The sequence below is a fragment of the Salvia hispanica genome, chromosome 2 (genome assembly GCF_023119035.1).
Source record: "Salvia hispanica cultivar TCC Black 2014 chromosome 2, UniMelb_Shisp_WGS_1.0, whole genome shotgun sequence".
Classification (NCBI taxonomy): Eukaryota; Viridiplantae; Streptophyta; class Magnoliopsida; order Lamiales; family Lamiaceae; genus Salvia; species Salvia hispanica.
In genome coordinates, this window is record NC_062966.1 from 18670836 (window position 1) to 18741086 (window position 70251).

The 70251-nt window shown below is 36.0% G+C and overlaps 7 protein-coding genes across 11 annotated transcripts; 3 read left to right on the forward strand and 4 right to left on the reverse strand.

The window, feature by feature from the left end:
- Positions 1-7643: 7643 nt before the first annotated feature.
- LOC125204109 (protein NRT1/ PTR FAMILY 4.6-like) lies at positions 7644-11800 on the forward strand. The gene is made up of 5 exons (XM_048102668.1): positions 7644-7810; positions 7897-7996; positions 8261-8478; positions 9637-10077; positions 10690-11800. Exons 1-5 carry the CDS (start codon positions 7808-7810, stop codon positions 11686-11688), a joined length of 1761 nt encoding a protein of 586 aa, XP_047958625.1. The 5' UTR covers positions 7644-7807; the 3' UTR covers positions 11689-11800.
- A 392-nt stretch (positions 11801-12192) lies between these two features.
- Positions 12193-13972, reverse strand: LOC125205024 (aldehyde oxidase GLOX-like). The gene has a single exon (XM_048103823.1). It carries the CDS (start codon positions 13970-13972, stop codon positions 12338-12340), a length of 1635 nt encoding a protein of 544 aa, XP_047959780.1. The 3' UTR covers positions 12193-12337.
- Positions 13973-29487: 15515 nt separating this feature from the next.
- LOC125206038 (protein TWIN LOV 1-like) lies at positions 29488-33010 on the reverse strand. Of its 3 annotated transcripts, none has more exons than XM_048105313.1 (7): positions 31859-33004; positions 31244-31451; positions 31087-31151; positions 30902-30981; positions 30674-30729; positions 30521-30584; positions 29488-29801 (listed from the first exon to the last, which is right to left on the reverse strand). In XM_048105313.1, exons 1-7 carry the CDS (start codon positions 32424-32426, stop codon positions 29655-29657), a joined length of 1188 nt encoding a protein of 395 aa, XP_047961270.1. In that variant the 5' UTR covers positions 32427-33004; the 3' UTR covers positions 29488-29654. The 3 variants fall into 3 exon arrangements, 1 of the variants encoding a protein (XP_047961270.1); XR_007173891.1 differs by having other exon boundaries at positions 29717-29801; positions 30694-30729; positions 31859-33009; XR_007173892.1 differs by lacking the exons at positions 29488-29801; positions 30521-30584 and having other exon boundaries at positions 30817-30981; positions 31859-33010.
- An 8906-nt stretch (positions 33011-41916) lies between these two features.
- LOC125205915 lies at positions 41917-49718 on the forward strand. Of its 2 annotated transcripts, none has more exons than XM_048105119.1 (11): positions 41917-42127; positions 42592-42883; positions 43691-43768; positions 43886-44460; positions 45331-46038; positions 46207-46361; positions 47783-47991; positions 48088-48215; positions 48314-48612; positions 48687-48790; positions 49109-49718. In XM_048105119.1, the coding sequence occupies exons 2-11, from the start codon at positions 42610-42612 to the stop codon at positions 49177-49179; spliced, it is 2601 nt and encodes an 866-aa protein (XP_047961076.1). In that variant the 5' UTR covers positions 41917-42127; positions 42592-42609; the 3' UTR covers positions 49180-49718. The 2 variants fall into 2 exon arrangements, with proteins under 2 accessions (XP_047961076.1, XP_047961077.1); XM_048105120.1 differs by having other exon boundaries at positions 43694-43768.
- Positions 49719-53254: 3536 nt separating this feature from the next.
- Positions 53255-56988, forward strand: LOC125207681 (serine/threonine-protein kinase PBL34-like). The gene is made up of 7 exons (XM_048107128.1): positions 53255-53906; positions 54841-55175; positions 55279-55414; positions 55679-55815; positions 55921-56044; positions 56177-56686; positions 56781-56988. The coding sequence occupies exons 1-7, from the start codon at positions 53711-53713 to the stop codon at positions 56876-56878; spliced, it is 1536 nt and encodes a 511-aa protein (XP_047963085.1). The 5' UTR covers positions 53255-53710; the 3' UTR covers positions 56879-56988.
- Positions 56989-57417: 429 nt separating this feature from the next.
- On the reverse strand, positions 57418-59632 carry LOC125207682. 2 transcript variants are annotated; one of them, XM_048107129.1, is made up of 7 exons: positions 59318-59632; positions 59037-59186; positions 58744-58959; positions 58508-58629; positions 58262-58425; positions 57963-58117; positions 57418-57777 (listed from the first exon to the last, which is right to left on the reverse strand). In XM_048107129.1, the coding sequence occupies exons 1-7, from the start codon at positions 59573-59575 to the stop codon at positions 57679-57681; spliced, it is 1164 nt and encodes a 387-aa protein (XP_047963086.1). In that variant the 5' UTR covers positions 59576-59632; the 3' UTR covers positions 57418-57678. The 2 variants fall into 2 exon arrangements, with proteins under 2 accessions (XP_047963086.1, XP_047963087.1); XM_048107130.1 differs by having other exon boundaries at positions 59037-59206; positions 59318-59621.
- A 6444-nt stretch (positions 59633-66076) lies between these two features.
- Positions 66077-68915, reverse strand: LOC125207308 (mitochondrial outer membrane protein porin of 36 kDa-like). Its single transcript, XM_048106591.1, has 6 exons — positions 68763-68915; positions 68572-68639; positions 67959-68069; positions 67132-67218; positions 66809-67017; positions 66077-66599 (listed from the first exon to the last, which is right to left on the reverse strand). Exons 1-6 carry the CDS (start codon positions 68815-68817, stop codon positions 66293-66295), a joined length of 837 nt encoding a protein of 278 aa, XP_047962548.1. The 5' UTR covers positions 68818-68915; the 3' UTR covers positions 66077-66292.
- Positions 68916-70251: the final 1336 nt, after the last annotated feature.

The window sequence follows — 70251 nt, forward strand, 5'->3', positions numbered from 1 at the left end:
ATTTAATTGGTCACAAGTTTTAAGAAATTTATAATTGAAAATGAATGAAAAAATTAGTAGAAGGTGAGTCATATTTTATATATGGAGTATTAGTTTTATAAAGAAATAAAGTTAATGGAACATGATATTCAAATATTAGTAAAAAACAAACAAACGTGACATTTATTAGTAGACGGTCGAAAATGACAAAATGAGACTATTGGTGGATAGAGAGAATATTATTTCAAATCATTATTAACTTCTCCTATACAAAATACTCCATAGATAACTGCATCACTTCATGAACACTAACAAAATCAAAATTATTGTCCTGTATTGTGAAGCTAAGCAAAAAGAGGATACTGGGTTAATTAAATGTTTAGGTCATGTCTATTGGTTGCATTATCGATTTACTATCTCCGTCCTTTAATAATAGAAATTATTTTCACTTTATTCCATCCCTAAAAAATAGAACTTTTTATTTACGGAAAGTTTTTTCTCTCTATTAGGATGGGACTCATTATCCATAATAATAATTCAATCATTCCTTTTTTTTTATTTTTTTTTATTTTACTAATTATGCATAAAAGTTGTGATATTTTAAAACTTTTACTTTAAAAGACGGATGATAGTACTACTAGCGTTCGGTTGCCATGACTAATATCATGAGACTATTCATCTAGGATTAAGTTGTGGGATTATTTTAATTGGAGGGGAAGACGATAATTAATTATCATAAGACTATCTATCTAGGATTAAGTTGTAGGGTTCAATGTTATGAACCAAACATAATACATATTTAATCATGACAACCGAACCCCCCATGATATCTAAATGGAGGAATAATAATATAAACAATAGGGGTAATAAAAGATGTAGATTGATCCAATATCGAGACTACGTTTTGACTTTCCCTAATGCTATTCTTGTATTGGGCTTTGTATAGGGCCCAGAAACAAGAATATGGTTTATGGCTTATTCCAAATTCGAAATTAAGACTGACTAAACTGTAGATTGAGCATCTAACCATGCTTAAAAGTGTTATAGGTAAGTATAGTTTGCAATCCAAATTGGGAACATTTATAGTAATAAAATGAACTTTTATTTATTTATTAAAACTCTTGAATCTTGCAGAAAATTTTGACATGGAGCCTATAAATTTTGGTAGAAGAAGTTAAAATATCTATGACTAAGAAGGATTGGGGAAAATAAGAATCATTCTCATAATAATATTTGGTTTAAAGTTTCAAATTGTGAATATTAATAATAGATGCATGGTCATTGCTAGATGAATGGGGACATAGTTTTCAATATTGGAAAGGTGAAATCTCTCTCCCAAATTTATACTAAATGTATATGAGCGGTGTGATCAATTGCTAACTTTCTTAAATTGTTAACTCTGCTAACTTATCAACGCGTTGTATTAAAAATACTAACACGATGACATTAAAATGTCAACACATAATTTTATTCACATTTCAATACATCATGTTGATATTATGTGTTGACATTTTTAATACACTGCGCTGATGAGTTAGCAGAGTTAGCAATTTACAAAGTTAGCAATATAATGCACACCTGAGCTGGTTATAATGAAATTGATATTATGGCGAAAACGTGAGAACATGTGAATTGATCGTATAAATTAACTGCATTTAAAGTGCAAATATTTTACTGAAAAAAAATTCAAATTTTCATCTTGCTAGATAATTTATCAAGGAAGAGAGTTGTTGATGCGGGTATTATCATGTTTAGATATTTTAGGGATTAGTCATATTTTTTCCATATTATCTGAGATATAGTAGTAATTTATAGTATATTCCACGTGTTATAAATAGGTGTGAATCCTTTCATATTATGCCTGGTTGTGTTTTTTATGCTTTGTTTCATTCTGTTTGAGTGCACATTGTCTGAAGCAGCTTGTTTAAGGCAGATTTTCTGTCGTTGTTGCTCTTTAGCTCATCATTCTTCTATGGTTTGAGCATTTTTGTCTCATAAAGAAAAACATTCAGAAAATAAAAAATTACATTTTTCCTTTTACGTATTTTCGCACTTTATTTCAATCTCAATTCATCTCAATTTTTGGTTGATCTGCGTACTTTGCTTCTGCGACTTCTTTTCTGCATTCTTGTTAAGAGATTTATCCTTAACATATGTAATTGTAGATCTTTATGATTGAATGGTTGAAAATAGTTATCACAATAAATAAAGTATTTGAATCATTCTTAAAAACTTTATTCTTTTATTTTTATTTTTATTTTTATTTCTTTATTACAAGAGGAGATCAATGCTCTACGCATATAAATGCTTAGGTAACAACAGATCATGAAACAATCTCACCTATCTTGTCTAGCTGAAGTATATGGCTAACGCCTCTTGGAGATTAATCATTTAATTAACAGTCGAAAGATTTCGTGCATCTTTTAACCCCAGTTAGCTATAAAGTCTTCCACCAGATTAGCTTCGTGATAGACATATTTAATCCCCACATCCACCTGTTTATCGTTCATTTCTCAAAAAAATTATCCCACTTGTTTATCCTTCATTTCTCAAAAATATTTATTTGTTGCATTATATAAAACTATTTCCCGTCTTTTGATTGCGGAAATTTAAGTTGAAGGAGTACATGTACATCTTTTTTGCTAAATGAGTGTACCATAGTACAAATCCTCTAAGTACATAGTATAATTTTATTTTAGTGAATTGACAGCAACTAAAAATATGAATTTTTTGTTTTAAAAAATGATTCCACATTCTCACTAGTCACAATCAATCTCCCTATCCAATGTCATTATAGTGGCACATATACGGATATAAGATCATCTCCAACAGTACTGCAAAACTTAAAATGCAGTAGGAAAATACCTTCAACAGTACTGCAAAACAAATCCTATTATAGGTTTTTTATGAAAAAATACATATCTTTAGGTTTACACTAAAACTATACCAAAAAACTTTTTAGATTTAGATTTATTGCATTCAAGTCCAAATCATTTTATATTTATGAAATGAACAAGGGAAGGTAGAGAAATGAAAATGCAAGAAGAAAAGGAATGGGAAAAAACTTATAGTAATTCAGTAAAACACGCAGACAACAGGTTGGAGAAGAAGATAACAAATAAAAACCTAAATAATTCTATTAATGTTATTTAATTATTGATTAGTGGGCTAGCCCATTTCTTTATACACGTTTTTTTTTCATAAAATTAATTCAAAAGCAAAGACTAAAAATCTAAAATATGATTAAGAATATAAAAATATAAAGACACAACCTAATCAAAATAAAAATATGCATAAAAAGAAACGTGACCTAAATAAAATAAGATTAAGAAGATACAATAAACTTAAAAGTTATATTAATAAGCTAAATACGAAAAAAAAAATAGAAAGATTAATAATTAAAGATTAATAAATAATAAATTTTATATATAGTCATATAATTAATAAGTCTTATTATGTTATTTAATAGTATAATTTAATTTAATCAAAGTTATTGACAAATTGCTATGGGGTTAGTGTGCAATTTAGATAAAATATATAGATATGATTGCAAAAGTATAAAAAGTAAGTGAGTGGAGAATATTCTTTTTGGTTTAAGTTTAATGTAAATGGTTGGAGTAAAATCAATATTTAGTGCGATATTTACACTAAAATAGGTTTGAGTTTAGTGTAATGGTTGGAGATGGTCTAAGCGTATAATTATGTTTCCCCCTTTCGAATATATATCGCTAGTTACGCTAGTTAAATTACTAATTAATTAATTCGATTAATTCTTAATCTTCTAGAAACTATAACACGTCTTACCATAAATGGAGTCCCAAAATTCATTACAACCACATCCAAAATTCCAAATAGATAGATTCAGCGTGGCGTTACTGATAATGACACTTTCCAGTTTCCACAATGTGAACAAAATGATAATGAATTCTTTTTTCATATATAAAAAGATTTGGTTCACTGCAAATCATATTTTGTCCTTCATTTCTGATGGCTATCGAGGCTTCATAGTTCATACGTATCTATTCAGAAAAAATCTATAATTTAATAATGTATTAAGCCTATATCTGGCATATGTAGTGTCATATTTAAAATTTGTTGTGGAACTCTAGTGGAAGATATTTTATTAATAGTTTGATTATGGCTAATTGCATCACACCTATTTCTATGGTGGACTAAAAGAACTTGACTCAAGTTCATTGAACTGTGACCTAAACATTTATATTTATCATAACCGACCATGAACTCCGGAAAAACTAAATCTATCGGATAAAGTTTGTAGCATCATAGGAAAAGTTAACAATGACAATAATGATAATGTCTATATATGATTCAATTAAGAAATTAGTAGAATAATTAAAATCTTCATTATTGACGACCAACTTCAACTTTACACAAATAAACACGTGTGATGGAAAATTTATTTGTGATGGATTTAATTATTAGTTTTTGAGTTCCAGTCACTAAGAAAAAAAGGTTCATGAGCCTTAGAGCATCTCCAATGGTCGGCTAGCCGATTCTTCGCGCTGGCCGGTCGGCTAGCCAAACCATTGGAGGCGGCCAGCGAAATCGGGGAGCGGACCGGCGTGGGCTGGCCGATCGGCTAGCCCCGATTTTTTTTAAAAACCTATATAAACGCGATTTTAGTTTCATTTTCATTTGCACCACTTGTTTTAACGAGTTTTCTCTCTCTCTAACTTTCTGTACAAGAGCATCATTGTACTCCCTCCGTCCCATAAAAGTTGAGTCGTATTCCTTTTTAGTCCGTCCCAACAAAGTTGAGTCATTTCCTTTTTTAACAAAAGACAAAACATCTAATCACTCTTCCTTTATTCCATCATTTACTTTACTCTCTCTTATCTTTCCTACTTTTTTCATCTCTCTTATTTATTTAATATAAATTCTTAATCTCCGTGCCCAAAAGTTTTGTATCAACTTTTATGGGACGGAGGGAGTACTTTTTTTTTAAATCTTTGTACTTTTTTTAAATGGAATGGATTAAATTTTCCATATATGTGTCGTAAATTTAATTCCGTAATTTAATCGTAATTTTAATTCTGTAAATGTAGTATATTTTGAATTATTTTTATTGCGGCTGGCCTATGGCTGGCCTAAATCTGATGTGACAGGTAGATTTTTTAGTGTTGCTGACGTGGCAGGAGATAGAATGGCTAATCTATTGCTGTCCTATGTAGCATTGGAGATGTTCTTAGAATAGAAGGAACAATATTGTTACAAGACTTACAGGCTAGGAGGTTAGGTAGAATATATTCCACAAATCCTGCCATAAATATGTCCAATTAATCTCGATCCACAAAAAGGTATTGGAAATATAAAATTCATATACTACTATAATTTAGGAAATCAGGATCTAGCAAGGTTTATGGAAACTTTTAACCTAACAATGAACCACCAAAAGGTAATAACAATTCTTTGACTTGTGTCGGTCTATTTTGTTCCACAAAATGTGGGCTGAAAAAAAATAAAACCAATTTTTTAATACAATAAATTGCGTAGCTACATTATGATGTTCTCTCAAAGCCCTTTTAATATTTCTTATTTAAATGGGCTAAAATAAAGTATGGATAGTTCTTATGTATGTATACATCCCACGATTTGGAGACAAATTAATAGTATCAATTTCACAATTTGTAATAGAATATCAAATGTAATTTGTACTAATAAATAGAATCAAAGGGCCAAAGTTATTGCTAATTTTGTACAATTAGTTACAACTCACGTACATTTCTATATTTTAGTGTGGATATATGAAAATATGATACTAGGCTGTCTAAATTAAGACTCAGTAACATGCTTATATCCTTTTTCATGTCTTGAATATATAATTAGTATATATAGACAAAGTTGGGTTGAATGAATAAATAAGGGAACAATGTCGTTCACAGTTTTGATGTGTCAACATAACTCGACGTTTTCAGCATAAATTCTATCAACTAAATAAAAGTCATTATATTACTTTATCCGAAAAATTCCAATAAAATTATTTGCGACCACTCTTTCTTTATGATTGATGATGATGCTGAAATCCATCGCAGGAAATGGAACTAAATTCAGAGGATCCCATTGCAACGCGTGTATGCCAAGGAATCAATCCTCATAATACCTGCAATTTTGTAGACCATAACTAATTTGCATAGTCACCATATGTTAAAATAATTTTTTAATTATTCCAATAGATTCGTAATTCTTTACATGGCCAATAAATTTGTGTGGAGACTGGAGAAGCGAACAGCAACATGCCATAAATGTGGTGTGTGACATAGTGCTTTCATATTTCTACCTTATTTCGGTCATATACCACTACGCTTATCATCGCCTATTTTTTTTACTAGTCAACATGTTAATTTTCAAAATGTTTTTGATGCTCCCACTTTCCTTTTTTTAACTGAAAGTATACATAATACACACATATTTTTTTATAAAATTATTAGTACTAAACTTTTAGCTATTGGAGTACTAATTTTTTACTAAAGAATAAATAAGACTCTGGGAATGAATAGGAGATAAAGTATCCATTCATAAATTCTCAGAATAATTTGATCATTATTTCATGTTTATCTTATAAACGAATCTTAAAATCAAATGAAGACAAAATTAATATCGTTGAGCATGATGAGAAACACAATAAGTCCATCGAAGAAGACAGCGACAATTGCTCGTCGGTTTTAGGAGGGAGTTGGTGATGGCGTGGCTGTAGTAAGAAGAGAATTGAAGGATATAGAAAAAATCGTTATGTTTATATCTTTATAACTGCATTTAATAGTAGTAATTTTTAACTTATTAGCAAATATAAAGTTATTAAAATGCTTCGGCATTTTTAAAAAAATATTGTTTGGGGCTTTGGGCTCATAGGCCATAGCTCATGATGGTCACTAGTGGGGATGAATTATTGAAAATATATACATGCATGTTTTTTATATGGTTCTTAGTTAAAGAGTATTTTTTTGGTCTCAGATTCAACAAAATCATATTTTAAATTTGCTGCAGTAGTAGGTATCAATTCAAAAGAAATGTAAACGTATATATGCCCAACTAATCTTAATTACTTTCTCTCATAAAAAAGGATATCGTCGATTGTAAGAAGTAGACAGGAATTTTGACTAGGTTTAGTTTTAATTAAAATCACATTCTCTGGCCCATTTTGGAAAAAAAAATGTTTACTTACTTGCAATGTATCTGATCAAGAACTTTCATTTTCAAATTTGATATCTAATCACAAGGCATATATAAATCATATGTTCAATGCCCTTCTTTTGGGGAAATCTCCAACTATATATATGCTCATTCCTCGCTCAACTTATAAAAACTTTAAAATTGTAAGTATATTTTTGATTACATGTACTATAAGGCAAATTACAAATATTTTTCCAGCATATCTAATAATAATAATAATAATCGACATGCGATCTGTCTTTGTAGCAAGTATTAATGACTTAATGTTAGCCTTTGGATTATGTAATATAGAGTTGATATTAAATTCAACCTACGGATTATGCAATATAGTGTTGGCATCTTACTAATATTTAATGAATTTAATAATTTAGGCGTCCATTCACGGAGGTGCAGCAACATGTGACACTAGAACCGCACACTCTTCCTTTTCTCCTTTTCTGCCCTCCAATTATATAAGAATATCAATCCTTACAAATCCAGTACAAACCCAACCTCTTTTTATTTTCCCATTGTCACATATTGTATCTCTCCACCACTGATCATCACTCTTCTCTCTCTCTCTCAACTTATCATTCCTTCAAAAATACTTTCATCTAGAGATAGAGAGAGAGAGAGAGAGAGAGAGAGAGAGAAAGATATGGTAAGTGCCTTTGTTGGCTCATTCTCTCGCACAGTTTGAAATTTGAAAAAATTAAGATGATTGATTAAGTAGTGTTTGGTTGTCAGGAAATGGAAAACCAATTATGGGAGGGATATGTTGATTGGAGAGGCAAAGCTGCTGTGAGAACCAAACATGGCGGTATGAGAGCTGCCATCTTTGTTTTAGGTAAGTAATTAAGATATATATAACCAAAAATATATAGTATGTCCATCTCAACCACACACTGTCACACACACTCAACGTGAAGAAGACCCAAAAAAGCCACTTGGAGTTGTGTGAATTCTTGCATGATCCCAACCAATTAACTTCACTTTTTAATACACTTTTCATAACACAATAAAAACGTACAAATCATTGCAATATCACAAAATATTTGTGATGACTTAATTTGATTTAATGTTTGGATATATATATTTGATGATATACCAGTTGTGGAGGTATTGGAGAATTTGGCGTACCTGGCGAATGCAAGCAACTTGGTGTTGTACCTTACGCAATACATGCATTTTTCGCCGTCGCAGGCGGCCAACTCCGTCACCAATTTCATGGGAACGGCGTTTCTTTTAGCCCTTCTGGGTGGATTTTTATCCGACGCTTTCTTCACCACATACAATATCTACATAATTAGTGCCCTTACTGAGTTCCTGGTCAGTATATTTCCTTTTCAAATAAATACCACTCCCTAGTATATTGCTTACCTCTATGTGACGAGAATTAAAATACGTTTCAACTAGCGATGAGAATTATTTGGAAGATGCACATATAAATTCATTAGACTGCTACGAGATTTGTCCAATTAATTATAACGTTTATCATTTTTTCTCTCTTTCTAAAATTATGATAATTGAACACATCATATGCCAATATATTCCGACTAACCGATGTATTAATAACAATTAAGGATAGTGTTATACTATTTTTAATACGTGATAGATTTGATTACTTTTAATGTAACTCAATCGAAAATAGTACTACTCCATAACTCGAGTGAAAGCCGCAATTTATTGCTTTTTGTGCGTAGATACAGACAAAAGGCAAACTAACTTTTAAAGTAGTGCGGTGAAAATATCTTATTTTGTTTATGATTTCCTTGCTTATTTTTGGTTATCATTTAACATGATAAGACATCATGTTTCATGCCTAAAGGCCCTCGACCAATAGATCATTGCCACTAGTTATGATCACTTTTTATTCCCTCCCCTTCACGTAACACTTGTGACGCGTATAATGGATTAGCTCATACAAAGAAACCATTTTTATTTGTGTAGAATATAAAAATGCTTGCACTAAGCTTGTAAGTTATTTGTATTTAATATGAGTACATTGAGACTAGATAGTTCGAATCAAAAGTGATGTAATAATAAAATATGAAGGGCAACTCGAAAAACTAAAATTGTAAGTATATTTTCAATAGGGAATAGAGCATATTAAAACTCATTCTTATATTAAAACGTGTAACGTTTATGGTTTAATTACTTAAGTACAATTTATCTAATGTTCTAAGTGCAATTTATATAATGCTCTAAGTTCAATTAATGCCTTATTCACATGTAACTAGTGCTAGGTAAAAATCATAGATTTCTACCATCTACTCTTTTATCTAACGGTTCATATTTGACATTGCATACACCACACATAGGGTATTATATATGTTGCACTAAGAAAATTATATAATTGTTATTTATTTTAATATAAGAAGTTTTGACATTAACCATCCTATCCATTTTCAACATTTCTATTTTATATACTATCTGATTTAGTTAAAAAAAAATTCCTACAACCCCCAAAATGTGTGTATGTGACAGGGTCTAATATTATTGACAATGCAAGCAAAGTCAAGTTCCCTACAACCCCCAAAATGTGACAAAAAACAACAAGAAATGCAATGCCAACAAGTTGGTGGTGCAAAGGCTGCACTTCTTTTCTCAGGGCTATATCTAGTGGCGCTGGGCGTCGGCGGGATCAAGGGTTCCTTGCCGGCCCACGGAGCCGAGCAGTTTGACGGCAGCACGCCACGTGGCAGGAAGCAGAGATCGAGTTTCTTCAACTACTTCGTCTTCTCCCTCGCCGCTGGGTCCCTCATCGCCGTCACATTAGTGGTATGGATCGAAGACAACATTGGTTGGCAATGGGGATTCGGAATCTCCATGCTCACCATACTTTTGTCCATACCCATGTTTCTAGCTGGTTCCAGCTTTTATAGGAACAAGATCCCTCTTGGAAGCCCTCTAACCACCATATCTAAGGTATCTTCTTCTACATTAATAGCTACTCCATTTAAATCATGAAATTTAGTCAAATACTAGTCAGTCCCATAGTTTTTGAAATTAGAATATTAAATAAAAAAATTCAAATTTTCTAATTACTTATTCATAAACAAACTGACGTCTTTTGGTGATGTTAAAAATGACATTTTTTTAGTAGAATAAGAACATAAAGAAAAATACTTATTTTAGTGACACAAGTAGTTTTGAACATCATAGAAGACCACATTTTGTACATTGATGGAAAAATAAAATAAATAAATAAAACTTTGTGATTTATTATTCTAATTTTAAAACTTATGGGATTAATCAGAATTTAACCAAACTTCGTAATTTAAATGACTATAAATCCTTATTATAATTCTTTGTTTCATTTTACCAACACCTTTTCTCAAGTCATTCAGAGTGAAACTAGGGGTTAATTGGAGTACTATTTTTCTTATTGGACTGGATTGAACTGGCTGAATTTAAGGCCACACATATAAATCATTCATTTTTCCTATTACAGCAAAAATACTGCTATAATATTGGGCTAGTTAATAGTACTTCAGTATACATTAGTCAATTCGTTCAGATATTGACATGTCCAAACAGGTCCTGATAGCGTCATTGCTGAACTCATGCACGGCGCCAAGTTCCAGCAACGCCGTGGCAAGCATGTCGAGCAGCCCGCCACGGTGCAAGGAAGAAGAAGAAGAAGAAGACGAAAACGGAGACAGAAGCACGAAACCCGAATCCCCATCGGAAAGCCTGAAATTCCTGAACAGAGCAGCAGCAAACACAGAATCATCGAAGCTGAAATGCTCAGTGCAGCAAGTGGAGGAAGTGAAGATCGTGTTCAAATCCCTCCCAATCTTCGCTTGCACCATAGTCCTCAACTGCTGCCTCGCCCAGCTCTCCACCTTCTCGGTCCAGCAAGCCGCCACCATGAACACCCGCCTCGGCCCCCTCAATCTCCCCCCGGCCTCCCTTCCCGTCTTCCCCGTCGTCTTCATCATGATCATCGCCCCTCTCTACGACCACGCCATCGTCCCCTTGGCCCGCCGCATCTCCAAATCCGAGATGGGGATTTCGCACCTCCAACGCATCGGCGCCGGATTAGTCATCTCCGTCGTCGCCATGGCCGCCGCCGCCCTAGTCGAGACCAAGCGCCGGACAGCCGCTCACGATAAACTCGACTCGGACTCTCCTCTGCCGCTCACGTTTCTCTGGATCGCGTTTCAGTACCTTCTCCTCGGATCGGCGGACCTGTTCACGTTAGCAGGCCTGCTTGAGTTCTTCTTCACGGAGGCGCCGTTTAGCATGAGATCGCTCGCCACTTCCTTGTCCTTCGCGTCCCTGGCGATGGGGTATTACCTCAGCACCGTCATCGTGTCGGTCGTGAACAGCATCACGGCTCGCGCCGGTGGCCAGCCGTGGCTCGCTGGAGCTAACTTGAATCACTACCAGCTGCATAGGTTTTACTGGCTAATGTGCGCCTTGAGCGGTTTGAACCTTTTGCATTATCTTTTTTGGGCTAATAAGTATAAGTACAGATCGCATCACGGTGGCCGTGGCGTTGCGAGTTCAATGGAGGGACGGGACATTGGTTAGAATGGTGCCGCATTGGGCCTTTTTTAGTTAACAATTTGATGTATATAGGTCACTTAATGCTCTGTGTATGATCATGTGTGAATTTCTAAATTTCCCATGTTACTTTTTTTTATCTTGCATCAAACAACATGGCAGACACTGCTTATGTCTGGATCAAATTTATTCTAATTGTCAGATAAAGGTTGAAATAAATGTGGAGAAAGCAGAAATTAAATTTTCGTGGCTAAAATGGGCCATGCAGAATGCAGCTGGCTCATTATGTAGCACGTACAATTATTTTCTTGTAGGGGTCTCTGTATTAACATACTCCTATAACTTGACTCATTAATAGACCATGATTTCACAAAAAGAACAAGAAAAAGGAAAGACAATGATTTCTTTTATAATCATCTCGCATGATCTCCCTTACCCACTTCATGCAAATTTACTACTCTCATGATTACACTACTTAATCAATAATCAATAATGAATACAATTATGTAAATATCAAGGCGAGAAAAGTCAGATCAGATAAATTGATCATATGAAACAATTAACAACAACAGGAAGTTAACTTACATAATATTCATAATTTCGTTGAATGAATTATTTATCAAGCAATTTGAAAATGAAGAATCCATGCGTGGAATGAATTTGCTATGGAGCATAACTATTTAATTCTAATCCAAACAGAATGGCTAGGGACTCCGTGATGCACCACAAACACCATATAATACCCCGGGGGTGCAACGTTAGCAGTCGGAGGCGCATGCACAATAACCCGGTGCGTGAGAGAATACACCTGTTGTACATCGGCAACGTACAACACCAGCAGCCTTTGATTCATGGCGAAGGAGTGTGTGTTGAAGGCGGGTGCAACCATTGTTACCGTGAACTCCCCCTCAGGCTCCACCATCAAACTGAACGTCACGGAGAATCTCTGGCCGTAGGATATGGTCAACCCATCTGCGGAGCCCTCCACCGACAGAATCGAAGGGCGGAGATGCGTGCGCGCCGATCCCAAGTAGGGTGGCGAAAAGGCTTCCAGGCTGAGCTCCGTGGGGTACCTTACGCCTGTGAACTTGTACAGCACGTGCGGGTTGCTTCCCCCCACTAAAATCCTGCCATCTGGCAGCAACGTGGCTGCTGAGTGGTACAGCCTCGGTATTGTGGTGGGATTCAGCACACTGAATCTCTTCCTCGCGTCGGGCTCGTTCGTGCGGTAGAGAAGCGGGTGCAAAACCGGGTCAACCGCCGAGTCCCACCCGGCGGTTCCCTTTCCGGCTCCGTTGAGAATGATGACGTCAGCGGTTGGTAAAACGATCATATCGGGCATGACCCGACCCATGGGCATGAACTCCATTCTCCATTCCGGATCCGGATCCGTGACACGTAAGCGGCCACACGTCCTCGAAGCTGCCACGTAGATCCCCTCCGCGGCCTTCGTGTAGGCGCCGCCCATCGCGCCGCCGCACACCATGACCTCCACGGCGGAGATCTGCGGGCTCAGCCTGATCGGAAGCATCGCCGACGATCCGGTCGCCGGATAGCTCCTCTTCTCTCCCGGAATCGGCGGGAAATGCCGTAGAACCTTGTTGATTTTGTAATCCAGCAAAACGGAGCGCTGATTGGCGAAGACGAAGAGGTTACCGTCGGGGAGGAGATGCAGGAAGGGGTAGAGATTGTTCTCCTCCTTGAAATCGGTGGTCTCGACCAAGAAACGGAAGTAGAAAACGGAATCTTGAGGGTTCTTGGGGAAGAACTCGTAGCTGAAGGCCTTTCTGCCGCCGACGACGATCAGGCGGCCGTCGGGGAGAATGCTGTCGGAGGAGTACCAGCGCTGGACGGAGAGGTTCTGGGGGAGCTCGATCCAGTCGCAGAGCTCGTCGTCGCAGGGGGTGAAGGTGCGGACCTTGTGGTCGCCGCCGTGGAAGCCGCCGGTCTGGATGAGGGAGCCGTCGGGGCTGAGGGCGCCGGAGGAGCACCAGACGTCGGTGAGGACCATGAGGGGGCGGTAGGTGTTGGAAGCGACGTCGTAGAGGATGGAGTGGGCGGTGCAGTCCTCGGAAATGACTTCGTCGTTGTGGCGGCATTTGCCGAAGGGGAGGGTCAGTTGGGAGGGGCCGAAGTCGGTGCGGTCGAAGATGATCACTTTGTCGTTGTGTAGGAGCTGCATGTGCATGGCGGAGATGCCCACTGATCGATGGAGGAGACCCCATTCTCCGCCGCCGTTATCGAGGTGTGGTGAGGAGAGAGTAAGGAGGGAGAGAAGGAGGATGAGAGAGGGAGTCAAGTGGCACGCCATGGCAGATTTGGAGGTTAAGCTGTGAGATTCCAATTTTTTTTATAGCGACTCATGGACTTTATTTTACTTAAATAAATGTTTCCTTTTTTCTTTTCTTTTTTTCTCCTTTTCGAATAAACAGTTGAGGGTTGGTATACATATTGCTCAGAAATCCAACACAAATTCACTAATTATTTTGCTTGCCGATTTGGGTACAATTGGTTCTGATACGATAATATGAAGATATTAAAAATGTAAAATACTACTCCACTTGTTTTGACTTGGCATAAATTTTTAAAAATTGTTTAATCATCTGAAAAAAATAGTTTAAAAGGTTAGTAAAATGTAATTCTCATTTTTATATACTTCCTTCATCTTATAAATATAAAGAAAGAAAGAAAAAATATCCAAAATGTGGAGCACTACTAGTCAACTGTCCGTCTGTGATAACTTATTGTGGTATTTTATTTATAACTGCATTAAACTTTAGAAGTCCAAGTGTATTAAATTTTGTACATAGAATTTATTTCTCTTTCTTACTAATAACTTGGTGAAATCACCATCACTCTGCGTCAAGAAGCTGATTAATTCACCAGCCATTTATTACCATATTTAGTTAAAGTCTTATCACAATTTATCATCATCGGTTGTGCAAACATGGCATGACTTTGATTAACATTCATCCTTCCACCATTAAGGGTTTAGCCGTTTAGGACTAATTCAGCATTCAGCAACCACCATTAACAACTTATATAATTAGTTCGTCTTAGAAGTTATTCTTAATCACATTATTCCATTAACAAACCCAAAATAAAACACGCTACATATCTTAGCTTATAGCCTGATACAAGAAAAATGGGTTAAATCAGTGAGAGCTAAAATAGGCTTGGGAGAGAGACAGCAAATTAACCACAATATTTCTCAATATAGGGAGTAGTATATATCATAAAAAACAAAGATAAAATCACATTTAAGTGATCGAATATGACTATTCAAATATTGCCGAGGTTGAACCACAAATAAAAAGAAAAATCTTGTTGGTGCAGTCGAGATAAGATGGTTCTTCTCCAACTATGACGTACTGGCGCCCATTGACAACCCCCGCGCAGCAACTTTGACGGCGCCCACGACACTAAGTTGTCTCATCTCCGGGCTTAACCCGTATCTAGCATCATTATTGCAATGGTCGTCTATCTGGATTTCGACAAAGAATGCTACCTGCACATTCCGAGACCAACAAATCGACCAAGCTGAAGTTATCAAGAAAGAAATGTGTACTACTACTACTATTTAACATTATCTTAATAGCAAAAACACATTCTAGGAAGAGGAAAAAGTACTCAGTCGAAGTGTTGGTCAGGTGTCAAACAATCACCCGCGTGAATGGTGTGTGGGAGGTGAAATGAAGATTCACTCATGTTCCTTGCATTTAATTCTTGTAAGGCTGAGACAACTTGTGACCGAGAAACTCAACTAAAAATGGAGACTGGCCCTCTTAATAAAGATCATATAGTGGAGAAAGACCAAGTATTGACAGGAGACGCGACAAGTAGGCCGTTCAGATACCTTGTTCTTTTAAATTAGATGAACTATGTCTGAGCTGTGAATTTGTTTGAATAATTTCTCTTACCATTTGATTGTGCATTGATCAAATTAATTTCTACGAATACATGATGAAGAGCACCGTGTGAAGGTACTTTAATGGGAAGAAATGCTTTATTAGAATGCAGATCAACAACACTTATGCACAAAAGCATCTTTTTTAAGTTAAATGATGAAATTTATGGTTGCAGAAATAGATTTAATGCAAAATTGCAGATAGAAAAGTTTTATTTATGGTTGGACAATGATAAGAACTATTTGAAAGATATTTATCTCTTATTGAACGAATAAAATTACCTTTCCCGACGCATTCCGTAATTCGATTGTTCATCGGGATTCGAATCCGTCCAATTTGATGATTTCTGCCGACGGAATCCGATTTTGGCCAGGTACGGATAAGTTGATCGGAAAATTTAGGGTTTTCATTTTAGTTCATGGCCGAGTGTTTATTTTTGTTAAAAATAGATAAAGCTGCTGAGAGTAGGGGTGGTTCGGTAAGGTATACCGTACCGCGAGTGTCATACCGTATACCGTACCGAAAGTTATGGTATGACAAAACACCATAACGATACCGTACCGAATTTCTTGGTATACCGGAGTTCTTGATATTGTTATCATACCGTGTTTTCGGTATACCGAACTGCGGTACGGCACACCGTTATACGTGTTATACCGAAAAAATTCTATTATGCTCAAAATATTCAAAAAAACAATTCAAGTGTTCAACTACTTCAAAAAGTCAAGACAATTAAACTTCATCACAATCAAATCTTGTTCATATAGTAGTCATACTTATTAAATTTTAGTATAAATTTTATATAGGTATGTTTATATATATAATAATCAATCGGTATACCGGTATACCAAAGTGTCGGTATATATCGATGATTCAGTATGCCGGTATATACCAATATACCGATTGGTTATTATATATATACCGGTATACTGGTAAAATATACTGGTATATACTGGTAAATTATACCGATATACCGCAGTGTAGAAAATCTAATTCCGTTACCGTATCGAAAGATTCGGTACGGTATCATACCATATCGAAAAATCGGTATTTTCGGTATTTTTTCGATACGGTAAGTTCGGTATTTTGGTGTAATTCCCCACCCCGAATTGAGAGAGATAAATTTGAGGAAAAGTTAAATTAAAAATATTCAAAGTACAAAATTTAAAAATCAAAATTAAAAATAATTCCAGTTAAATGCTTTTGGATAGCTAATTGTAGTAGTAATAGTTTTGGTCGAAAAATCAAATAATTAAGTTGTTTTTTATGAGTTGATATTTTGTACTAATCCATAGCTTATAGGTTTATTATCCATTTGAGTTAAAATAATTATATTGAGAGTTTTTTTTAAATAGTACTAACATGAATATTTTTACTATTGATAGTTGTCACGTCAGATTTAAATAAAGTGCATATATATTAATATCACTTAAAAGTTGTATTTTCTCATTAGTTCATAAAAAAATTAAAAAAAATATTGTATTACCAATCGAGGGGACAGTGAGACGATGGAAAAGAGCGCTAGAAGGGGAATTCGCCGATGCATGCCGAGAAAAGGTCGGGGGGAGAAGAAGGATAAAGGGGCGATCATAAAAAAGGGGAAAAGTTAAATTTCGAAGGAAGCCACCCAAAAGCGGCAACCCCCCTTAAAAGAAGCCACTTGGGAGAGAGAAAGGTTGAGTTAAAGTCCAAAACTAACTTGTGAAAAAACCTGAAAAACGCCTTAAGTGTCCGGGTTTTACTGCCCCGCCAGCCCATGGTCACCCGAATCCGGGGAAATCCTGGGGAAATCATCATCCTATCGTTCCCCCTTGTGTCGTATATGGTTTCACCCTTGAGGGATAAACAGTTTTAATCACTTTCCCAGTTTAAAGTTTACTTCTTTTTTTTGGGGTCCGTTGCAAACATTAATTTTTGCCTTTTGAAGTATTTGTAAGATCCCAACGTTTTTAATTGGGGAAATTTCTATTTTGCATGCTCTTTGGTGTTAACATCACAGAATCATGATCCCATTATTTTAATAGTGTTATTTGCGTTTGCATATTCGGAAAGCTATTGTTTTCTTCTATTTGCGTTGAAGTCATTCAGTGTTAAAATCACATAATCATGTTTTTACATTTAACAGTGTTATTTGCGTTTGCTTCTTGTTGAATTCGTTCTGTAATCTTAGAAGAGACAGAGGGGGGAAGGGGGTGCCCTAGATACATGGGATGGGGGAATAAATGCAGGGAGAATCATGTGTATGTCTTTTAATAGTGTTATTGGCATTTACATTTTGAGAAACCTATGGTTTTCGTGTTTGTGTCTTTTAATGGTGATTATTGTGTGATATTTTCACCAATTTCATTTGATTTTTATATGTGAGATAATCAGTGAGTTCATCAAGAAATTGTTGGAGTAACTGTGTTAATAACGGCAGGAAAGGGCTTACTGAACAATGCCTTGAGAAATCAAAATCATGTTTTGCCCCGATAAATTTGGGGAGCGATGCTAGAGCTTCTTCTGGATTTGTGAAGGAAGAGCATGTTGATGCTACTGGGGCTGCATTTGTAAAGTAGAAAAAGAATGTTGATGCTACTGCAGCGACTGGAGTTGGATTCGTAAAGAAAGAAGAAGACGTCGATGCTACTGGAGCTGCATTTGTGAAGCAGGAAGAGAGTGCTGATGCTACTACAACGACTGGAGTTGGATTTGTAAAGAAAGAAGAAGAAGACGTCGATGCTTCTGGATTTGTCCCAGAGGTTGATCCTAATCTTGTTTTGGTGTGCCGATGTATGCAGACGTTATCATAGGATTGATAGGGCTCGTTAAGCATAGTTTAATGATGGTTGTTACACTAATCGGGGCATTAATATTGAAAAAAGTGGTAAATTAAGTGTGCAGGAGTTGAAAAGCATCAGAGCGGCTAAGCATTGGGGCAACATGATCAATTGGGAAAAGAAGCGAAAAAATTGTCCAGAACTGAAGCAACCTGATCAAGTGAAGGCGGACAGAGCGAATGGACTTGGCGGCTGTACGAGTTGATCAAGATGTGTCGAAATCAGGAATCAACGAAGGATGAGTCATAGGAGAGAGAAAGAAGAATGTCTTCCTATCAAAGGGTATTAATGCCAAATCATGAGGAGTTTACCCTAGGGATTTATGCCCCAAAGCCGTCCTATAAATAGGAGAAGAAACGTGGAAGAAGGAGGTTACCAGTTCACACACACGAAGACACACATATCACCACTTCACCACATACATTTCACACCACAAGCTAGCATGGAACAAGGAGGATAGCAGTAGCTGAAGGAGAAGTTCTACCACTACATCCCTCTCTTTTTCCTCGTCAAGGAAGAAAGGGAGCCTTAATCTTAAAAGAAACTTTTGTTCGTTTATGTTTTTCCTATATTTCAAGGGGTTGATACATTGTTTACTTAGTTTTCAGTTTTAGTTCTTGTTAAATTTCTGAATCTACCATTGTTTTTTAGTTTCGCTCTTAGTTAATTCGTATGCAAGTGATTCTTATCGTTTGATCTTTGAGTTTGTTGTTGGAATTTTTGGATTTGAGCCAGAGTTGTTGAAGTTTGTTTATAAATGGAGTTTTTGATGGATGTTGGTTTGGATCTGATATTTTCTGAGTTGGTGCTTGCTTTACTTAGATTTAGTTCTGCTTGATTTCGCTGATCGTTAAGATAGTGTACCAATTTGTGTTAGATGTTTAGATCTGCCCGATTTTGTTTAATCTACGTTTGGATCTGAGTTTGAGATGTCCATTTGCATGATGCAGGAGCAATTTACTTTTGATTTGTTTTCCTTTCGCCTGAATTGCATGGATCTGGTTAGATTTTTCGTATTTCCTGTTTTACGCTAGGTACTCTGTTAGATCCGCTGTAGTTGCGTGGCTAATTTACTTTTGGTTGATTGTAGAAGGAGAAGGTCGCGGTTCGTTAGCATAACCATCTTTGTCACCTTTTCCATTTTTCAGTTTTATTGTAGTGCGCTGTTTTGAGTCAGTGGTCCCGATTTACCTTTTTGCAGAAATACTCTTAGTGTGTCAGTCTAGTTGATTAGTTTAATATGTCTTTGCTCTGTCCTAGTTTAGTTTAGTTGATCCATTAGGTTTCGGGACTTATCAGTTCAGTTCCATAGTTTTAAATTTAACCCACTGTGAAGCGTGGCAGCAATCAAATTTTTCCAAATGTCTCAAACACAACTCGACATGCCTCCGCCTTTGTGGGATTCGACCCTTACTTCCCTTTACTATTTTATAGTATTGTGGGTTAAGGTTTTGAAAGCCCTAAATCTCTTAGTTTGCACACCCAATGACTAGTTAATAGCTTACTTGATTCGTTGATAGTTTTATCATTTTATCTTGGTCAAGTGCGTGAACCCCCATCTGTTTAATTTGTACGTGAACTAGAGATACACTTAAGAGTTCGAGCTTTCAACGATCCTCTTTCGACAACCAAGATTATACTGCTAGATTCTATGAGGTGTGTTTGAACCATGAAATTTACTCCTACTGCATGTTCTCACTAGATGGCCCTATATGGGAAGCTCTTGAGCATCCCATCCAATAGAAAATAGCCCTTCGTGAAACCCTCTCGTTTCACAAGGAAGGTGATAAGGTACAAGTCTTTTAGAACAACACTCTAGTAGTGAACGATTAGAATTACTTTATGCATTTTCAAGACATTAAATTGTTGGAGTTTGTATACTAAAAGATGCTTCGAGAAGAAGAGATTAGTAACACCGGTGTGGTAAAACATTGAAAGGATCTAATACGAAATGTATTCTTTATTGCTATCTACTGTAAGAATATATTTAAGAAAGTTTAGTATTTTCTAGTCTATAATATTAATATCAATATTGTTTATTCAGTCAGACGCCACATTGACTTATCAATATGGGAGAATTTGTTCGTAACTCAAATATGATATCTTGGGTGGTAGTAATTGAATATCATGAAGGTATTGGAATATTATTTCATAGAATTCGCGTGCCCAATGTGGTATGATTAAATCTCCAAGAGGTGATCCCTAAAGAGGTGTTTGAAAAAGAAATTTATTATTCAGAAATCTGCGCAGTTGGAATTTTATTCCACGAATAATAAATAAAGTTTCAAACTAGAAAACTCTTCGGTGAATTAATTTAATTCAAGTCACGTAGCAGACAAAATAATTAAATTGATGGATTAAGATAATATTAAATGCGGGAAATATTGTAAAATAAAATGGACCCAAGTTATTTGTAATTTGTTGATTTAGATGGGAGTGCAATATTATTCTGTAGTGGAACAAAATAATATTTCATTGATAATATATTAAATCATGGGTCATTTGATTTAATTAGATATTTACCTAATGGGTGAGCCCAACATCTAAGTCATTCCATGGATCCCCAAGCCCAAAACCTAGTCCAAGCTTATAAATAGTGATGAGATGTGGAAACCCTAGCATACAAGGCATAACACAATTCTCCCACTCTAAACCCTAGCCGCCACTCGTGTGGTTTCTCTCTCTCTCCCTCACTTCGATTTTAAAGCTTCACAAAAGGGAGAGCTAGGGTTTTGATTCTTGTCTTATCTTGTTTATTCTAATCCATAGAATTGAATCAAGATAGATTGTCTTGTGTAGTGTTCTTCCTAGATCTCTTCAAACTATTATTGATTCTTCAAGATCTTCCCATACGTATGAATAATCAAGGACATGGGAATAGAGTGGAAGACTCGTGGTCGATAAATCAAGGATTTCCGGGTGGTGCAACTAGCAACGTCAATCCTATGATGGATAAAGAGGTAACAATCGAATCTACATCAAATAAGGATGATTATGTGTTTTGATGTGTTATATCTATAGATCTAGTTTAATTTGCATGAAATTGGAATCGAATGCATAACCACCTAAATAGATCCGTAAGAATTTGTTTGTTTTCCGTGTCTTTTGCTGTAGTAGTTCCAACATAAATCTGCAATTAGGTCTCTAGAAGTAGTACTACTATTAAGTATGATGAAGATTAATGTGTGAGAGTTGACAAGTGGAGAGAGGTTAATGCTGCCAAAGGTCTCTTATCTTGTACGCAGCATAATTTTAAACTAGGAATTACTCCATCCGTCCGTGGATAGGAATCTTATTCCTATCCGACAGGGATTTTAAGAAGTGTTAAGAAAAGTGGATGGAAGAAAGTTAGTCGAATATGAGTCTTACTTGTATATATTACTAGAATTAAATTATATGTGAGTGGAGTGAGTCAGTGAAATGTGAGGCCTTTTTACAATTTATAGTAATTATGAATCGGGACTCTTATTCGCGGACAGACCAAAATAGAAAAACACGACTCATATTCATGAACATAAGGAGTAATAACAAATATCTTTTCTCAACTATATATATGTACATCACTAACTGTGAGATATATGGGCCAATTGTGAATTGGGCTGGAGGAATTAATTGTGGGCTTAATTAATTCGAAGCTCAGATTCTATTATTTGTGGCCCAATGTGTTGTGGCCCAAAACTTAGCTGGGATTAACGGATGGCTGCCACGTGACATTGTCACCCAGATCTTGAATGCTGCCGGTTGGGTCTAGGGTGTGTTTTCTGTGAGTGGTTAAACTCTATCTCTTCCTAATCCGCCTCATTCATTCTGCTCTACACACTCTCTCTCTCTCTCTCTCTCTCTCTCTCTCTCTATCTCTCTCTCTCTTCTCCGGTCATCTTCTCCGATCATTCCTTCTCTTGTTGTGTGAGGAAGAGTGAGATCCTTTCAACGTTGTGTTGATGTGGTGGATCTGTTGGTGATCGAACGGTTGAGTTTTGATCTTTTGCATTCGGTGAAGTTTTGAGAAGATCTTTCTGTGTGAGGGACAATTGGTGATGTTCTGGCAGTGTTCTTGGTGATTGAGACGAGTCCTTGTGATTTTTGTGGTGAATCGCTTCTGTGAAGTAGTAATCGGTTAATCCCTAGGGTTTGGGGGTTGTTCAGTCTCACGGTGCTCCCTTGTGACTCGCGGTGCAGACGGTGGAGGTCTCTGGCCCTTGTGAAGTTGCGTGTGCAACCTGAGCCAAAGTCCCTCGGATTATTACTTGTGTTTTCAGATTGTTCTTGTTTCAGATCCTTTAGGATCTGAGTTCTTACTATACTAATCAATCTACTTAGTGTGCAGGTCAAGATCCAAGAATATAGCTATGGAATCTGAACTGGTCAAGGGTTCAGTTTAGTGCTAGGGTTCCTTTGTATCTTGTAGCATCAGTAGGTTGTATAGTTCGATTGTATACTTTGTATCTTGGCTTGTAACTCTGAGATTAGCCATCTCAGAACAATTGTATAAAGAGGTCCCGGTAATTAGTGAATCCCGAGTGGTCTGATCCCTACAGTGGTAGCAGAGCCACGAGGGGATCACTTGGGCGCGTCGGGTCGCAAAATTAAGGAGGTGGGCTCTTCAGAGTAAAGCTCGGCCTCCGGTATAGGCCCCGAGGTAAGATGAGTATTCCTTAACGAAGGATATTCGCTCTGGTAAATTGGCTAAACCCTTAAACTCTTACTGCTTTCTAGTTTTAGGGGTGGGCAGTTGTTGCTGGTAGTAGTCGCTTGTCGCGGCTTTAGGCTATTTTTCTCTTGTTTTTCTTGTATAGGTCTTCTAGGACTTACTGCTTTCCAAGGTGCTTTACTGTTTTCCTTCTTCTTCCGTTGTGGTGTGCTTTGGTGTGTTTTAAGAGTTAGCAAATTGTGTGTTCTGAATTTTCTTGTACTGCTTGTAAAGAGAGAATTACCTATTCACCAAGTGCTATTCCAAACTGCCTAGAGTGACCCCCTGCGCCCTCATTCAGTGAGTGCTTGTGTTGTTGGGATTATTCCCTTCAATGGTAAAAATGATTTTAGCATTTGGAAGCAAAAAGTTTTCAAAGATGTTGAAAATACTATTCCAGAAACAGAATCTAAGGAAAAGGAAGCTGAAATGAATGAGTTGGCAAGGTCAACTATTATCCTCAACCTGGGTGACTCTGTCATAAGGAAGGTTGGAACTATTGATTCTACTTCTGAATTGTGGAAAACTCTTGAAACCTTGTATACTGAAACTTCCATGTCCAGTAGGATGTATTTGTTGGAAAAACTTTTCAAATTCAAGCTTGATCTTACAAAGGACATTGATGACAATGTGGATAGGTTTCAAAAGCTTGTTCAAGACATTAAACGTGTTGGTGATAAAACTATTGATGAATATACTAGCATAGCTTTAATGAATGTTATCCCTGACTCATACAGTGATGTGAAGGCTGCTATTAAGTATGGGAGGGATTCTGCTCCCATTGATTTGATCATTAGCTCTCTTAAGTCTAAGGAACTTGAACTTAGGGAGAATAATGAGGTTAAAACCAGTCAAAATAAAGCCCTGAATGTTAGAGATAGATCTAGATTCAAGGGAAATAACAATGGGAAGCAAAATGATAATGGGAAAAAGTCAAACAGAGGAAAGTCTAGGTCTAAGAGTAGTAATCCCAATAAGAACAACAAGAAGTGCTTTATGGTGAACTTGGCCATTATAAGAGAGAATGTACTAAGCCTAAAAAGGCAAAGTCTTATAATGACAATGGGGATGCTCTTGCCAATCTTGCTAAGAATGATGATTCTGAAGGAGTTTGTTTTATGAATCATGATATGTTCTCTGTGAATTCTGCCTCTGCTTGATCTTTTTCCCAAACTGACTGGTTGATTGATTCTGGATGTATATTTCACATTTCTCTTTTCAAAAGTTTATACTCTGATTTCAAACCTGTTTCTGACTCATTTGTCTCCATGTCAAATGATAAAAAGTGTCAATTCTTGGGGTTGGGACTGTGTGTTTGAAATTTGAAAATGGTTTTACCTTGAAGTGGGAAAATGTGAAGTATGTTCCTGATCTTTGCTATAACCTGCTTTCATGTACCTCTCTTGAAAAAGATGGTTTTGAGGGAAAATGGGGGCAGGGGGTTATGAAAATCTTTAAGGGGTCTTTATGTGTTTTCAAAGCTTTCAAAAAGTATAACTTGTATGTTGTTCTGCTCAGTCCCTATGTGATAAGAACAGTTCTACAAATGTGATAAATGATTCTAAGACTTTATTATGGCACAATAGGCTTGGACACATGAGTGATAAGGGTTTGAAAATTTTGAAAAAGGATCAACTTCTCTCCTCAAAAGATTTTCAAAATGATCTTCCTTTCTGTGATACATGTGTGTTAGGTAAGCAGCATAGAGTGTCTTTTCCCTCTCTTGCTACTGAATGTATCAGGAGTTCTTGAGTACCTACACATGGATGTGTGGGGACCAGCTTCTGTGACTACCCATTCAAGGTCTGTCTATTTTTTATCTGTGATAGATGTCTTTTCTAGAAAGGTCTGGTGTTTTCTTTTAAAGCAAAAGTCTGATGTTTTTGACACTTTTAAAAATTGGAAATGCTTGATTGAAAACCAAACTGGAAAATCCATCGAGGCTATCAGAACAGACAATGGGTTGGAGTTCTGTAATGCTCAGATGGATAGTCTTTGTGTCTCTTATGGTATTAAGAGGCACAAAACTGTTCCTTATACCCCTCAGCAAAATGGAGTAGCTGAAAGGATGAATAAGACACTGCTTGAAAAGGTCAGGTGCCTTCTTTCTAAAAGTGGTCTTTCTAAAAAGTTTTTGGGAGAAGCTCTTCTTACTGCTTGCTATTTGGTGAAAAGATCACCGTCTGTACCTTTGAAAGGAAAATGTCCTGAGTCTGTGTTTTCTGGTAAAAGAATTGATTTTTCTCATCTAAGAGTCTTTGGTTGCTCTGCCTTTACTCATCAGAAGGTTGATAAACTTGATCCTAGGTCTAGGAAAGGTGTTTTTCTGGGATACCCTGATGGTGTTAAATGGTATAGGGTATGGCTGAGGGATGAACCAGGGTTCAGGGTTATAATTAGCAGGGATGTTGTCTTTAATGAAACTGAATTCCCTTGCCTTAAACCCTCTGGGGAGTCTGCTTTATCCAGTGAGTCTCCTACCCACATTCAAAGTGATGTGGAGATTCCTACTGGTGCCTCAAGTGAGGTGGAGAAGGTTTGGATCACTGATCCAACTCTTGGACCTAATGGTGACCATGCTGAGGACCCAGTGGATGTAGATCATATTGATGCACCCCCTGATTCAACTGTTGTCCAAGATAGTGTTGTTGTTGATGAGCCAAACTTGCATGATTATATGTTATCTAGGGATAAGGTAAGAAGGCCTCATAACCCCCTGATAGGTATACTGGTTTGGTGAACTTGCTTGCTCTTGCTTTCAATGTTTTTGAATCTGATGGGGATGAACCCCAGACCTATAAGCAGGCTCAGAAGTCTAAGGCCTGGAACTTGTGGCTTAAGGCTATGAAAGATGAAATGCATTCCTTGTTGATAAACCATACTTGGATTCTTGTGCCTTTACATGTTGGTGCCTCTGTGGTTGATTGCAGGTGGCTTTATAAGCATAAAAATGAAATAGATGGTATTAGGTACAAGGCCAGGTTAGTGGCCAAAGGGTTTACTCAACAAGAGGGGGTAGACTACACTGAGATTTTTGCCCCTGTTGTAAAATTTACCACAGTCAATGTTATCTTTGTGTGCTCACTTTAATTGGGAAATGAAACAGATGGATGTTAAAACTGCTTTCCTTCATGGTGATCTTGATAAACCCATTTATATGAAACAACCAGAAGGTTTTGTTGACCCTAAGTTTCCCAATCATGTTTGCTTGTTGAAAAAGGCTTTATATGGGTTGAAGTAGTCTTCTAGACAGTAGAACATCAAATTTAACACTTGTATGCAGAAGCTAGGCTTTGTTAGGAGCACCTTTGATGCATGCTTATATGTTAAAAACCTTGGTAGTGTTCATGTATTTCTGTTGCTTTGTATGGATGATATGCTGATTATGGGACCATGTTTAAAGTCTATTAAGTTTGTGCAAACTGCTCTGTGTGAGAACTTTGACATGAAGGACCTTAGTGATGCTCAGAAAATATTGGGGATAAATATTTTCAGGGATAGAAAGAAGTCTATCCTGGTGCTTCACCAAGAGTCTTATGTGCATAAGATTCTTCAAAAGTTTAATATGGCTGCTGCTAAAACTGCTTCTGTTCCATTAGCTGCACATATTTTACTGAGTAAAGATCTTTTTCCTAAGTCTGATGATGATATTACTGCCATGAAAAAGATTCCCTATGCAAATGCTATTGGCTCTGTGATGTACTAAATGGTCAGTACCAGACCTGATATTGCTTATGTTGTCTCTGTGCTTAGTAGATATATGTCAAATGCGGGCCCTGTGCATTGAGAAGCCTTGAAATGGTTGTTGAGATACTTGAAACATACTTCTAAGTATGGTCTGTGTTACTCAAAGTGTGATGATGGTGTTGAGTTGTGTGGCTATGTGGATTCTAACTATGCTAATGATAGGGACAAGAGAAAGTCCACTACTTCCTATGCTTTTACTGTGTGCAGATCTTGTATCAGCTGGAAGTCTCAACTCCAACACATTGTGGTTCTATCAACAACTGAGTCTGAATACATTGCTATAACAGAAGCCATGAAAGAAGCCATTTGGCTCAAGGGAGTGCTCTCTGAACTGAAATTTATTAAGTCTTTGCCTGTTGTTTATTCTGACAGTCAATCTGCTATTCAGTTGTGCAAAAACCTTGTCTTTCATGATAGAGCCAAACATATCGATGTTAGGTTTCATTTTATTAGAGATGTTGTTGAAAAAGGTGAGATTGCATTGCATAAAATTTACACTGATCAAAACCCAGCAGATATGGGCACTAAGTGTCTATCTGTTGAAAAATTACTTTCCTGCATCAAAAAGTTGTACTTTGATTGTGGTTAGCATTGCATGTCCCTCGGTTGATATGACCCAGACTTGAGGATCTTATTCCCTAGTGTATGTGGGTCAAAAGACCTCTTTGGCTAATGGACCTTGGTCCTTTGGTGCCTTTGAGGCAACCTGGTATTTCCTTAACTAATGTACCCTGTTCTTTGGTGTCTTGGATTTACCTTGTAGGCTGTGATGAAGACACACGTGGACCAGGGCTCTCCACTGTTTACCCAATTGTGAATTGGGCTGGAGGAATTAATTGTGGGCTTAATTAATTCGAAGCCCAGATTCTATTATTTGTGGCCCAATGTGTTGTGGCCCAAAACTTACCTGGGATTAACCGATGGCTGCCACGTGGCATTGTCACCCGGATCTTGAATGCTGGTCGTTGGATCTAGGGTGTGTTTGTTGTGAGTGGTTAAACTCTATCTCTCCCAAATCCGCCTCATTCATTCTGCTCTACACTCTCTCTCTTATCTCTGCCTTCTCTCTAGCGATTGCTCTCTCTCTCCCTCTCTTCTCCGGTCATCTTCTCCGATCATTCCTTCTCTTGTTGTGTGAGGAAGAGTGAGATCCTTTCAACATTGTGTTGATGTGGTGGATCTGTTGGCGATCGAACGGTTGAGTTCTGATCTTTTGCATTCGGTGAAGTTTTGAGAAGATCTTTCTGTGTGAGGGACAATTGGTGATGTTCTGGCAGTGTTCTTGGTGATTGAGACGAGTCCTTGTGATTTTTGTGGTGAATCGCTTCTGTGAAGTAGTAATCGGTTAATCCCTAGGGTTTGGGGGTTGTTCAGTCTCACGGTGCTCCCTTGTGACTCGCGGTGCAGACGGTGGAGGTCTCTGGCCCTTGTGAAGTTGCGTGTGCAACCTGAGCCAAAGTCCCTCGGTTTATTACTTGTGTTTTCAGATTGTTCTTGTTTCAGATCCTTTAGGATCTGAGTTCTTACTATACTAATCAATCTACTTAGTGTGCAGGTCAAGATCCAAGAATATAGCTATGGAATCTGAACTGGTCAAGGGTTCAGTTTAGTGCTAGGGTTCCTTTGTATCTTGTAGCATCAGTAGGTTGTATAGTTCGATTGTATACTTTGTATCTTGGCTTGTAACTCTGAGATTAGCCATCTCAGAACAATTGTAATAAAGTTGTCCCGGTAATTAGCGAATCCCGAGTGGTCTGATCCCTACACTAACTTTGGTCACGTTGCGTGACAATGTGAATAGGTGTAATGTGTTAATACACCTAGTGCAAAAAAATACTCCCTCCGTCCGCCATTAGGAGTCCCATTTATGGGCGGCCCGGGTTTTAAGAAATGTTATGAAAAGTGGGTGAACAAAAGTTAGTGGAATAAGGGTTCCACTTATATATATATTAGTTTTAAATGAAATGTGAGTGTAATGAGTTAATGGAATGTGAGATCCTATTACCATTTATGATAAAAGTCAACCGGAACTCTTATTTGTGGACGGACTAAAATGGAAAAACGGCACTCCTATTTACGGACAGAGGGAGTATGTTGTGGAATGATTTGATGTACATTTGTACTATTACTATCTTAGCTAACCTAATCACTGAAACCAACATTAAATCATCTTGGCTCCACAATGCTCTCCGTTATTTCATTATAACCGGAAGACTACTAGTCAACTGTCCGTCTGTGATAAGTACTAACTTATTGTGGTATTTTATTTATAACTGCATTGAACTTTAGAAGTCCAAGTGTATTAAATTTTGTACATAGAATTTGTTTCTCTTTCTTACTTATAACTTGGTGAAATCACCACCAGCCATTTTTTTTTACCATATTTAGTCAAACTCGATCAGAATTTATCATCATCGGTTGTGCAAACTGGCATGTTTCGATTAACATTCATTCTTCCATCATTAAGGGTTTAGGACCAATTCAGCAACCACCATTAACATACTTATATAATTAGTTCGTTTCAGAAGTTATTCTGAATCTCATTATTCCATTAACAAACCCAAAATAATTAAACACGCTACATATCTTAGCTAATAGCCTAATACAATATAATGGGTTAAATCGGTGAGAGCTAAAATAGGTTTGGGACAGAGACAGCATATTAACCACAATAATTCTCAATATAGGGAGTAGTATATATCATAAAAAAACAAAGATAAAATCACATTTAAGTGATCGCATATGACTAATCCAATATTGTCAAGGTTAAACAACAAATGAAAAGAAAAATCCTGTTGCTGCAGTTGATATAAGATGGTTCTTCTCCTACTATGACGTACTGGCGCCCATTGACAACCCCCTCACAGCAACTTTGACGGCGCCCACGACACTGAGTTGTCTCATCTCCGGGCTTAACCCGTGTCTAGCATCATTATTGCAATGGTCGTCTATCTGGATTCCGACAAAGAATGCTACCTGCACGTTCCAAGACCAACAAATCGACCAAGCTGAAGTTATCAAGAAAGAAATGTGTACTACTACTACTATTTAACATTATCTTAAGGCAAAAACACATTCTAGGAAAGATGAAAAAGTTCTCAGTCGAAATGTCACAGTCGAAGTGTTGGTGGTCAGTTCCAGTTATGTAAGAAAGACACGGATCACCTATAGGGGTTAAACAATCGCCCACGTGAATGGTGTGTGGGAGGTGAAATGAAGATTCACTCATGTGCCTTGCATTTAATTCTTGTAAGGCTGAGACAACTTGTGACCGAGAAACTCAACTAAAAATGGAGACTGGCCCTCTTAATAAAGATCATATAGTGGAGAAAGACCAAGTATTGACAGGAGACGCGACAAGTAGGCCGTTCAGATACCTTGTCCCGTTAAATTAGATGAACTATGTCTGAGCTCTGAATTTGTTTATATAAACTCTTACCATTTGATTGTGCATTGGTCAAATTAATTTCTACGAATACATGATGAAGAGCACCGTGTGAAGGTACTTTAATGGGAAGAAATGCTTTATTAGAATGCGGATCAACAAAACTTATGCACAAAAGCATCTTTTTTAAGTTAAATGATGAAATTTATGGTTGCAGAAATAGATTTAATGCAAAATTACAGATAGAAAAGTTGTATTTATGGTTGGACAGTGATAAGAACTATTTTAATTGACACACAAATAAAATTACCTTTCCCGATGCATTCCGTACTGGAGAAATGTGAAGAAAATTCCAAAAAGATGTCCTATCTTTTCTGCAAGCAGCAATTAAGAAGTAAGGTCATATGTCTAAGACTTTTCGAATAAGTAATCTGTTATGTGAGATGCGACGCGAGTCATCAACCTGTAATTTAGGATACGTACTGTACAAGGTTGCTCGTTTCGAATGCATTCCTTTATCTGCAAATTTAAAAGCAGAAATTACATCTTCTAACTTATGGCATGGCTGGAGCTTCGGTAAACAAATTTTTAAAAATGATACTTAACTAATCACCAGTATGAGCAGAGCCAGTACTTCTCTGGGAGTTAAATGTTTATGATCAAAAACAAATTATAGAAAATGCTTCTTTACCTCAAACTGTGTACTGGGGTCTGTTTGAGTCCCACTCAAGAACCGGCAATTTCGCCCCAGTACTTCAGGCCTAGCATAGCCTGTCCCAGAAAGGAGGGAGGTTCATATTTGATCAGATTGAGCATATATTTATTCAGAACTTAGAAGACTCCTCAATTGATTAGATGATCGGCTAAATTACATACCAGTCAGTTTCATGAAAGCGTCACTCGCATACACTATAGGCATGTCAGGTAAGAGCGCATTCGTTCTGTAATGTAGCATGTCACCAAGAAATGGTAGTCAGCAAAACGACGTATCCGAAAGATTATTTATATGAAGACAGGATTTGAACGAACTCACAATACAAAGCTTTGTTTGATTCTACCGAGAGATATACTTAAGGAGGAAACAAGCTGTGCATTTCCAGTTGGACAACATCTTATTCTGGCGACGAATTTGCCTGTAAACTCGCTGTAGTTTATCAGAACAGACAAGATATTGTTAATTGCAGCATTTGCCTTTGTTTTCTCCCACTCATTTGCTTCACAAGGCTCATTCATCTCATCTTCTGCAATATTTGAATAAGTTGCATTGTGTCAGCACCGGGTTTTGTTTATTTGTTACATACTTACATTGCATAGTCTAGTCATAAAGGGCACGTATGAGATAATTCAGCTTGATCACAACAACAAACTAAGTTCAGTATATATACATAAAAAAAACAAAACAAAACACTCAACCAGCAAAGCCATGATAATGTTGACACATAATTGAATTGAAATTAGCAATCATCTCAATTATATGAATTGTAGATACAAATGAGCAAAATAACAATCTATGTGGCATCAAACATTAGTTCCCAACTCAAATAGCAATCAATTCAGCATTAACATTAGATTTTAACTCAAATAGCAGCCATTTCAGCATTACTCATATACCATCTTAACAAAGACTCTCCAATCAGACAGAACTAACCTTGATCATCAAGGCTTGAAACCGACTCCACAGAGGATGCACGTCCCTGTTCCAAGATTGAATCCGAACAAACTTCCCTCCTACAACACCTGAAAACAGTCTCACGAACCCCGCCCCCATCTTCACACTCACTCCTGAGGCGGAGTCCAGACAACCTAGGCCTCCTCGAGAGAGGCACCTGAACCCCCACAAAATTAACCACCCTATCATCCTCCTTACTGAAAACAGGACACATGTGGAACAACATCCAAAAGGGGGTCCCATCCTTCCTATAATTCAACAAACTGATCTGCACACCCCTCTCTTCCCTAATTGCCTCGCGAATCGCCATAACCGACCCCCTATCTGTCTCCGGGCCCTGGAACATCCTCCCATTCCTCCCAACCACCTCCTCTCTAGAGTAACCAACCATTTTCAAGAATCCATTTGAAGCAAACACAATAGGGTGCCCAGGAACACAAGGATCGGTTATAGTAAAACAATCAGGGAGTTCATTCAGAACTTCCCTCGCCCACACAGAGTATCTCAAGTCAAATGACTCGTCACCCAATCCCAGATGTGACTCCATCTCAAATACAGCAACTTCCCCTCAAAGATTAAATCTTTATGCCCAAAACTCAACCCCAATCTCAACCTCAATCCCAATCCCATGTGTCGCTATCAGCTTTCGGGAAGCTCAATTAACGGTTTCGAGTTTCAACCCATAAGCAGCAAGAAACATAATAACCATGGAGAAAATTCAAGGTCTTGATAATACTAAAAAAAAGCACACAGATTTTTCAAAAATTTGTGGATGGAAAAGGACATGCAATAGGAAGTAGTAAGATATTGGTAAACAATTATTGAGAGTTTTAGCCATACAAGGAAACGGTGGTTGAGGGGTGTGTGTGTGTGTAGTGGTGTTTTTTGTGTGCGAGACTGATTGAAGAAATTGAGAGAGAGAAACAAGATTATAAATTGTGACAGGAAATATCTTGAGCATGGAATGAACTAAAATTGTTGAGATATACCCATCAATCGCTTTAGTTGCATGAATTAAACTGATTTCAAAAACCACTTTGATGAAGAGGAGTTGCAGTGATGACTTTGCATCTATGGAGAATCAAAAAAATGGGCAGAATTTTAGCTCTTTGATGATTCAATTACGAGAATGAATTGTTCTTTTCTTTCCACTTTTTGTTTTAACAATCAAAACTTACTATTCACTCTAACTACCTTAATTTGTTTTCTGGAAAAAAAAAAACTCCTACTACTTAATTGCCAGTTATATCGATTATTCTATAAACAAATCATGATTATTGTAACAAATCGTTCAATTAAGAACAGAGTGCACCACTCACCTAAAAAAGAATATGAGATATATTGTTGCATTACATTAATTAGTAATTAAGAGTGACAAGCATGGAATAAACTATTAATAAAGATAATTTGTACATTTGAGATAGACATCACGGTGGGGTAGAACTTTGAAATTTTCTGGTGAAGGTTTATGTGTATCTTGAAGAGTCAATTTGTCCAAATATGTTAAGTATTAGTACATATGAGACGCGTTATACGTTCATTTTTGTTGTTATTGTGCACATGTCTTTAGTTATAGATTAGATCTAATAGTAGTAATATTTGGTAAAATAACCTTAAAATTAAAAAATATTGTCAATAAATACACTCATATCGAGGAAAGATAATAGACAATTTTGTAGTGACGGTTCATCGACCATGGGATGTTGAAGTGGCCGTGGACGTTGATTATGTTGCTGGAACTGCCGACACCAAATTTAATAATGCATGTTCAATCAAGAGTCGATACTTTGCGACTGCTACTAGCACGATGGTTGGATGGGACCCATGTTGCATGCTATATATGTATACCACCATGTTTTCAGACAATTTTTCCACCCCTAGTACATGCATTTGATGTCGATGAACATGTTGGGAATGTCATTTCATGCCTCATGCATGCGTAGTAGTTGTTCTCAATCGAGAGTTGTCAAAAACTTCAAGTATTCGGTGTCAAAAACATCTAGAATGCCATGGTAGAACGTCTTAGTATTCTCCCCTTGCCACTTCGGCACATGCAGATAATCGTTGAGAATTTTAGATGTTCTACCAGTTGTGAGTTGTCACATAATCGATGTACATCTCCGAAGTTTTAAAAATAATATTGTGTGTACGCTGCTGGAAGAACTTTTTGCTAGTCGCTAGCGTATAGGATATGCGTATGAATAAATCTGTGCCTACATAAGCAACGGCAAAATATACCCGTTGTGCATCACGGATAGTCACCCGAAATGAAATAAAGGCGGCCCTAAATCTTGTTCCTAGAACATGTACGTCCTCAATCTTAATAGACCACATTTGTTTCCTCCAAAAGTCCAAATAACAACTAATCCACTGAATTATCTTCGCTAAAAAATGTTTTAGCGTTGTATGAATCAATATAAATGAAATGATTTATAAGAGAAAATTGTTTGAAATTTAGAAAGAGGTATAGATATTGAAAATTATTGGAATTGTGGTGTAAAAATAATAAGTGGTGTAAATGAAGGTGAAAGTGAATAGAATTACGTCATCCTTATTGCATAAATGTGGGATTATGTGATTATATTAGAAGTGATTATGACATTTGCTCTGATTGAATAGGGAGATTAGGTAGAGCAAACCAAGTCAAAGAAATAGAAACTATCAAATGCAGGCTAGTACTTATCCATCCACGTATTGATGTGTAGTCTGTTGTCCACACTCCATATTTGATATGTGGATTGTCCATATTCCTACAAATCCTAATTTTCACGGTCTCGATTTAGTGTGCTGAGGTGCATCTAGTTGTATATATATAATTCTCTTTTCTATACTCTCTGTACTCCATTTATCACACCTTTATTATATACTATTATTAGATAAGAGTGTACAAGTGTACGACCAAATACTAACTAATTATTGTAATATCTAATAACTAATATCAATTTAATTAGTATGTTAAAAATATCAAAAGAAAGACATAAATTTATTAATATTTTTGTGTTGATAAATTTATGTTTTTATATTATTTAAATTTATATGTTGTATTAATATAATTATGTCTTTGTGTTAATAATTTTAATACTCAAAATTGAAAGTTATTAGTTATTACTGTAAATTTTAAAGCAGATGTAATAATTGGGTAATATGAAAGCTATATGTCATAGATTAGAACATCAAATATTAATTAATTATAATTATAACTTAACTGCTTAAGAGCATCCGCATCGGTGCTCGTCCGTCGCCCTGTCCGTCCGTGTCGCTGGACAGAGGCACAGAGCTCGTCCGTCCGCCGCTGAAGCTCATCCGTCCGTGCCGCTGAGCAGCCCTACGTGGCACGTCCTGATTGGCCAACGGCATAGCCATTGGCAAATTCGTTTTTTTATTTTAAAAATTCATAAATAATTCAAAATAATACCAAAAAAAAATTGGATTCCCAAAAAATAGAGCCGTTTATGGACGTTTTTTTTTTAATTTTGTGATTTTTTTTTATTTTTTTATCACAAAATCATCTATAAATACACACATTCATCATCCACTTTTCACATCATCTACATCTTCTTCTCTCACCCAAACTCTCTCTAAAAAATTCAAAAATGGATTTCATCAATCTCATTGCGGAAGTGGTCCTGAACATATGAAAATTTGATCATTTTAGTCCTCCGTCAACATTTCCGTTAAAAACTAACGGTCAACGAGGTTAATCTCGATTTTGACCAAATTTAACTTTTAATTCTGATTTTTACTCCTTAATTAAAAACCCTAACTATTTTTATAAATATTCTTTCAACAGTATTTTCACGTGATAAACGATAACAGCACGGTGATTTATCATCCCCTGCAAATCCATGGTACGTGGACGCATTCTTTCTCTCTCCCTCTCTAAAAAGAAGTTTGAATCAATAAGACATTAAAGAAAAGCTTAATATGCTGTTGCTGCATTTAGCTAATAAAGTAGATATGGTGCTAACATTTGACCACATTCATCCCCTCTCTTCTCAATCGCCGGAGCTCATTCCGATCAGTAAACAGGCGGATTGTTGGCTCGGTGAGTTTGCTGCTTCGATTTTCCTTTTTCGTTTTTGTGTTAATTTCGATGAATTGTGTTGATTGGATCTGAATCATGTTCATTGATCTCGGATTACAGAAATCAAGTGTGTGATTCGTGTATTGGTTGATGACAATCGGAGATTGATTGTGGAAAAATGCTGCAAATTTGAATTGGGGGTAAAATTGAAAATGTGGATTTTGAATTGGGGATGATCAATTGCGTGGGAAGGGTTTTTAATAATAGTTAGGGTTTTTAATTAAGGAGTAAAAAATTAGAATTAAAAGTTAAATTTGGTCAAAATAGGGATTAAATCTGTTGACCGTTAGTTTTTAATGGAAATGTTGACGGAGGACCAAAATGATCAAATTTTCATATGTTCAGGACCACAAAATTCAAAAGATAATGTTTAGGACCAAAAACGTAAAATGACCATATGTTCAGGACCAATTTTGACCTTTACTCTTTTTAAAATATACTAAAATAATATTTCCATGTTCAACCAAAATTACTTAGCTTTCTCGAATTGAAATGTGTACGTACTATTATTATTTTGGTATTAGATTGGATACTGAAAATAATGGATTTGAATGAAGGATTTAATCAATTGTACTATAATATAACATTACAAAAAGAATGTTCAATAAGGAGTATGTTAATGGATTTGAATGAAGGATTTAATCAATTGTACTATAATATAACATTACAAAAAGAATGTTCAATAAGGAGTATGTTGTGTTTAAATGCTCAACTATAAATCTAAATCTTTTTCCAGTCAATTATTTCCATCGCATATGAGAGTATATGATTAAAACAATTTCAAACCTAATACTATATGTATAAAATACCCAACTTTGTTCAATATAAATAGAGTTGTTTGCCTATAAATACACGAACTTTCAGCATTTTCTGTTTTTCCCTCGAACATTAATTTTTGAATCTAAATGCATGAACTTTCAGTTTTTTCTGATTTTTCACCAAAAAATATATATTTTTTTAAATTAAAGCCGGTGTGTGCGTCGGATGTGCCAACGTGGCAAAAAGCGATGATTATTGAAGCTGAAAAATACACAAACTTTTGTTGGTTTCTAGAATTTCTCCTAAACTTTGAAAATTTATCTTTTTTCCCCAACAATAAATTTTTTCTAAATCATTCAATGCAACAATTTTTAAATTTAGATGTGAATATTAATTTATATATATCAAAATTTATGGAGAGTGAATTTTCTAAAATAATACTCCTACTCCACTTCAATAATATTTTTAACAATCATTTAAATAAAAATAATTATATAATCAAAATAAAATATGAGTAGACGTAAATTTTTACGTAATCATTTAAATCATAAAAATAAAGAATTACTCCCTCTGTCCGTCATTAGGAATCTGGTTCATTTTTATTGTAAATTATAGGTATACATCACTTTTCACTGACTCATTCCACTCATATTCTATTAGTATAAAACTAAGGAGTACATAAAATTGAGTCTCACATTCCACTATCTTTTATCACCTCTTTTTCTTTATACTCCCTTCGGTCCCCATTAAATGTCCTATATTTTCTTATTTGGACGGTCCCCAATAAATGTCTCATTTCACTTTTACCATTTTTAGTGGTAAACGGCACCGCTATCAATGAGCTCGGCGATTTGGATGGAAAGAGGGGCGAGCTGACGGAAGGACAATGCAGAGGAAGGAGAGAGTGTATGAGCGAGTGGATTCTAGTTTAGTGTGTTTAGAATGCTTGAATGGCTAGCCTATTTATAGACTCGATCCACGCGAGGGTAACGGCCATAAAGGCCGTCATCATGTAGACCGTAACGGTCGTCGGTTCGAACGTTACAAAACGTCTATTGAAGTTTGAATCTAAGTTCTAGATTCGTTCATGGCGGACTATCACGTGTCAGCCCGTTGGCTTACGCGTCATTGGCAGGGGGCATTCCGCTTGGCCGCCCACGTGGAAACGGTGGTGGTCTAAAAAAAACTGACCATGCTGCCAAGCCCGCAACTAGGCCCAAGCACCAAGCCCACGACCAGGCCCAAAGAACAGCCTAAAGACCAATTGCCAAGTCCAAGTCCAAGGGCAAGGGCATGAGCACGGGCTCGGGCTCGAGGTTTTTTTTGTGATTTGAATTTAAGTGTGCAATTTGTAATTTCTAGTTTTTTAAATTATGTGTTTTTTTTATTTTTTTTAGGTATTTAAATTGTAATTTTATTTTATTTAATGAAGTGTGTTTTTATTAATTGAATTTGTTGGAAATAAAAATAAAAAATGAAATTGAATGAATAGTTAAGGGATGAGATGGTTAAGAGATTGAGGGATGTAGGTGTTGTCTCTTAGTTAAAAGATGAGGTGAAAAGTACAAGGAGACCCATAAATAATGAAGAGATGAGACGGTTAAGAGACGGATATGAGGCATGGATGCGGATGGCCTTATATTCCTCCTTTCCAATAAGTTTTGCCCCACAAATTGCATTGTTAAGACCAACATACTAGCACGGCTGGAAGTATGAGGTGTAGTTGTAAATTGTTGTTTAAGCATATTATATTATTACAAAGCTTAACAAATTGGATTTGTAATATTTTTAGGTTAGAGAAATAACATGCGGTTGCCAACGTAAACAAAAATGACGTTATTCTTCGTTTGAGGTAATTTTTTGTTTGAGCTCCGTCATAAAAATAGAGAATTTGAAAATGGCATAGATTTAGTATATAATTAATGTAGAGATATAAAGAAAGTAAGTACTATTGTATTTTAATTTTTAAGTGACTAGTAAGATACATCTCATTAAAAATAAACCTTACCGATAAAGAATGTGAACTAATTTTTTAGGATGGACCCAAAATTTAAAAAATGGACTATTTGTCAGGATGGCCCAACATAGCAAAAATGGACTATATTTGAGAGAGAATATCATTTTTTGTTTACATTGACAATCACACAACATAAAGCTCAAAAACCTATTACTTATTACGAAAAGCTTGTCATTTTAAGTAGGAATACTGTTCACTTCGTCAGCCATTAAAAATCCCTATTAATCATTTTAGTTTTCATAGGAGATCCGGTTAATTTTATTATAAATGATAGATAAATATCATTTTTCATTAATTTATTTTATTCATATTTTATTATAAAACTAATATATAAAAATGAGTCTTACGGAATATATAAAAATGGGTCTTACATCCCACTATCTTTTCCCACCCACTTTTATGTATTTTTTAAAACTTGTATCTAGCTCAAATAGGACTTTCAATGACGAACAAAAGAAGTACTAACTTTTTGTTGATTTGTGGTAAATCCTATAACATTCAAATCATGCGAATTAAAGTAATAATTTTATTACCATTTATAATTGTTCCAAAAGACTATTTTTCAAGTAAAACTGGTAGTGGTGTGGAAATCGAATCTACAATGTAAATATACTGTTATTTCTCAAATGTCGTAGACTTGAAATGACGTTGTTTCCATAATTTTAATCAATTTAGGACCTTTTTTTTTTATGAGTGAACTTCAAAAATGGTCCCTGGACTATGGGTTTATCTCGAAAATGGTCCCTGGACTTTAAAAATATCACCAGTAGTCCCTGGACTAAGGGTTAATATCAAAAACGGTATTTTGAGACGAAAATGCCCTTTTGAGGGGTTTTGAGGGGTTTGGGCAATTTGGTCTTTTTACACTTTTAACATTTTAAATCTAATATTATTTTAGTTATGTACTAAATCTGATATTATTTCAAAATTATCATTCTTCTTCCCTTTTGTCATCCTTCATTTTGTTTCTTTATTTCAATATTAGATTTAATTTTACAAAATTAAATTTTAAATTTCAATTTTTAAATATCAATAAATTTTTTTAATTAAAACTATTAATTCATGGAAACTATAAATATTGATTAAAACTATTAATTTTTGTTATTTAATATAATATTAAGCTGAATTGAAGAATTACAGAAAAATAATATTAATCATGATGGAAAAATAAGAGCTATTCTATTTAGCCTTCGTTCGGTTGTTATAATTGCTTGTAATTGAATATTATGAAGTCGACTAAAAATTTTGTATAGGAGTATTTTTGTTGAAATTTTCTAGTCATTTTGATTGATTGTTTTCAAATTAATAAACGAAAATTATATTAGTCTTACATTAGACGCATATTTATTTCAGAATAAATCGTGTTATATTGTCTATTTATGATTAAAGCTATTAAATATTGATTAAAACTAAGACGTTGTTATATCTTATTGATTAAATATTAGACACTATCAAATATTGATTATGACTAATAATTTTTGTTATTTAATAATTTTTATAATTAAAAAATTTATTGATATTTAAAAACTGAAATTTAAAATTTAATTTTGTAAAATTAAATCTAATATTGAAATAAAGAAACTAAGTGAAGGATGACAAAAAGGAAGAAGAATGATAATTTTGAAATAATATCAGATTTAGTACATAACTAAAATAATATCGATTTAAAATGTTAAAAGTGTAAAAAGACCAAATTGCCCAAAACCCCAAAACCCCTCAAAAGGGCATTTTCGTCTCAAAATATCGTTTTTGATATTAACCCTTAGTCCAGGGACTACTGGTGATATTTTTAAAGTTCAGGGACTATTTTCGAGATAAACCCATAGTACAGGGACCATTTTTTAAGTTCACTCTTTTTTTATTTCCTAGTTTTTCGTAAGAATTTAAGAATTCGCCATTCAGGGTTGGCAAGTTTGATTCACGATTGCAACTGATCGTTACGAGAAAGACATTGAATTCACATCTCTCAAATAGCAATTCTGACATTCACAAATTTGGGTTTTTGCTAGAGAAGGCAAATGTTTGCACTTTGCAAGGCTAGATCGATGGGCAAACGACGACAGAGGTGGCCAAGCTATGAAACATTTAGCAATAAACAATTAATTAACTAATTAAATTTTGATTTGATCTACTCAATCCACTTATCCACCCAAAAAATTATGTGTCAATTTGCATTTTCTTCGATCCCATAAAAATATGGACATTTTCATTTATACAAAATTACCACAATTTATTACTCGTATACAATTTATTTACAATTTATACCACCATCAATACACTATTAATAATGTGGATCTCATTATTCACTAACACTGCTTTAACAGATTGAGATCATCTGCTCATCTGCTGTGCAAAATGCCACCGCAGAAGGATGTTGTGGTGATCTACACCTTCTTTTAATTTCACATACTTGTATTGTTTTTTTAATTTCAGAAATGAATGGTTTTGGATCACCACAGTATCCGCTGCTGTGGCATTTTGCACAATAGGGATCCCATCCCCTACTTTAACTACCTTATAATCTTTTCTCTTACTTTACTAATTTTTTCTTAATTCTCATGTCTTATTCATATTTTTTTTATATTTTTATGGAACGGAGGGAGTATAAATCAGTAGATATACCATTCTTAATTTATTAAATAAAGAAGCTTAAATAAGAAAAACATTTATAAATCATTTTAAATGTTATATAAAAATGTGATTACTATAAGTCTTACCAACCGTATTTTATTAAAAATATTTTGAATATAATCTATCCAGTCAAACAATAACATTAAATTGCATACTAATTTTATCATAGCACATCCTTATTTGTCCTACGTTATACCAATCGGACGAAAACTGAATGACATTAATGTGTATGTTAAATAAAATATCACTAATCACTTATTGAATTTTTTTTTAAAAAAATGTTAGAGCATGAATAAGAGAATAATGGCATATTTGATATGGGTGATAACTCATCTACGTACTCCTACCAAACATGGCCTAAAGATACCTAACAAATATGAATTTACTTAAGGCAATCCAAATAATTTATGAATTTTCAAGTGGAAAAGAATCGAGAAATTAAGTGCTTAAAACAATAGATATTATAGTTTAAACCCTAGAAATTATATTTATATGAACTATTTGATTAAAAAAAACGAGCTTAGCAGTCGTTTTAATTTCCCTTTTCCCCTCAAAATTGAGATTTTTGAAAGATCTTAGTACTACAGCACCACAGTAATACGAGGAAGAAGACTGTATTACTATTAACTGTGGCAGCCTTACTCCACTTCAACTGCTCTCGGTTCATCGCCAGATCTGGCGTGATTCCATCACACCGCAATCGGATTCGTCGCGAACCGCCCCGCGCTTCTCGGGCGAACCGCCATTTCCGGATCAGGTCAATATTCGGATCACTTTTGAATTCTCAGCTCGAATTGTCGTTTGCATCCAATTGAGTCGCGTGGTATTGCGTTATAGTGAGAATTATGCGAGTTATTGATGCAGCTGACTGTTTGAAGTGTGAGGATTAGTTTGGTTTTGCGGAATCAGTGGGTTTGGATGTGGCCAAGTTATTTGTGTTATGTTCTGAATTTGTGATTCGTGAATTTGTTTGAATTTAGGCTTTTTGTGTGTACGAGGATTCGATTGTGCTGATATCATTCGATTTTAAGCCTTTTGATTGATCTACGTGCATTTGACATTAGAAATGGGGAAATTGGATTTGGGGTCTTTTGGTTAGCGATCGATCAAAGGAATCTGGAGTGATGAATTTTCACTTACCTTTTAGTATTATTTTTCAATTTCCTTATGAAGCTATGAAACAGTTAGATCCTGAAGATTGTATGTTTCCTGATGTCGCAGAAATAATTATAGTGGAAAATGAATTTTTTGAAGCTGAGGTCCAGCATCAGTCAGCAATCTGTTAAAGAGACCCAGGTAGAGGCAAATTATGTGTCAAAAGCTGCTAGTACATTGGAGGGTCTGATTGCTGAAGATCCATTTGGAGAAAACACATCTTCTGAGCCAAGGTACTCAGAAAGTGAAGAATTTGGGAATGAGAATGGCATGGAAGCAGATTCAAGTGGAAAGAATAATCAAGTAGACAGCCATATAGATGTTACAGAAGATGATGGGTTGATAGTTATTCCATGCAGTATGACCACACTCTTGCTCTTTATTACTGGCACCATTTGATTCTGTAAAATTGTTCTAACCTTCTAGAGATAATTGTGGCCTGTCTGTGAAAAAGATAAATAGTATAGTAGTAGTAATTTTTATGAAGCATTTGCATAATCATGCGGAATTATCAAAGATCTGTTAGTGCTGCTAATACATTTGAGCCGAAGGTTCTCTTATAAAGTTTGAGCTCCACGGTGCCAGCCTTGAAACCCTTGGTTGAAACTTGAAAACAAGATTAGACCACCAGGCTACAGCTTTTCCTTTGAGTAGTCACATTAGATATTGCTTAAGCTCTCTAGACATGTTATTTTGTCATTTTGCAATCCCAGTAAAATAATGCCTATCTCTATTTTCTCATGTATAAATAATCCACTAGATAAGTTAAGGCTGCCATCTATGTGAACGGTGGTGATAGCTAAGGCAAATATCTAAGATGGATGCAAGTGGAAGAGGAATATGGCTGACAGGAAAGAAAGGTAGATGTGGCATAAGAATGATTGTAGACGATGCTTTAATTACCATTAGGGATGATGAATTCTTGGCCAGTATAACTTCCAGGATCTGATTGCTTGAAGCATTCACTTCTGCCAGCATATATTTGAAGCTTTATTTGAAGTGTTATAGTGGCTTTGATTTGCTGATAGAGTTGACCTAGAGCTTTGTCAGAGTTACTTATTTTATTTTTAGTTTTTGAAACTAGCTTAACTGGAGTTGCTCTTATTGCTATGTTTGAAGCTTTGTCTGAACTATTTTAACTTGTGGATTTTTCTTCTTACCCCAGAAGAAGTTCCAGACAATTGGAATGAGGCATCAGATATACTTTCATTACGCTCCCTGGACCGCAGCTTTGTTTTTCCCGGTATCTGTTTGTGTTTGTTTGCATTTTTTCTGAGCCAATATATTTGCCCTCTTTTTAGCTTGATTATTTCTAGATCTTAATTTTAACTCTTACAATTTGCGTATGTCATCATCTTAGGTGAACAAATCCGAATTCTTGCATGTTTGTCTGCCTATAAGCAGGATATGGAAATAATCACACCTTTTAAAGTTGCTGCTGTCATGAATAAAACTGGAATTGGGAAAAACTTCAAAAAACAAAATGGGAACATTGAAGGAGAAGCAAGCCCAGTCCCTGAGATCGTTGTCAAAAGTTCTGATGATAAAGATAATCAAACTGATGAAATCATAACAGAAGAGAAGATTGATTCATGCAAGGATGTTTCAACCGGTGAGTCTCTCCTTAGGATGGAAGATCACAAAAGACAGACTGAACGATTGCTTCGAAGATTTGAAAATTCACATTTTTTTGTGCGAATTGCTGAGTCAAATGAACCACTGTGGTCCAAGAGAAGAGCAGGAGAAAACTGTTCCGAATCTTCCACTGCATTTGAAGAACAACTTCTAGGAGATTCTTTAGAAATTGCAACTGCAAGAAAGAAGAAGAATCCCGCTAGTGCCTCGATTGACAAAGGAAAATTTGATTCACGCACATCTGGGGGACTGGCAAGAGGTGTTGCCAAGTGCTGCTCACTTCCAAATGGAGACATAGTGGTGTGTTTTTAAATTAACTTGGGAAAAGTTTGTAGGCCTATGTTTACTTTTTTATCGTTATGTTTGTGTTCATAAAGATTGAAAAATCATCTACCTCTTCTTGTCTGATTTAATTCGCCCATCTTAGTTTATTGGGTTGCAGGTTATCATAAAAAACATTGAAGGTGTGATATGTGTTATACCATGCATCTTGTTATGTGGTTTGGAATATTTAAAAATAGACAAGTGTGAGCTATAATTTCTTTTGTGATAGTTATGTCCCAGTTGCTAATGCTGTTTTGGAGAAGCTCGCTGCTCTATCAGTTATGTTTTTTTGCAGAAGTCTTGCTACATCCATTAAGCTAGCTGTGCCAATTTGTTGTCTTACTACCGATTTGATTTATAACAAAGTGGAAGTTCCATACATAGCAATGTCGATAGGCATTTTGTGCTTTCTTACTTGACATATAGTCAGTCTCTCAATTTAAAATGCTATGCCTCCTGTTTAAAATGCATCTAAGGTTTATGACAGAATCACGCTGCAATGAGGATCTCTCTAACTTTGTAATTGTGGTCGCATGTGCCAGTAATTTATGTTTAGAAAGTATATTTGCATTTTGCTTTTGAACCCGCCTTAATCTACAGCTGTGTTACTGATATAGACAATACTGTGTTTAAGTCCTTTGCATAGGCAGGCCAACGTATACATGTGGCTAGGGGGGATCTCCTATCTAGGTTCAAAATATAGCATTCCTGCCCATATACATGGAGGCTTTATTGCACTACGGCTGACATGAAATACTTGTTATATCCAGATTTTTAATCAGTAGCAACCTTGAGTTTTATGTGTTACTACTGATTTGAATTTCACTTTTTTTTGGAAGGATGCAGGTGCTTTTACAATTAAATATTGGCACTCAGTTTTTTATGGATCCAATCCTGGAGATTATACAATTTGAGAAGCATCAAGACAGAAATCCGAGCATTCAGAATCAGGATATTCCTACTTCTTTCAATCGAGATCCTTATGGGGAATTATTAAAATGGTTACTTCCATTGGATAATTCTATTCCTCCTCCATCTCGTCCTTCACCTCCTCCAGCACTGAGTTCCAGTTCAAGTATTCGTAGCGCATCTGTGAAACCTGCTGTACCTAGCTCTTCAAGTTCCCAGCTCTTTTCTTTTGGACATTTTAGAAGTTATTCTATGTCCTCAATCCCTCCAAATGCTACACCACCTGTAGCTACACCTTCTGCAGCTACATTGCAATCAGCTACTCCACCTGCAGCTACATTTCAATCAGCTACTCCACTCGCAGCTGCCACCACTCCTGAAACTAAACCTACTATCGACCCAGAAGATTGGAATCAGTTCTCGTTCAAGAAGTTTGTCGGAAGTGGAAAAAGTGGAGATGAGGGACTATTATCTTTTCGTGGTGTGCCACTGCAACAAGAAAGATTTTCTGTTCGGTGTGGTTTGGAAGGAATATTTACACCTGGAAGAAGGTGGAGAAGAAAAATTGAGTTGATTCAACCTGTAGAAATTAATTCCTTTTCTGTTGATTGCAACACAGATGATCTTCTCTGTGTACATGTGAAGGTATAGTTTCTTTTATTGCCTCTATCCTACTTCCTTTGTCATTCCTCTAGGTGTTATGAAATTTATGCTTCCTTTCAAAAAGAAAACATGAGATGCCCTTACTAAAAGTATTGATTTTTTTGGTTTAGGATTTTAATGCGTTAAATAATGATAAGCTTATTTGTGCAGAATGTTTCCCCCGTTCATGCACCAGATATAGTGGTGTTCATAGATTCCATAACGATTATTTTTGAAGAGGCATCAAAAGGTGGACCACCATTATTTTTACCGATTGCTTGGATTGAATCTGGGAACAACTGCAGTTTACCAAATCTAGAATTGAGGTATTGTCATGTGCATCAGTTATTTAAAACTTGTGTCCTCAGTCCTGATAATGAAATTTTGGTTGTTGATCTGCTAAGAACATGTTTGCAGCTTAAAGGCTTTTGCTCTGCATTTTCTTATGTTTTATTTGAAATAACCCTGGAGAAGTTATTTCTTCTCTTTTTCAAATTTTTTTGAGAACCATCTTCGTTGACAACATGGAGGCTATCCTTTTTAATGATAACATGTTGTCTTTCTCCCTATACAAACCGGTCTTGTTCCCGGTGCACATAAAAATATTTAGATATCTTATTGTTCTACCTTGCATGATTGAAGCCAGGAGTGTTGTGCTGCTGTTGTTTTGCTTGCTTTCAATACACTTACAAAATTTTCGTTATCTGTGCTTGGCTTTATTAGTACACAGTCAGTAAATTGCAAATTACTCTTTTGGCAGCCGAAAGTACATAAAAGACTCGTATCAGATCTGTGGTTTCAAGCACAACATAAATTATGTGTAACTGCCTGTGCTAGGTTAAATATCATTCTGCCTCTTACTTCTTGGGCAAGTAAGAAATTTATAGTTGACTGTTAGTTCTTGTCAAAAGTCATGAAGACAACAATAAAATCCCTAACATTTCCAAGTGACCAGCCGAAAGTACATAAAAGACTTGTATCAGATATGTGGTTTCAAGTACAACATAAATTATGTATAACTGCCTGTGCTAGGGTAAATATCGTTCTGTCTCTTAGGCAAGTAAGAATTTTATAGTTGACTGTTAGTTCTTGCCAAACGCCATTAAGACAACAATGAAATCCCTAATATTTCCAAATGACCAGCTAAGAATAATGATGTTGCTATGTCCAAGAGTACGCTGCTGGTAGTTGATCTAATAAAAGTGACAGAGTGGCTTATTCAACTGTACATCAAGCTTTTGCATACTACCTCCGTCCACAAAAAATAGACAAAGTTGTAAATGGCACGGGTTTTAATGCGTAATTGGTAAAGTAAGAGAAAGGAGGAAAAAGGTGGTAGAAGTAGTGTTAGTGGATTGTGAGATCCACATTTGGAATGATGTGTAGGGTTAGTATTTGTTTAAAAGTTTTCATATTTGGAATTGGTCTAATTTTGGTGGACGGCCCAAAATGGTAAAATTAGTCTATTTTTTGTGGACGGACGTAGTATTAAGAGTTGGTTTGAAAGATATAAAGTAAATAATGTTTAGTCTTGAACAGTTTCTATTCTTTAAAGGGAACTACTCATCCAAATATAAAAGAAACATCACCTGATCTGTTTTGAGAATTTGTTCATTTGTCACTTGATATTGCAGATATAACAGGAATTGCCATGTCCTACACAGGGACCTTATCTTTTTTCCTGTTGGTTTTCTGTTCTTCCTTAATCTCAATCATCTAAGCAGTTAATATGGTGTATAATTGATAGGAGAGGTGAAGAACATTCTTTTATTCTGAAACCAGCAACTACAATGTGGAAGCATGGAAAGGGTCACAGTGATGGTAATCCACGACTGTCACGCGTATCAGCAGCATCTGCTTCATCAAGCTTGCCTCACTTGAATTCTGGTGCAAAGAATAATGGATCATCTACCGATCAATTTGCTGTTCTTGTTTCATGTCGATGCAATTACACTGGTACAGTGATGTATAATTTGGATAAGTTCGATAATAACTTAATGTGGAGAACCTTATGTATGTGCTAATTCTCATTCTGTCGGTTGAATGTTGTAGAATCAAAGTTGTTTTTTAAGCAGCCGACAAGCTGGAGGCCTCGTATTTCAAGGGATCTTATGGTTTCTGTGGCATCTGAGATGTCTGGGCAAGCTCTTGGATCTGATGGAACCCAGCTTCCAGTTCAGGTTATATACAAATTCAGCTGTGTTCCTTTTGTTCATTTTCATTTAATTATCTAAGAGTTGACACCTACTACTGCAATATTAATTGTTTGAACTTTCAGGTTTTAACTCTTCAAGCATCAAATATGACTTCAGAGGACCTGACATTAACAGTTCTTGCACCAGCGTCATTTACTTCTCCTCCTTCTGTAGTGTCCTTGAGCAATTCTCCTCTGAGTCCAGTTTCAGATTCCATCGAGTTAGCAAGTGATAGGCGAGCAGATGTTTTTTATGGGCACAAAATGGAAGATAGTTCACAATCTGTATCTGGCAATGAACAAACTGTACCCATGTCTGACGTGGTCCAAAACACTGATATGGGTTGCAGCCATTTATGGTTACAGAGTAGAGTTCCTCTAGGGTATGTTATATTTAATTTCTGTTTGTTTTTCTTTCAACTTCGCCCCTTAAAATTTTTCTTTCTTCTTGAACCAGATGTGTCCCTTCCCAATCTACAGCAACTGTTAAGCTTGAAGTTCTTCCATTGACTGATGGAATTATCACTCTTGATTCTCTTCAAGTCGAGGTTAGGGCAAAAGGTAAAAAGCAGAACCATTGCACCTGAATTTACACATTTGATTTTTTTGAAAATAGGGAAATATAAGTACAGAGAAGTATGTGATTGGTACATATTTTTGTCAATTCTGATTCAAAATTTCGCTGCTGAAAGGAAGAGCTAGTATATATAAAAAAAAGTACACCGTATATGAACTTTCTGTTTACTGAGTACATGTATTGACTGAGGTGTGGGTTGTGGTGGAGATGACAAAAATCGCATGATGCTATTGATTTGATGGCAGTAAAAGTTTCTAGTTGCTTTCTTCATTTTAAATCACATGATGCTTTTTGGGTGATAGGTCTTACTTATGTTCCTGAGCAATCCCTAAAGATAAATTCAACCTCGAGCATTGCAACTGGTATACTTTGAGGTGCCTGTTTTGTTCAAGTTCATTTGTTTTCATCGTTCTGGCACGAAGACACAAATTGCAAGATGGCTCTGGCTTGTTGCCAGTTTCTCTGTTGATATGAGCTTTAAAATCTGGTCGGGTCAGTTTCTCTACCTAAGCCAGCTACCGAACAATCTCTTATGTGAAAACCTCACCCGGTCTATTTTTCATACATTTAGAGAGTACAGGTCCATACATCCCCGTAAAGAGTTCATTGTGCTCCTTATTATAGGAATCATTTCATACATGTTTTGATTTGATTTGAGATGTAGCTATGTAGTTGAGGTAGACTTAGCGGGAACTATTGCGCATTTCTTTCAGCCGTAGATTTGTGCGAAAAATTGCTTTGCGTTTGAGATTATATTGTTGTTGTCAACTATAGTCTCCTCCATCAGTGTGAAACATGTAAGCATATTTTGTATCTGATTTTCTTGTAATCCTTGAAATGTTACAATTTATAGACAACGAAACTGTTGCTGTTTTCATGCTTGTAGGAAATTTTTATTTATCACTCCCCCTATATCCTTGATCTTGACATTTGATTAGGTCATGACATATATTGATATTTTAACTGTATATTTCCCTTTCGTCACCAAATAATTGTAACACGTAGCAGAGCAAAAAGAATTTGCAGCATGATGTGCAAATCTTCAACTTTGTATTATATTATGATTTAATGTCAGGTCAATGTTCAGCTTATAATTGTAGCATATGTGTCTACCGTTTAAGTGGAAATGGTATGATTATCTGCGGATTTGTCATATCTTTTCAACTTATTTATTACCACATGTTAGCTGCCGCAGCATAACATTCTTTTTGGGATTTCAAATCATTGTATTTCCTCGTAACATTTCTTATAATAAGCAGTGTTTTTCATTTAATAAACTTCTCATAAGTAATATATACTCATTCATCAACGAACGAAAGAATATTTGTACTTATCTGTTATTTCGATCCGTCCGCAATTTAATTCTCTTTTTAATTTTTTTTATAAGTAGATCATATTTCATTAACTTATTATATTAGTATAAAATTAATAGTACTCCTGCTATATAAAGTGGCACTTGTATTCTCTTAATATTTTCATTCACTTTTCTTCCTATTTTTTAAAATCCACATTGAGTTTAAAAGTACTCCAAGATTTTAACATGTAGACAAAGGCAAATATTACACTTTTAATTGCAAGTTAAAATCTTTTTTTATTGTGATAAGATGAGATTCATTTTTAAACTTTGCGCAGGATTTTACATTAACTAAAGAATGCAATAGATATATAATTTGTCATTGAGATTACTTCATGTAAGATGTTTTTACGCATGCATCTCACTAATGGATTATACATTTGCGTGTAAATATATTGTAATAATTCGTTATTTTGTGTATTTATCTTCTATTTTATCCTATATTACGTGTTCCGATAAACTTACAATTTGAATGAAAAAAATAGTAGTCCTAATATTTTATAATACTAGTTGATTTGATAACCCCTATGAAAAAAGTTTCAAAGATAAAGATGAAAGGAATCATAAATAGAGGATTTTTACTTGAAAGTGATAACTAGTTTTCACACCGTAGCCTAAATTATGACCGCACCCACCTCTTATGTTTCACCATTTCAATTTTATGCGCCGCGTTGATCTAATGATTAAATCACATTTTCCATATCCACTCTATTATTAGTGCATGATTCATGTCAAATAATATTCGACAACAGAATATAAATAAATCATTCAACAATAATATTTTAAATCTAGAGTAATATTTTATTCAACAATTTACCAAACCAACTTAGTAAACTAAGGCTAAATACATGCATGCTCTCATATTTATAATTCCATGTCTCCCATCACTAATTAGGACTCTCCCAATTTTAATTAACATTCTTTTATGATTGCAATTTGATTTCTTGATCTTATTCTTACGATCTAAAATATCGCTAGCGTGTTGATAAAATAGCGGATTTAATTGTATAGATATAAAATTAAACATAATCACTATATAATAGTAAAATCTTTTTGATTAGACCAATCATAAAAAGTGAAATCCAAAGAAATAATTAGCGACTAAACAAAATTTTTTTGCCGAAATTCCATAATTAGATTGAGAGTGCGTTTGAACGCACAACAACGACACGTCACCGAGATGGTGGGTCCCACCTATTATTCTCTCATGCCCGCCCTGCCCGCGGTTTCCACTTCCATTCCATTTTGTTGAAAACTGACCGCTCAAAAGTTGAAACAATGTCAATTTTCCATTAAAAAATTAAAATAATTTTCCCTTTTTCAAGCAATTTCACCTCATTTTCTTATATTCCATCACACATAATTTTACCCAATATTCCACTTTACTCCGTCCCACATAATTTTACTCATTTCATTTTTATTATTTTTGGCAGTGGACCCCATTTTCCACTAACTCATTCCTACTCACATTTTATTATAAAACCAATACTTTAAATGTAGGACTCACATCCCATCAACTTTTTCAATTCACTTTCTATTACATTTCTTAAAACTCGTGTCAAGTCAAATTATGTGAAATTACGTGAGAACGGAGGGAGGAATAGTTTATGTACCTTTACTGCTTAATTTGTGAGTTAAATAACAATTACTACAAGTCAACTGGTTACTCTAAATTATCAACCTACGAGGATGAACTGTAAAAACAATATATAAGGTGCCATATTTTTTTCTTTAATATTTTAGTCGCCTTTTAGAATTATTTAATTTAATGTCAAAATTCAATGAATTTGATTACACCCACGACTCTGTCCAACTAAACCAGACCTACCAATTTCAATAGCATGAATATAGAAGCTCTATAAAATAGGGTTTAACACAAAAATATCGCATCCCACTTATTTACGTGGCACTTTATCAGTATAGTGTCTAAATATCTCCCATGTATTTAGCTCTATTCATTAATCGTGGCACTTTATCAGTATAGTGTCTAAATATCTCCCATGTATTTAGCTCTATTCATTAATCTAAAAAGGATTAGCATCTGATCAATTATAAAATAAAAATGGGATGGCTATATACATTAATTTTATACTACCGTACTGGTTTTGGCATTTCTGTTTCTACATCGCCCGAATCGATGAGTTTTTAAAAGAAAAGGAATGAATGAATACTCACGATCACAAATCACAATATTATTTCATTATAAGAAAGGTCCAAAACTCGTATTTTTTGAGTGTTTTCCTATGCTACCGATCATCTTCTACATTGAAATTTAAAAATCTAATAAAGACAAAGAGAAAAAACTATATGCATAAAGGGTAGTGGAAGTTATCAATCCTTATTAGGAGCAAACATTGTACTGTAGTTAAGAAGGTTTATTCATATTTTGGACTACCAAATTTATCAGGCAAAATCAGTTAACTATCTTATAAAGAGTATGAGTCACATTATTTTTTAAGTAAGAAAGCCAAAAGTGTTATGTGTATACTTATTCTAAACTATTTGCCATAGTTCGAAATTAGTAAATATCAATTAATTTGTTATTTTGTGATTGCCTACAACATATCTTAGTCAATATGTATGAGATTTTGGTACTAATATGGAAAAATACTGATAAGATTGTTAGGAATTAGTATATCATACTCCATACACACAGTAGAAACACCCTAAAATGCCTTCTAATGTTCACAAGCAATACTTATATAGTATTGAACTGGTAACAACATATTCAACCTTATGTTTTAGATCTCAATTCAATATACTCCATTTGGCCATGAAAAATACTTCTTAGTTTCATTTTGTTATTTGGGATGCTCATGAAAAATAATCTCATTTCATGGAAATTTTTCTTTTACTTTTTCTATTTTTTCCTCCTATTTTATCTTGTATCTTTCTTACTCATTATAATTTGCATAACAAAATAATAATAACAAGAGTGATTGTTATTATCTGACTCCAGCTCTGCTTTCATTTATATAATAAAAATAATACAGTATACTATTAACAAGAGTGATTGGTATTATCTGATTCCAGCTTTGCTTGCTGCACAGTATCAAGGGGGAAAAGTTTTGTGTGTGAAGGTAAAGCATGTGATCTGCAATCACTGAGCTCTTTTTACCCATCTCAGTGTGAATATCTGATACAATCTCCAATTGGGTCCGAGTTGTTTCATCAAAATTTTCAGGGTTTTAATTGGAATTTTTTTTTTAAGTGGGAAAATTATGTTTTGTCGTCTTTTGAGATGTTGAGCAGCTGATCTTTCTTAGCTTTCCTTTTCGTCTTCAAATTTTCTTGAATAAAAAGTCGGTCCTTGAAAGGAGGAAAGGTGCTGTTTGCGATTTGGGTTTCCTGGAAGTGTGGGAAAGGTTTCACCTTTTCATGTTTTGGTTAATTCTATGAGGCGGGTTTGATTTCTTTTAGATGGTTGTGTGGAGATTTGTTGTAAAATTAGTGGCTTGAAGGGCTTATTTTAGGATATTTGACAGAAGAGGGTGGTTGAAAATTCTATTGCTTTCCTGGGGTTTTAATGATTTTTTGAGGTCTGCTGAAGATGGGACTTGGTAATGACGCTATAAAAGTGGATTCTTTGGATGTCAAGATATCGAAGGGGAGGAAGAAGAAAATAGTTGATGATGATGATGGTGCAGTGAAGGAGACTGGATGCTGCATCAGTTTGAGGTTTATTGGCTGCTGTGCTGCTTCAAGATCTAAAGTAGATAGCTCTGTGAGTAGCATCAGCACTCATGGTAATGTCCTCATTTGGATTTGAGTTTCAACTTTTGATTACTTTTCTTCTTCTGCTCATGTTATGTTTAGTATTGGTTTTAGCTCTCAGTTTGGATTGATATGTGCTCCATTTTTACTTCTAAGTTTGATTAAAGAAGTTGGTTTTCCTTCCTTTTTCTTCTTCTCTTCTGTGATTATGTGTGGTGTGAGGTATTTTTGCGGCTGTCAAATTTGTAAGTCAGCAGTAATGATTATCCTTCCTTATGAATATGATTTGGTGAGCTATATGAATGCTAATTTAAGCAGATGGAAAAGGGCAGTGGAAACAATAGTAGATGATTCTTCTCTGATTTAGAAATCGAACAAGCATGTCAAAAAAGGATGGTTAAGGATATTCTTTTTACAGTTTTGATCTTCAAATCTTATAATTTTTGTGGAATGGAAGAGGGGTAGAAAAGGTGAAGCAATGGGGAAAGTGTTGTCTGTAAATTGGCTGAGAGATTGGAAGTGTTGGTGAGTGGACAGTGGAAGCCCCGTTAATGAATCATTGGATATGAAACGGAAAATGATTTCATTAGCTTCGCCTCCCCAAGAAAATTTGTTTTTAAGTGTGAAAGCATTTTCTTCTCGAAATGTTAAGTTTCCTAATGACACCCTGTCTTTTATACCGAGTCAAACTATAGAAGAGTTTTTGAAGCTTCACTGTATGTAATATTGATTGAGCTCCTAGTTTTATGATCATCACTGATGCATTGTTTTAAGAAATACTCATGTTCTTAGTCAATGGTAATTTTTCATAACATCTGCAGAAAAAATTTATCTACAAATTGTGGTTGATTTAGCTCATTACCAAATCATGCTCCTATTACTACACCGGTAGATATCTTGAGGTTCCATATCATGGAAGTAGCCCATATACATTCTTATCTGTTGTATTGTTCTGCATGTGCTCAGAAATAAAATCAACAAACGGTACTAGCAGAGATCAACCAGTTGGTGCTGTTATACCATCCACCACCACAAGCAATGCTGAAAGCAGTTCTTCCAGCTCCAAACTCGAAGAGGAGCTTAAAGTCAATTCTCGGCTGCGGAAGTTCACATTCAACGACCTTAAGTTGGCGACGAGAAATTTCAGGCCAGAGTCGCTTCTTGGTGAAGGGGGATTCGGGTGTGTGTTCAAGGGGTGGATCGAAGAGAATGGTACAGCACCAGTAAAACCTGGGACAGGACTTACCGTTGCAGTAAAAACGCTGAATCATGATGGACTTCAGGGCCACAAAGAATGGATGGTTTGCTTCTTACTTAATGCAATTCGCTTGAAGCCATATGCTGCTTTCTCTTTGTTGTATTGCCTTGTGACTGGGTTGATCCGACTTCGTACAAAATTGGCAGGCTGAAGTGAATTTTCTGGGCGACCTTATTCATCTTAATTTGGTTAAATTAATCGGCTATTGCATCGAAGATGATCAGAGGCTGCTCGCTTATGAGTTCATGCCTAGAGGAAGCTTGGAGAACCACCTTTTCAGAAGTATTCACCTTTGTTTCTTTCAGTCTTGAATTATGATATATTGAGATTCAAGTTTATAGCGAGTACTTATCAGTTTTATAGAGCAGCAAGCCTGTCTAGGACCAGGATTGAGGATATACCTTTCAAATCCTTTCTTCTCCTCCTATTTATTAAATTTATTTGTAAGAAAAGTGAGTAGGAATTTACGACATTCTGAAAGTGAAGGCAGTGTTAGTTTTGCTTTTTTAGTTTTCTGTAGATTTTCAATACATTTTTGGATTGTAGGATCTCTGCCACTTCCTTGGCCCATTAGGATGAAAATAGCTCTAGGTGCTGCCAAGGGGCTTGCTTTTCTGCACGAGGAGGCGGAAAGGCCAGTCATATATCGTGATTTCAAGACTTCTAACATCCTCTTGGATGCTGTAAGTTCTCGACTTATTGTAAACATGTCCTTCTAAATTACACTTGTTCTGATTATGTATCCACTCTTTCATAATTTACCTGACTGCAAAAGGATACTCTTGCAGGAATACAATGCCAAACTTTCTGATTTTGGACTCGCTAAAGATGCTCCAGATGAAGGCAAAACTCATGTTTCTACGCGTGTGATGGGAACGTATGGTTATGCAGCTCCGGAGTATGTCATGACAGGTAAATTCTCTGCCATTTCAATTCTGAATTTCGTCCGAGTCGACTTCTGTTTGAGTTCCCCATTAAAGAAAAAGATGGTTTCACTTTGGCGTCAAACATTTTATGGCTTTCCTTCTATTCCGGTTGTTGCAGGACACCTGACATCAAAGAGCGACGTCTACAGCTTTGGTGTTGTTCTGCTCGAGATGCTGACAGGCAGAAGATCAATGGACAAGAACCGCCCCAATGGCGAGCATAACCTTGTGGAGTGGGCCAGGCCCCATCTGCTCGAGAGAAGGCGCTTCTACCGCCTGATAGATCCTCGTCTCGAAGGCCATTTTTCAATCAAAGGCGCCCAGAAAGCTGCCCAGTTGGCGGCACACTGCCTTAGCCGGGACCCAAAAGCCAGGCCTCTGATGAGTGAAGTTGTTGAAGCTTTGAAGCCTTTGCCGAACCTTAAGGACATGGCCACCACATCCTACTTCTTTCAGACGATGCAAGCTGACCGGAGCAGCCCCAACCCAAACAGCAAGAATGTGTTTCGAACGCAGGGGTCCTTCACCAAAAACGGGCAGCAGCAACCTAGAAGCGTCTCGATTCCAAAGGGGACACATGCCTCACCATATCATCAGAACTTAGCTCAGAATTCTCCAAAACCAAATGGTAAAGCATAGTATCAATTGGGCACTAAATTCTTCTTATCCGGTAGTCTACTCGACCTCTGAGCAACTTAAGTGATGGGAGCAATGCGATGCAGGGCCAGATATGAGGTTTGATAGGTTAATGGTTACGCGTTGGAATGCCTCCCCCATCTCCCTCCCCTCTTCCTCCGCCTACCCTCCCGTTGTAACATAGAATTGCGATTTTAACAGTGCATTTTGTTATGTAAGTATTCTTGAAGATGGGAACTTCTGAGTTCTGCTATTCCATCTTCCATTCTCATTGCTAAATGTTGGTGTTTCTCATGGCAGAATGTCATCAGAAATTAGTCTAGGTTGAGTTTGGTATATGGAAATTGAATTGAATTGAATTGGAATTGAATTGGAAGGAGTTAATTCAATCCCAAATCCTATGTTTGGTAAAATGAAGTATATATGAAATTGAATTTGAGGAATTTGTGATCACACACTTTACACAAAATACACACATGACACACATTACACAAAATATACACAATATACGCATACTATACACAAAAAAAAAACACAAATTCCACACTCTAAAAAAGTACACACACTATACAAAAAATACACACACTACACAACATACACACACTGCACACCACTTGTATTCTCTCCATCAAATCAATGGTTTAGTGATTCTCAATTCCCAGTTCTCAATCCTTAAGTACACATTTGAGATATTAAAAATGCAAGCCAAGAATTTGCAGAGCATTCAGAAAAAATAAATTGTAATAAAGAAGAAATGGATACAATCCAAAGTCACTGAATCCATCAACATCTAGACAAGGGTAACTGCTAACACTGACATTTCACAACCTTGCTTTCTGCAAAGATTCAGACAGTATAGTATTTCTATTAGAAATGAGCACTCACCCCTTAAAAGGCCTTATAAGGGGAAATGTTATCCATACTAATATAGATGAGCTAGGATCATATCTAATAGTTTCCTCGTACACACTGTTGTCTCGTGCCTCACGCAGCCTGCCTGCTAAGCTGATCCTTAGATGTGCTCTCGAATATCTTATCTGCGTTCCCAACCTCAAAACCATCTCGTCTGTGGAACTCTTCAACCTGCGTAAGCAATGTAAAAAAGTTAAACACACACAAACAAGCAAGATGGCAAAACTACTATAAACAAGATAGGCATGTTCACCACTGGAGGAAAATACTTAGGAATACTGCTGTCAATTCATACAAAAAAGAAAAAAATTCTAAGATTGAATTATATACAAGAGCAAAATATTGAGTTAGGAGACCTTGTCCTCGGCTACATTTTTGAACTGAGGAAGCACGAGGCGTTCAGCAAATTCAATATAACAGCGTGGTATTGATTCCGTGATTCCTTCAGAGAAGTGGAAAGAAGACGAATCTGCCACGGTTGAGCTTTGTAGCAAAAGACCATCAGGGCTCACTGGGATGACAAAGCCAGCTTAGTAAGTCATTTGATAAATTCAATACATCATGATATAACAAATGGACTCTGTGCTTGAAGTTATTCATATTGGAGATGTAGTTGTAAGACTGTAACAATGTGACCAAGGTCCCAAATACTGACCCTTGAGAATGCCTCCTTCAGAGTTCAATCTGAAACCATTCTCCTCAATGAACTTATTAAGATTATCGATCTTCCGTAAATTTGATTTGAGGCGATGAGCAGAAACAGTGACATGATTCAACGCGTACCCATTGACAAGGGTCCATGCAGCATACTCACTTTCCCTGCAAAATTCAAAATTTTTAACTCTGTAAGTCCTTGCACAATCATATCTATTTCAAAATGCAGAATCTTTCTATCACATACCGGGCCAACTGTTGGAACTCGGAGAATGAGGGTGTTTCCCATGTCAAACATCCCAGTGCACTGGCCAAAGCAGAATGCATATATCCATTCCCAGACATTGCAGTGTATTTTTTGATGATTTTCTACATACAATTTGATACTAAATGAGCATTGATTTCATAAGCACATACATACTCTGCAACAACTAGTAGCATTTCAACAGAATGAACTTCAACAAAACCAAACTTGAAATCAACCTGAGCTTCTGAGGTCATTTGATCAACAAGAAGTTGTGATATAAATATCCGTGGCAACGGGCCATTAACGCCTGCGCCAGCACCAGCACGAACCTCAGAGGGAGGCGAAAACCAATAGGCTTTCAGCTTCTTTGCTGGGAAGCTCAACTCATCCCTTTGCACATAACCAAAATCCATAAAGAATCTAGCTATGGAATCAATCCCATGGTCATTCACCTAAAGATCAGCAACCATCAATCCATAAAAAACATGGTCTTCAGTAAAAATGAGAAAATTGAACAGAAAAACTTCACCCCGAAGGTGCGAAAAGCAAAGTGATCATAACAAATATGATCCTTTTCATATGAATGAACAAGATCCAAGATTCTTTTAGCTGTTGGATTCCTCTCTAGATAAACATTCTCCATAGCTGACAATGTATTCCTGAAGAAAGATTCCCCTCCCTGCAAAATATCAACTAAAGCTGAGGTTCGAGTTCCCCACACACACACACTATATTAAACTCAACTTTCCATATCAGAAAACAATAGTACAATAGTAATTCTGAAAACCATCTGTAAGAAAAAATCCCTACCGGAAAGGAAGAATCTTGTGGAGGGCCATGATGATCGGTCGACGCTGAGATGCTGGAAAAATGATTTGTATTTCTCCCATGGAAAATCATATTGATTGTGCGGAGGGAAAGAGAAGAGGAAGATGAGAGAAATGGAGATGACGAAGGAGATCGGAGAGAAGGAGGTGGAAATTTGAGCATAGTGTTGATGGGTTCTTTGAAAATCTTGTGGTTGCTTATCTGTGAATGTGCACAACATTTAATTGACCGTATCACCATTCATGCCTGTAATGTTAATCCTCGTTTTCAGCCACGTCACAGGTTCCATCATTTTTCTCTATTATATGATAGAAACCGCTGAATTATTCTCGAATCTGTTGTGTAGAAGACTTGGAAAGATAACTGTCCTCAAAAGTCCAAACCATTTAGGAATTCTCTTTTTCCAAAATATCAGTCTTTTCGTTTTATACGTTACTAAATGATGATGAGAATTCAGTTACGTTTCATATCCTCTACCGTATTACCTTTATTTGTGGGCCCGGGACAAGAGGCTGAAAGTTAAATAACTAATTGACATGACACACCACCCTCTATATCCCCGTCTTGGTAAGAAAAATTCTATTGTGTTGAGAAGTAGAGTGACTAATAGTATCCACAGTGGGAACTAATAGTATCCACAGTGGGAGAGCCGCGGGCCCCCACTACCGAGGCGCAAGGAGGACGAGGCCCAGGGGGTGGACGAGGGAGGGCCGAGGCTCTTGGGTGCCTGCCGCGGCTCGCCACTGCACGGGCTGAGAGCCGCGGCCCTGCCCTTTCCGATTTTTTTTTTAATTTCAAAAATTGATTTATAAATATTACTTCCTTCCATTTTTTTTATCATTCCATATTCTAAACCCTAATTGCAATCTCTACCGTTTTCAAACCCTACAAAATGCAAGGTGGAGATGATTCGGATTTGGGGTGTGGTTACGAATATAAGGCATCACCTTTTAGTGAAAATTGGGGTGTAGTAAACCGGAACCAGGGGCTAAAGCAACAAACACATAAAAATATCATTCATTGAGATATAATAAAGGGAGACATACAAGTGGTCAAGTTTGAGTCGAAAACAACTGGAACCCTTTTCACGAAGGAAGCGGCAAGGTTTTTAACCAATTTGGGGAAAGAAGGTTATAATTTAAAACCTCAATGCCCATAAGTAAATTAGACGAGACATTTTTTTGTATACTAAAATGTTTTGAGTATAAGTGGGGTTTTTGAGTTTGTGTACTAAAAACACGTTTCGAGTGATTGAATCCCCCGTTACCCAAATTATTTCCATTATATTTATAATATATTTTAATTTATTATATTTTAGAATTAATTTATTTATTTATATATTAATATTTTGCCCCTCCGCCTATAATTTCCCGGCTCCGTCCCTGGAATAAAACAGATTATTTTTGTCATAATATTGTTATGTTTTACATTTAATGGATGTTATTACATGTTTAAATGTATAAGTTAACTTAACAAAGTCTAAGTCTTTGTTTTAGTAGACCGGGTGTGGGCGTCGTCCACTTTAAGGTATGAATAATAAATAAAGCGTTTCATGCTAAGTCCCCTCTTGGAATTAATAAGAAGTTAATTAATTAAGTCCATAGCGGACATTAATTAATTAATGGACATTTTTATTTTAAGCGCGGGAAATAAAAGTTAAAACGAAAACCCGGATTACTTATAATTTCGGATTTGGATGGGGAGAGTTCAATATTACTTACGTAGTGAGCTGCTTCATTAATATTCCAACTAAAGTTTATATTAAATTGTAAGGTTCGAGTTAATTATTAAAAATAGTAAGATTAGTTGACCCCATATCCAAAACCTTCCATAGATCCCTTCAATGCAGATTTAAAAGGAACTTAATGTAAATAGGAGAATAAAGGGGAGGCAGAAATCATAATTTTAATACACAAAATTTTCGTCCCCCCCCTCTATACTAGAGGAGTTCGAAATTCTCTCCAATTAGGAAAAGGATTTCTTCTGTCTTCTTTATTTAAGTCCTAGTATTCTGGTGAGATCAGATATCACACTGATAGTTCAGGAACCAGAGAGAAGATCTGTGGTCTAGTATTCAAAGCGTCACGTGGAGAAGCTGATAGCCATCTTCAATTCTTTGGAGAATTAATTAGGTATTATTCATGCTCCGTAAAAAAGTATGTTTTAGGTTTCAATATTCTTAAAGCATGATTAATTCAAGTTATGATCATGATACATGTGACAATTACGCGAATAGATTTTGTCTAAATATTCTGCTAAATAGATCTCGATTATTATGTGATTTATTTACTGCAATTAATAATTATTTAATTATGATAATTCGAAAATTGCAGCAACTTCCGCTGCCAGTTCCTTCGGCAAAAGCGGGGTCGAACCACATGAGACTATGGACCTACTCGAGATCGTTTCTATGACACAAGCGGATGGTTTTCACTTGACCGACTCTAAAGAAAAGAAACAAACACAAACTCCTAGACCTAGACGCAAAAAGACTTAGACAAAGAAAACAGACACACACACATACGAAAACACATTGACACATAAATGCATAAACTGATTTATTTTCTAGTAGCCATCCCCACAAGATTAAGGTCAATCCAAGAATTTACAGTCTCCGAATCCTCCCCTTCCCTTCTTCTATCTAATCGGTTTGTCAGTTCGTCAAGATAGCCTCTAACTTTCCCAATTGTTGGATTCGCTCGATCACTCATTCCTCACTAGGGATGTTAGGATCGTTCACTCTTATATTGCCAAACCACTGATGCCTCGGGTCAGAGAGTTCCCCTTTTTGGGTCAGGTTATAATTGTTCCCTACCCTTGATCTTATTTTTCCCTTCCCCTCTGGACTTCGTCTAGCTTATACCTCATATTTCTCCTGGACTTCGTCCAGCTTATTCCTCCTTTCACCCTCTGGACTTCGTCTAGCTTATACCTCCAGTACCCTTTCCCTAGGCCCGAGAGGTTATTTCTATCACCAAAACTTTTCTCCTTCTAAGTTCTCTCCCTAAGCATTAATTGGTAGCCCTCTCTTTTTGTGTTAGTATAAAGTGTTTAAGGCTTATAACTCACTTTTATGGAAGGCTTCACAACTAGATCAGTTGAGGCATATTCTATCGTCCTTACTTCGTCCAAACCGATTTTGATTTATTAAGGAAAATGACATCAAAGTTGACATGCATTCTCTCTTCAATTACTCTCACTAAGGGGCTTTTGCTTTCACTTTACCAGTTATGCTTAAACACAGAATTACCTCCTTACCTCCTAAACGACTCACTACTAACTCCTAGACCTAGCAAACAGACACACATGCTTGACACTGACTTGCACTAACTTCCTCTAACTTTACATTGCACTGCACGCACATCTACTTACACAAAGTAGATGGTGCAACGGCGCCATTTGAAGAGAGGGTTTTTGCACGTGTGCACGTGTCTCTCCTTTCAACAAGATTTATAATTTTCCCACTAATGCAACAAATATTACTAAGTATAAGCGGCAAGAGCGTGGTCGAACCACAGGGACTATGGGCCTACTCGAGATCGATTCTATGACACAAGCGGAAAAGGGGTCGGCTGCTGCCACGCATTCATTGAGTGGGTTAAAATTCTAATCTACTTGACCTGCCGGAATTAAACTGGACTCTATGTACCTGACCTAGGAGACGGGAGAAGTACGGAAGGAAAATAAAACACAAAAAATATTTCTCATCATTTTAATAAAACATGAAAGCAACTAAAGAAAACAATTGAAACTTACTAACCAAGCTAAAGACTTTCCCAAAATAGGCAGACAAAGATGTAAACGCAAGTGGAGACCATTTTTCTCAAATTAGCTGGGCTGACACCAAAAAGCAAAAGCAAAAAGCAGATTTGATTTTCTAACTAACTCCTACTTCATCTTGTCCAAACAACCAAGTAAAAACAGAGCATAGAACAGAGCTTCAACACCATTGACGAAATAAAATTGATCATGCTTCAAAACGAGACGTAAATGCGAAATTCAAGCCAGAAGTACCAGATCTACGCTACTGGGTCAAGCAGAAAACGAAATGAACACAGATTACCTTGCATGCATCACCCAAACTATCGGATCTCATAAAATCGAGCACGTGAACAACTAAATCTCAACCTCTAAACTACTGGAAATCATGTAAACAACATTGATCTAAACATCTAAGCCACCAATTGCGAAAAGCATCCAAGTAACATAAGTAAATAGCATCATCAACATGAAAATAAACACCAAAGCTTCATAAAACTGAAAAATAAGTTTAGATCTAAAGGTGAAATCGTCAATTCCTCCGATGAAACTACATATTTAAGTCAAGAAAGCAACAAACTATCTAACTAAACTAAGAGAGCGGTAGCGTTAAGCGCCTACGAGAGCTTTCTACCTAAACTACGATAGCGTTAAGCGCCCCTCTTCATTGTGGAAAGCTTCTATTTATAGAGTGGCTTTAACTTCAACCCTAAGGCAACTTCTTGTTGGTATTTGGCCATTAACCCTTGCAATAATTGAGGATCTTCATGGCAGCACGCCATTATGTCTCCCTGATCAGGTAGATGACTTTTTCTGCGCTTCAGCTCCATTCCGTCATTCTGTCTCCTTGACCAGATAGATGACTTTTTCTGCGCTTTTGCTCCATATCTACTCATCGTCAACTTCCTGATCCTCCTAGGTACGAGTGATGACTTCTGGTATTTTACTCTAAAATCAACTATTTTACACCTGTCAAGTCAATTAGCACAAACTCCTGGGTCCAGCAAATTTCTGCACACTTAAGCTCAATATTTGTGCATTATCTCCCCCAAAAGCATATAATATCACCCAAAACCAATGCATAAAATGAGCCTTATCATCGACTGATCCGGAGACCAAGAGATTCTACTACGATCTCATTATTCGACTGAGGTCGAAGTTGGGGTGGGGCAAAGGGTCGCAGACAGGCGGTGCCAGCGGCATTGGGGGCGGTGCTACGGCAGTAGGGGCGAAGCAAGCGACAGTGGCAACGGTGGCGGCGGCGGTGAAGATGATGTGATGGATGACGACGGCGACACCGAGTAGGCGGGCGGTGGCATCATTTTTTTTATTGTGTTTAAAAAATTTTCGTTGTATAATTTTATCCTATCTATAATACGACGAAAATTTGGTTTCAATATTTTTTAGTAATTTTTAAAGTATGCATTTTTTTAAAAAGTATGTATTTTTTAAAAGTATGCATTTTTTTAATTATTATAGGCATATAAATTTTATTCTAGTAATATTAAAATATAACAAAAATGTATGAAAATAATTTTAATTGTTGAAATATAACAAAAAATGGTGGCCCGGAGGGCCACCATTGTAGTGGCCAACAATTCATGGGCAGGGCCAAGTTTGTTGGGCATGCCCAACAAATGGTGGCTTGGGCATGCCCAAGAGGGCCACCATTGTGGTCACTCTAAATCCCTACTTATGCTGTTAGGAGTCCCGTTTGTTAGTGGCACGGATTTTAAGATATGTTAAAAAACGTGATTGAAAAAAAGTTAATGGAATAAGAGTTTCACTTATATATATTAGTTTTAAATGAAATGTGAGTGAAATGAGTTAGTGAAGGTGTGACCGTATAACCATTTATGGTAAAGTAAACCGGGATACCTATTCGCGGACATACTAAAATGAAAAAAGGGGAATCTTATTCGCGGATGGAGGGAGTATTCCCAATTTTGACGATGAAATTTTCAAGAAATTATTTGAATTATAAAATAAAATAAAAAATAATGAATAGAAAGTGAATTATATTTTTATATACTTCATTCGGACTCTGTAGTGGAGGCATTTCTTTTTGACACAGGATTTAAGAAAAATTGTTTTAAATGAGTTAAGTAAATGAGAATAAAGTAGAAAGGAAAAAAGGTAGAGAGATGAAGAGTGAGTAAAGTAAGAGAGTAAATATTTTTTATCAAAAAAGGAAATGACTCAGCTACAGTGGAACAACCCAAAAAGGAATACGACTTAGCTACAGAGAGCGGAGTGAGTATTAATTTTAATAAAATGTTAGTAAAATGTGTGATCTACTTAGCAAAGTGAAATAAAACATTAATTAATAGACGGACTAAAAAAGAAATATGGGACATTTGAATGGCGGATAAAGAGAACACTCCTATGAAGTGAATTGTCAGAGTAAACCACAAAATTTAGTTACATTCTAAATTTATTCCACAAATTTAGAAATCAAATAAATCTCATTCTAATTTATTCCACAATTTTGGAAATCAATCAAATCTCACGGTGATTTTTATTTACAGTATTTATTTTGGTGAAATTGTATTTAATGGAGTATGATTTTTATTTTAAAAATCATGTAGATATTATTGTTGATAGGTTAAACAATATTATCTATTAAAAAAAATAATTAACACCATTGGTTAAAAAATTACACCTAGTCGATTAAAAATTTTCACCAAAGATTAATTAAGAACAAATCCAAAAGTAATGATTTTTGGCTGATTTTCAATATTAAGTGACATACCAAACTTCAACCAAAGTTTTGATTTTGATAATTTGCCCAAATTTATGTATTTGGCCTTTTAGATATATGACTCTACACATAAATCTCACTCTAGGTGATTTGATAGCGTGTTGGCATAATTATCTGGTTAGAGTAAGGCCGTCCTAATTATTCAACATGACATCAACTTTATCTCAACCACATCACATCTTATCCAATCACTTATTCCTGCAAATAAGATAGACTGAAGATTGAGCTAAAAATTCCGAGTCCAAATGCCACTCCAGCAAGAATTATTTTTACAACCCAAAACCATATCCATACAAGAAAATTCAACCATGTCACGAGCTCAAAACTTGGTAGACAAAATGGGGTATCGAATCATATGATCATATCTCTACCTTATTGCTTGCTCAGTTTCTCAAAAAAGATGTGCATTGGCAGCCTTGTGTCCCGAGCTTCAAGGATCATGGTTTAAGAGCTACGGCCAGTCCAATCTTTGCGCTTTTCTCTATAGCCCTTGTGTCAACTTCACCCGAAATAGTGATGAGAGATTTGGGGCGCCACTCGTGCTGCATGAGAGCACTCGCTTTGCCATAGTTGTTCACTCGAGCTTTCAGAGAGGTCAGGGGATCCAGTGCATGCTGTGTCCCAATAGTGAGTGTGTTCTCATTGGTCGTGAAGCTGTGAGTCAGCTCGGCCCCAACAGCTGTGTTGGTCAATGGGCTTACTGTGTGGAAGTAGGAAGCTGTGATCGTTTCACCTTTGTCATTCCTGTGTATAAACCAAGAGCAAAAGACAACCACATTTAAACCAGGTTTTGCTTTACTTTCTAGCAAACATGATATCCGGGATCGCGAGCTAGATATCTAACAGTAGGACGGCTTCAGCAGACAATGATGCCGAGATTTCATTCATCCCAAATGGGACAATTTACGTTCTTTCATTCTACTTTTTTTTTTTAAAACTTAAAGTATACTTACAGCATCAAGGACGCGACAAGGTCAGTCGTGGTATAACTGATTCCAGCATTGTATTTCACAAAGTTTCCAGAGGCCGTGTCGAACGAGACATCAGTCCCAAAAGTAGCGTTGTTACTCCCAGCAACACCAGAGAAGTTGACGATGGGTTTAGCAGTCAGTCCAAGGCTGGTGCTAATTCCAGCATACTCATGCAAATATTGAAGTTCCACCTGTCAACCCAACCATCAATGACATAAGATTCAATCATAGCAATAATACTTGACAATCACAATTTAGATATGAAAACTGATTGATTATGTAATGTAAGAAAGAAATATAATTACCTTGCCAGACTTTTGGTCAGGAGCAATAAAGCTGAAAATAGCCTTCACTCCAGGAGCAGGCTCATCAACAGTGATTGTTGTGTATACCTAAATAGGCAGTTAATGTTTTATTAAAAGGTCGTGCACTTTAAGTATAAGGCTGTTTTATCAAACATATAAACACCATGAATTGGGATAAGTTCAACGGCAAAAGGACATCAAGGAACCAATCTTTAAGAATATTTATAACAGATAAGAGTAAAGGATACAGTATAACAAGGAGACTATCTAGACAGATACATGATAATCAATATGATTCAGAAATCCACTGCCAGTGTCAGTTTGTCGGAGAGAATCCAAATCGGGAGGAGGGAACATCAAACTAACTTCAAGGGCAGACGTCTTGCAGATCAGGAACTAATACCAATTTCATTCAGATGCAAATTCAAGAAACATCAGTAAAAATAAAACTCCTGTATCAAATTAAAAAAAAGGGCAAAGGGATAACAAAAAGAAGTAAATGTGATTCTCTGGGCTGGAAGAAGTCAAATTGTTTGTTTCACATAGCTGAAGTATCAATAAGAGTAAAATTCCGTTTTCTGAAGTTATCCCAAAATTCTCTTTTTCCCAAACAATGAGATGCCTCGAATTTTGCATTGCATCAAGTTGAAGTAAAGAGCAATTGAGCATATCTTTGCTCTTAGTTAACCGTGGTCATCATTCAGCCTATTGCTACTGATACTTAGACAACTCATTTCAGTACATTTTTCCATGACAAATACAAGCATGTTAAGTTTGTATATTACACAAAAGTTGTAAATATCGTGGAGGTTAAGTAGATTACTAACATTGGAGTGGGTATCCACTTTCACGTCAGTTGTGATGTTCTTGTTCTTCAGCTGGGTGTTAACGTCAGCCAAAAACAGGTCGCCTTTCTTTGTCCCAGATGAAGTAATGGCCTGTAGAGCAATAACCATATTAACAACACAGCTAAAACAAATCAAATATGAAACGACCAACTTATTATGTGATGATAGCCATCAAAACGGGAATGTGCAAAAAGCAGACTACAACTACAGTGCTATCCGCGCATCAATATGATGAATGTGAATCAATACTTTAATCAAACCACGAATTTCCACATTATCCTTTTAGTATATGTTGTTACTGAATCGACAGAACTACACAGGCACCATCTAAACTCCCAAGACAGGTTAATCACAGAACATTCCTCAATGGAAATGCACTGCAAATATAATTGCATAAATTAATTCCAATTTAGAAGAAAATGTGGGAGAAACCCTAAATAGCAGATACAGGGCAAATTAAGTTTTCATTCCTTCCAAATTGCACACAGAAACTCAAACAGCCCAACCTTAACAGTTGATTCTCTTGCACACAGCACAGCACATAAAAATGCATGAGTGATTCAATACAGGGAAAAGAAGTAGAAACACTAACCACGCCATTAGCAGTGTAAGTAGTGAGAGTAAACTTCTGGTCGCCCTGATAATCCTTGTAAAGAAGATCTAAAACATAAAAATAAAAATCATTTTGAGATAATAATGACAAGCTCAAAAAAATCAGAAGAAATGCAGAAATTAGCTGAGCACATACAAACACAAAATCCGTAAAGAGAAAACATCACTTGCCTCTGGCTTTCTTGCCAATATCAGTGTAAAGGCCGGGACCCTTGACAAAAACCATTCTGTCGGAAGAGTTTGGAAGAGAGAGAGAAAGGAAGAATTAGTAGAGAGAGGGGAAACGGTGGTGTTCGAATTTGCTTCGTTGGCTTAATGCATATCGTGTATCGATATGTTGCTGGAAAATGTTTATTTAATTACTGCTCTCAATTATCTACACCGTCCATATCTGTTTGGCTCATTTTTCGGCCGTCGATCTCAGTTTTCTATTAAATAAATGAAATAGCAGTAGTAGCCTAGTAGCTTACCTCACCAGCTATTTAAATATGGAGTATAAAAATATTTCAATGGTTGTGAAACAAGTCTACTGAAAATAAATGTAATGACTTCTTATCCACGAAATTCTTAAGAAATATTTCTAGAACGAAAATAGTTAAGTCTAATAAAATTGAAGCTGGTATTTGATATTAGTGTATTTATTATACCTTAATGAAATTGTAATATTTCATCTTACAGTTCGAGGGTAAAGAAAATAAGGTAAAAAATATAATTAATTTGGCCGAAAATTCAAATTCGGCAGTGCCAAGCCAATGGCCAGTTGTTGCTAATGAATATTTTTTTTATAATAGATAATGAAATTAGAAATTATACTGGAATTTGCCAATCTGATACTATAAAATTATGTTGGGATTTGCCAATTTGATAGTAAAAAATTATGCATCTTATTCTAATGTTATTATTAAGTCATTTAAAAAAAATCAAATTTGAAATCTTTTTAGATTATTTTAGATCATCCTTTTAAAATGATCTAAAAATAAATTCACAATAACATATATGACACCTGAAAATAACCTCCATATTTTTAATTCTGTATTTTATAATAAGATTGAGTTTGGCATAATATGACCACGTAAGAACGGGGATTATGACTGTGTGAGCCTTTGGATCCACGTTAAATGGCATGTGGTGCATTCATGTGCCTAAAAAATAAAAATCCCCTTTCCACGAAAAGTACACCGCCCTATTCCACCTATTTACAGTCCCCTCCCTCAGTTTTCTTCGAATTACAAGTTCACCATGACATTTTAGGTATTTCCTTGGATGACATTTTAATGCAGTGTATCCGTATGTAATTCCACAAGCAAAAAATACTCAAAGCCAAAGTTGCAGCGTTCAGCACATAAAAAACAAACAAATAAGTAGAACTTCATATAACCAAGGGTAAAGCTAGAAATTTCACTTCGAAGGAGCAAGAGTATATGTGGAGAATTTTTGAGATTTTGAAATGGGACATATATGAAAGAATTTTCAAAAAATTTCCCATAATCGTAGTTTCATTTTTTTGTTCTCTTATTTGGAGTGGAGAGAGAGGTATAATTTTGGGACAAACTACATAGTATAAGTAAACTTATTTGGTGTGTTGTGAAATTTTTAGCACCACACAACTCTTAGTCTTAAGATGTTGGATACTTACATTATTTATTTAATTTTTTAATTT

Excerpts from the sequence above, each read along its gene's own strand:
- LOC125207308 (XM_048106591.1), bottom strand. The coding sequence starts at position 68,817 with ATGGTTTTTGTCAAGGGTCCCGGCCTTTACACTGATATTGGCAAGAAA. Across the intron at positions 68,640-68,762 it reads TATTGGCAAGAAAGCCAGAG|ATCTTCTTTACAAGGATTAT; the intron begins GCAAGTGATGTT and ends TTTATGTTTTAG. Across the intron at positions 68,070-68,571 it reads CTTACACTGCTAATGGCGTG|GCCATTACTTCATCTGGGAC; the intron begins GTTAGTGTTTCT and ends ATTGCTCTACAG.
- LOC125206038 (XM_048105313.1), bottom strand. The coding sequence starts at position 32,426 with ATGGAGTCACATCTGGGATTGGGTGACGAGTCATTTGACTTGAGATAC. Across the intron at positions 31,152-31,243 it reads ATCAAACAAAGCTTTGTATT|AACGAATGCGCTCTTACCTG; the intron begins GTGAGTTCGTTC and ends GCTACATTACAG. Across the intron at positions 30,585-30,673 it reads GTACGTATCCTAAATTACAG|AAAAGATAGGACATCTTTTT; the intron begins GTTGATGACTCG and ends TGCTGCTTGCAG.
- LOC125205024 (XM_048103823.1), bottom strand. The coding sequence starts at position 13,972 with ATGGCGTGCCACTTGACTCCCTCTCTCATCCTCCTTCTCTCCCTCCTT.
- LOC125207681 (XM_048107128.1), top strand. The coding sequence starts at position 53,711 with ATGGGACTTGGTAATGACGCTATAAAAGTGGATTCTTTGGATGTCAAG. Across the intron at positions 55,816-55,920 it reads CTAACATCCTCTTGGATGCT|GAATACAATGCCAAACTTTC; the intron begins GTAAGTTCTCGA and ends ATACTCTTGCAG. Across the intron at positions 56,687-56,780 it reads GAATTCTCCAAAACCAAATG|GGCCAGATATGAGGTTTGAT; the intron begins GTAAAGCATAGT and ends AATGCGATGCAG.
- LOC125205915 (XM_048105119.1), top strand. The coding sequence starts at position 42,610 with ATGAATTTTTTGAAGCTGAGGTCCAGCATCAGTCAGCAATCTGTTAAA. Across the intron at positions 48,216-48,313 it reads GAACCCAGCTTCCAGTTCAG|GTTTTAACTCTTCAAGCATC; the intron begins GTTATATACAAA and ends TTGAACTTTCAG. Across the intron at positions 48,791-49,108 it reads AGTCGAGGTTAGGGCAAAAG|GTCTTACTTATGTTCCTGAG; the intron begins GTAAAAAGCAGA and ends TTTGGGTGATAG.
- LOC125204109 (XM_048102668.1), top strand. Across the intron at positions 7,997-8,260 it reads AGCTGCCATCTTTGTTTTAG|TTGTGGAGGTATTGGAGAAT; the intron begins GTAAGTAATTAA and ends ATGATATACCAG. Across the intron at positions 10,078-10,689 it reads CTCTAACCACCATATCTAAG|GTCCTGATAGCGTCATTGCT; the intron begins GTATCTTCTTCT and ends ATGTCCAAACAG.
- LOC125207682 (XM_048107129.1), bottom strand. The coding sequence starts at position 59,575 with ATGGTGATACGGTCAATTAAATGTTGTGCACATTCACAGATAAGCAAC. Across the intron at positions 58,630-58,743 it reads AAATGACCTCAGAAGCTCAG|AAAATCATCAAAAAATACAC; the intron begins GTTGATTTCAAG and ends AATTGTATGTAG. Across the intron at positions 58,118-58,261 it reads TGAAGGAGGCATTCTCAAGG|TGAGCCCTGATGGTCTTTTG; the intron begins GTCAGTATTTGG and ends TTGTCATCCCAG.